This window comes from Ceratotherium simum, chromosome 16 (genome assembly GCF_057802395.1).
Source record: "Ceratotherium simum simum isolate JZ-2026a chromosome 16, ASM5780239v1, whole genome shotgun sequence".
NCBI classification, from domain to species: Eukaryota; Metazoa; Chordata; class Mammalia; order Perissodactyla; family Rhinocerotidae; genus Ceratotherium; species Ceratotherium simum.
This window is the reverse complement of record NC_141915.1, coordinates 23,795,423-23,867,511: the sequence shown is the minus strand read 5'-3', so window position 1 is coordinate 23,867,511 and position 72,089 is coordinate 23,795,423. Positions and strand designations below refer to the sequence as shown.

At 40.8% G+C, this 72,089-nt stretch overlaps 1 protein-coding gene and 2 pseudogenes across 2 annotated transcripts; all 3 read right to left on the bottom strand.

The window, feature by feature from the left end:
• The window catches only part of LOC147914951 (protein SLFN14-like), a 17,878-nt pseudogene extending 12,284 nt beyond the window's left edge, over nucleotides 1–5,594 (bottom strand).
• Nucleotides 5,595–24,587: 18,993 nt separating this feature from the next.
• LOC147914950 (schlafen family member 13-like) lies at nucleotides 24,588–34,503 on the bottom strand (annotated as a pseudogene). Its single transcript, XR_015554798.1, has 4 exons — nucleotides 34,482–34,503; nucleotides 33,122–33,229; nucleotides 26,458–27,179; nucleotides 24,588–26,259 (listed from the first exon to the last, which is right to left on the bottom strand). The product of XR_015554798.1 is annotated as a schlafen family member 13-like (transcript).
• A 2,049-nt stretch (nucleotides 34,504–36,552) lies between these two features.
• LOC101392491 (schlafen family member 5) lies at nucleotides 36,553–69,616 on the bottom strand. Its single transcript, XM_087440815.1, has 5 exons — nucleotides 69,499–69,616; nucleotides 51,433–52,483; nucleotides 50,111–50,236; nucleotides 45,514–46,234; nucleotides 36,553–45,341 (listed from the first exon to the last, which is right to left on the bottom strand). The coding sequence occupies exons 2-5, from the start codon at nucleotides 52,442–52,444 to the stop codon at nucleotides 44,531–44,533; spliced, it is 2,670 nt and encodes an 889-aa protein (XP_087296941.1). The 5' UTR covers nucleotides 52,445–52,483; nucleotides 69,499–69,616; the 3' UTR covers nucleotides 36,553–44,530.
• Nucleotides 69,617–72,089: the final 2,473 nt, after the last annotated feature.

The window sequence follows — 72,089 nt, the reverse complement described above, 5'->3', positions numbered from 1 at the left end:
TTGTAGTTGCACATCCTTCTAGTTGCTGTATGTGGGACTCGGCCTCAGCATGGTGGGAGAAGCGGTGCGTCGGTGTGCGCCCGGGATCCGAACCCGGGCCGCCAGCAGCGGAGCGCGCGCACTTAACCGCTAAGCCACGGGGCCGGCCCCCCAAATACCTTTAGACAGGTAGCCACACCATGCCTAAGGGAACCTGCCTTCCCAGGCAAAAAAGCTTTTCAATAACTGCACTTGGACCAGCTGCTTCACAACCTGATGCTGATTTTCCTCAGGACCCATCCCGACCCCATCCCCATAATAAGAGTTAGATCCCACTGTAGCCAGATGTAGAAGTGAAGGCCTGTTCCAGGAGGAGATAGCCTGTACCCAAAAAAGTCCCAGCACCTCATCAATGACCATTGCGAGAGTCTGAGGAGAAAGGATGGGAGTGTGTACTAAAGACGCTCAATGAAGGAGGATGAAATAAAAGGCTTGATCTGGCTGAAATCCTTAACACTCAGCTGGGATTGAATGTGTCGGCTTGGGAGTGGTATTAATACTCTGCTAGATTTGGCTAATTAATGCCTCAACTCACCATGGTCAATAGTTAGAGTTGGAAATGCCTTAACTTGCGTGGCATTTTGTAGAGCCTCGCTACTCAAAATGTGGCCTGTGGACCAGCAGCGATAGTGTCACTGAGAGCTACTTTAAAATGCAGAATCTCAGGCTCCACCCCAGACCATCTGAGTCAGATTTTACCAAGATCTCCATGTGATTCATATGCACATTACACACAACAATTTGAGAAGCACTGTTTCAGAAGAAGGAGCTCAAAGACTCAGAGAAGTGGGAAAATTGAAATAGAGCTACTTTGTGCAACATGCTTTGACACCAGCGCCTAACCGTAATCCCTGAGCAAGCCCAGAGGATGTACCTATCACCAAGGAAATAGACACGCATTGGTGATGAGGGTACTAGCAGGGCTGGAGTACAGGTGAGGCAAGCAGGCACCAGGGAATATTAGAGGCACTCGCCTCAAGTGCCAACCCTACACTTGCACCAGCCTGAGAGTGCGTGCCTCTTTAAATATTGTACCCTAGGTGCCTTAGCTCCCTCACCCTAATGCTGGTCTTGGGCACTAGCAACCTTGCAAAGCTCTTCAGTGGCTCTTCTCTACAGGCCTGAAATCACAGTGGGACGTGCTGCAGTGGAATTGGTTTCTCTTATCTCAGTGGAAGTAATGGGATCCAGCAGTGGAAGAGGCCTTTTGGTGATGCTTATTAAACAATCAGAGTATTTTTGTGTGTGTGTGAGGAAGAGCATCCCTGAGCTAACATCCATGCTAATCCTCCTCATTTTGCTGAGGAAGACCGGCTCTGAGCTAACATCTATCACCAATCCTCCTCCTTTTTTTTACCCCAAAGCCCCAGTAGATAGTTGTATGTTATAGTTGCACATCCTTCTAGTTGCTGTATGTGGGACGCGACCTCAGCATGGCCGGAGAAGCGGTGCGTCAGTGCGCACCCGGGATCTGAACCCGGGCCGCCAGTAGCGGAACGCCCACACTTAACCACTGAGCCACAGGGCCGGCCCACAATTAGAGTATTTTAACTGGCAGGGATCTGTAGTGATGATCACAGCGTCTGTAGAAATGAAATGGATGGGCAGTCTACTAAGATGCTGCCTAACACACACAAGAAGGAAGATTCGAGTCATACTAGGCATAAACATATCTTTAGTTGCCCTGATGGGCATTCACAGCCCTTACCCAGTTTCCAGATCCAAGCCAATCCAAAATCCTATAGTTTTTTGAGGGAGAGGCCAGGTCCCTACAAGAAAGATCCTGTTACATGGCTACAGGCACATTCTAAGAATCTCCCCTCAATCCTTCCTCAGAGGGACCTGAGAACGCTCAATAGGGTGACTGTGCACTGGGGAAATGGAAATACCCAGACTTCCAGGGGTTATTAGATCTTGGCTCTGAACCAGCAGGGATCCACAGAGAACTGAAATGACACACTGGTCCAGCAGTTAGAGTGGGAAATTAAGGAGTCAGACAACCACTTGTTCTGTGGTTATTTCCCCAGTCTGGACAATGTATAGTAGTCAGAGATATTGGTAATGGGCAGAATTCCCAATCAGTTTCCTGATCCATAAGTGATAGTCATTAAGGTAGGGTCAAGTAGAAGCCCCTGGACTTGCACCCCTACCCCCATCAAAACAGCAATATCACATTCCTGGGGGAAGTTCAGAGATTAGTCACACCATCAATGACTTGAAAGATACAGGGGTAGTGATTGCTATCACATCCCGACTTAACCCACTTGTTTGGTGCAAAAGCCAAGACAGGCATGGAGAATGCCAGTGATTTTTACAAACACGGTCAGGTAATGATGCTAATTTCACCTGCTCTTCCTGATGTGGTATCTTTACTGGAACAAATCAACACAGCCCTGGGCACCTGGTTTACAGCGATTACTGGCTTCCTCCATCCCCAACCCCATCTCCATAAGAGAAGAAAAGCAGAAGCAGGTTGACTTCAGCGGCAGGGCAACAGGATAGTTTATTATTTTGTTTAGGACTACATCGACTCAAATACTCCCTGCCCTAAAATAGTCAGGAAGACTCTTGATTATTTTGATATCCTGTAGGGATATCATTATGCTAATTGGACCTAGTGAGCAAGTATAGCAAATGTGCCTTAGATACATGCCTGCCAGAGGGTAGGCCACCAACCTAAACCCCACACATTCTGGGGACTGTCCCATCAGTGGTGTTTCTGGGGTCTGGTACACTGGGGCATGTTGAAATAGCACCTCTAAGAGAAAGACAAGTTGCAGCACTTTTTAAAACTTTTATTATGTTTTTATTATACTTTTATAATTAGACGTTTTGGGGAGATGATTACACTGAGGGATAATAATAAATAGCAAACGGATACAGAATCCTTCTTTTCAAGAAGTTAAATTTTGTTAACAACTGATTTTATATTTAATTATTTGTTAAGAGTTTGGTTTTTTTAGGGCAGTTTAAGGTTCACAGCAAAACTGAGAGGAAGGTACAGAGATTTCCTGTCCCCACACATGCACAGCCTCCTCCATTATCAGCATCCCCCACCAGAGTGGTACATTTGTTACAACGAATGAACCTACATCGACACATCATGATCACTCACAGTCCGTAGTTTACATTATGGCTCACTCTTGGTGTTGTACCTTCTACGGGTTTGGGCAAATGCATTACGACCAGATCCACCATTACGCTATGGTACAGAGTAGTTTCACTGCCCTCAAAATCCTCTGTGCTCTGCTTATTCATCCTTCCCTCCCCTCCAATATCTGGCAACCACTGATCTGTTTACCGTCTCCATAGTTTTGCCTTTTCCAGAATGTCGATAGTTGAAATTGTACAGTGTAGCCTTTTCAGATTGGCTTCTTTCACTTAGTAATGTGCATTAACGTTTCCTCCATGTCTTTTCATGGCTTGACAGCTCATTTCTTTTTAGTGCTGAATAATGTTCCATAGTCTGGATGTACCACGGTTTATCTATCCACTCACCTACTGAAGGACATCTTGGTTGCTTCCAAGTTTTGGCAATTGTGAATAAAGATGCCATAAACATCCATGTGTAGGTTTTTCTGTGGACATAAGTTGTGAACTCCTTTGGGTAAAGACCAAGGAGCAAACTGCAGCACTTTACACTGCCCACTACAAAGAGGGAAGCTCCATGCTTGGTTGGTTTCTCTGGATTTTGGACATGGGGCTCTAATCCATTTCCTGGTAACCACTAAGGCTGCCAGGGAAGGACAGGACTCTGTAGCAGGTCCAGGCTGTGGCCTAGATGTCCAGCCATTTGCACATGATGACCCAGCAGACCTAATGGTAATGGAAGGCTTTGTAGAAGACCGAGATCTGTGGAGAGCCTCTAACAAGCCCCAATAACAGAATCCCTAGGGATTCAGAGGAAGACCACACCCTCTTCTGCCAACAAGTGTGGTCCATGTGAAATCAGTATCTAGATTCGCACAGGACCCTATCGAGACTGAATATCTGACCATGAGGTACCAGGTAACTGTGTGACATGAGATCCCACCACGGCCTAGGGGTCATCTGATCCACTAAATCATACAGTGAAGGTACACAGCAGAACTCCATGATCAAATGGAACTCATATATACGAGACTGGGCCCACGTGGGTCTGCAAGACAAGAACAAGCTATAAAGGCAGGCAGCTCAGACTCCCATGGATCTCCATGCACTGTTTCCCTGCCTTTCCCTCCATGCACAGCACTGGCCTCAACCAGAATGGATGGTTGCTGCTCTCTTGCCCCACTCAGGGGTCACCCTGCTAGACAATGACAGAGGGAGCTCCTCTGGGTCAGTGGACACTACAGTAGTACATGTTTGTCCTGCTAGGGTGGAATGAGAGCTCTCCAAGGGCTCAGATCCCACAAGAATGAAAGTTTAAGTAATCCCACCAGGTTACTCCCACCCAACTGAGGTGGCAGAGCTTGGAGGAGGTGGCGGGAGAAGGAAGGCTGCTATAATTACCACTGGGGCTGTGGTCAGCTCCAGAAGTAGGGACAGCGGCAGTGAGGTTTTATGCTAATTGATGCTTATTTCTCTCCTTTCCCCGGTGGCCTTATAAGAAGATTGGGGATGGCTGACATTTTCAGCTTCAGATGAACATTTGACTGAATTGACACCACGGTAGGGTAGCTGATCACATTTCATTGTGTTGGGGACATCAACACTTCGCCTACAGTAAAGATAAGAGTAGATGCTTGGGAGGGCTGGAGGGTATGTCCCGGACATCCTCCATTAGTCCCTCTGGGATCCATTCTCCATCCTCCTCCACCCTGTTCTGGATCCCAGGAGACTGACTGGATGATATCAATGGGCTCCCTTGCCACCTGAACGCTGGTTGATTTGGTCCACGGCGACGATGGCTGGAGCTTAGCGGGAGGGAGGAGAGTGAAGCAAGGCTATTTTTTCTCCTGGCTGACCTCTTGCAGGTGATGCAGGCTGGCTGCGTCCCACAGCTGAAGTTCCTGTGAAGTAGCTCCTTGACAGAGGTCTTTTAGCCTCGGGTTTTAGTAAATGCTCCCCTCAACAGGGCTGCCAGCCCCTCACCAATAGCCCCAAGCTATACACTGTCTCCTGTGTATGTCTTCCTGTGGCTTTCTACCGTCTATCCACACCTTTGCAAATAGTTCCTTTTCTATTTTTCTCTAATTATGCATTTGAATGTGCCTTGGGATTCCTGCCAGGACCCCTGACTGATCCCCCAGGTTAACAGGATGGATCCAGGAAAGGTAGCATCTGGCCAGCACTTCTCCAAGGAGCATATGATTCACCTGGGGATCTTTACACGATGCAGATTCTGAGTCAGTAGATCTGGGATTCAGCATATTTTAGTAGAGAGGAACTATTCTAGACCCTTGCTACTCAAAGTGAGGTCTGTGGACCAGCAGCTCCCGCATCACCTGGGAGCTTGTTAGAAATGAACAACATCAGACCTCACCCACGCAGACTTCCTGAATGAGTCTCTGGAAGACGACCAGCTCCTTCAGGGGAAACCAGAGGCTCCCATTCTTCAGCGTTTTCCTCGACATTTCCCAGAACTACCTACTCATCTTCTTAGCTGCTTCTCTTTAAATTCATAAAAATTCAACGGATTTTGTTTGATTCACTCTGTCTTGCTTTAGTGCTACTTCTGGGCTGGGATAGAGACAAGAGTTATATAGTGAGGCCAGAATTTTCCAATTCATTTCTTGACCACTCATTTTAGATATTTATGGCAGAAGTCTGCCCCTTTGCTTGCTGTGGGGCAGCTGACTCTCTCACTGGCTCTCTCTGAGGTTAAATCACAGAGAAAATATTTCTCCCAGGGATACTGAGGCAATGAGAGACTTAACTGGATATTGTCCGAAGGGGATAATATTAAGCAGTAATAAACAGCAGAGTTTGACAGTAATCGAAAGAAAAAATGTATTTTGACAACATATTGACTAATCCAGCCAAGGAAAGGAAAAAGGGGAAGTAACAAGAAAACTTGATATAGTGTTGCAAAAATTATAACTTGCACGACAACATTTGCTATGCTTCTGTTTTTATACCCTGTCCCTGCTCCTCTTGGCTCCTCCAAGGCCTGACACTCTGTCCCTCTCCGTCCTTCATGCCCACCCTGCCTGACACACTCAGCCATTTCTGTCCCAGTGTGGTGTGGGTGGATGTAGAACTGGGAAGCTCCTGCCCTAAGCTCTCGCAGGGCAGCCTTTTGCTCAATGAGGCCTCCTTGACTTTCCACTCTACTGTATCAACCCCTCTTAACACACACACACACAGGCACACACACACACAGATACTGAGAGCCTTTCTATTATACCACCTCATTTACCACCATATTATCACTTTTCATGCTCTGCCATTCATTCCTTGTATTTGTTCACATATTCGAGGTCTTTTCTGAATTCCCAGCAGCTACATCAGCTAGTGTCACACACAGGAAGAGGCAGGAGCTGCCTCGTTTCTTCTTAGACAGGAGGCCTCCCGATCAGTTCTCGCCTTTCACAGCTGTGTTTCCATCCCGGAGGCTGGAGAGAGCGGAAGAGTCTGTACAACACTTGGCTCAGCCGCCCTTGGAGTGATCTCAAATGGGACCGTCCTTTCAAGCGGGAAAACGAGAAGACACTGTCCACCCTGAGGGACTCCTCCAGCCCCTCAGATGCCCCGCTGATGTGGACCACACTCTTTGCTTTCTTGATTCTTTTGGGAGCTTCATCTGCTGTGCTTATTAAAACAGCAACCCCTGCAGGGGAGGGACCCTTTTAAAAAAGAATTGGCACAGCTCTGCCACATGGGTCCCCTCATCTTCCAGATACAATTTGTCCTAATCTCTAAAGTATCATCCACACCCTGAGCCCAGGAAGCCTCCAGAGTCAGGACGGATGCTTGGAGGAGAATTTCCTCTGACCTCCCGCACGACTCCTCAGAGATCCTTGGCTTTTGGATCTCATTGCAAACCACTCTGGTGAGTTCTTTTCCTGAACGCTGGGCTAAGAAGCGGGGAAGGCCCTGGCAATCCCAGTGCCTGGTCAAGAAGTGTCCAAGAGAATCCAAAGACAATTCCTGGGCAATTCTTTGTCCTTTGAGTGATTTTTTTCCCCCATAGCAGTCCCTAGTGTCAGTGTGGAAATTCCTACCTTCATCACTGAAGATGTATTCCATCTTTTCAAAGTTGCTTTTTCAGAAATGTTTCCTGGGCTAGTGCCTAGCAGAAGTTCTACTTGTCGTTAAAAACGTAAAACACAAATGCAAATTTTCCCAATGAAATAAAGAAAGCAGATTCAGTATTAAACTGCTGTGTACATGGACGTTATAACACTGCTCACATCATCTAAATGTAAAGCAACACCAGTCAAGTTATTCAGGAAGAGAGAGGAAACAGTCTAAATCTCCTTTGCTGTCATCACGACCAGGGTGCACAGCTCACAAACTTCTTCGGAGGTTGCTTTTCACCAATGTAAGAAACCTCAACTGACTCGCAAGGAAACACATGCCTGATCTTCTCTCTATCTCAGGTAAGTTGTAAACATGTTCTCTGCTCTCATGAAGGTTCCTTAAAAACAGCTTACATTCTTATCTGACAGTAGGCTCAAACTTCAGAGCTCAATGTTCACATAAGAATAGACTAAACCAAAAAAGAATAACCCAACGGCTGTAACAAACTTTCATTTTCTGGGTGTTTGTAAGCCTTTAGGTCTCAGGATGTGTTATTTGCAAGCCTGAACCATCTGGATCTGCGCATGCCTCTCAGTGCCTGGGTCCCCGACCATGGTTATGAAACGTACATTTTCAGTGTAAGCACCGTTTCCGCCAGCTCCTGCTGTGATGGAAGGCCAGTGCATGTGGAAGAACCTCCCACCTGCTGCCCACTTTGAGTGATGTAGCTCAGGGGTTGGCAAACACTTTCTGTAAAAAGCCAGACAGTAAATATTTTAGGCTGTGAGCCATACAGTCTCTGTTGTAATCATTCAGCTCTTCTGTTGTTGCACAAAGAAGTTATAGACAATACCTAAACGAGTGAATGTGGCTGTATTCCAATAAGACTTCTTATGGACAATGAAATTTGAATTTCACATGATTTTCACGTCACAAAACATTACTCTCCGTTGGATTTTCTCAACCTATTCAAAATGTAAAATCATTCTTAGCTTATGCATGTAACATAGGAGTAGGCAGAATTTGGCCCATGGTCTATAGTTTGTCAGCTCCTTGTGTAGAGGATTGGGAGGTTGTTCTGAGAAATTGGGCAAGTGTCACTGATGGCTCCTTGATTTCCTCCACAGACTCCAGCACTGGGTCCATAGCCCAACTTATAAATGCATCAATGCTCCTGGAGACAGACAATATTTTTAATTTATTCACTCTTTGAGTCCTTCATATTGTGGGAACAGCTCCTTGAAGAGGGTTTCTGGAGTTGGTGTTAACCTGCCTAACAGCGTCTGAAAGGAAACAGTTGGAATAATAGAAAATCCTCAAGGAGATGACCATCATCATTCCATATAATAATTCAATCACTATTAGAGTACTTTACCCTATACCAGGCCCTGGGCTTGGTGCTGGAAACATAAATATAACATAAATATAAGTATCATGGTCTTAAGGAGCTCATAATCTACTGGCACAATCAGAGATGGAAAGATAATTATAATTCTAACTAGGAAGGGAAACGAGAGGACAATGCACGGACCATATGGGAACACTGAGGAGAGGTGTAGCTTAAGTCAATGGAGATGAGATTTATTCCTAAATGAGGTGATGCCTGAATTGAGTTTTACACTAACTTTGATTTTGAAATAATCTCAACTATACAGAAAGGGATAAACAGGGGGGTAAATGTTAATGCATATTCTGCATAAAACAATCTCAATAATGACTGCTGGAGATTAAAACTATGTAGAAGTTCAATAAATGACAACAAGAGCATGAAAGGCAGGAAGGGGCAAATGAATGGAAAGTCCTAGCATCCTCAGGGAATTGGTAAAAGTGATAATTCATATTAGAATGGAGTAAGCCAAAAATGTATGTTATAATTTCTAGTGAAGCCTTTATACAAGTGACAAATGATTTAAACTAACGAGCAAATGAGGGAAGGAAACAATAATAAATATTTGACTAATCCAAAAGGAGGACAGGAAGGAGAGAAAATGGAACAGAAAATACTCCAGCCAACTGTAAAACACACAGCAAGATGATAGATATAAACCCAAAGATATAAGTAACTACTATATCAGATATAAATGGACTAAATACCCCAGGGAAAAGACTGAGATTGTCAGACTTGATAAGAGAAAAAAACAAAAATCAAAAGCCAAGTACATTTCACCTAAAAGAGATACACATTAAATATATGGACTCAAAAAGTTTGAAAGGAGAAGTATGGAGAAAGGTACACCATGTAAATATTAACCCAAAGGAAGCTCATCTCATGGGCTACAGTAATGCCAATCCAAACAGTTTCAGGAAAGCACGTGGCCAGCTCTGCCCAATCCTCATCCAATGTAGAGCTTGTTCCCTCAGCTGCCGGGAGTGCCATCAGTGGCCACACTTCAGCTGTCAGCTTCTTCGATAATGGCCTCAGCTGAAAAGGGCCACCTGCCCTCAGGTCACACTGCTTCCTGAGGCAGCCCATATCCAGTGACTGATTGTTGGGAGAGTGTGAAGCCTGGGCACCTCTATCGAGATTGGGACAACTCTGAATGGCCATTCTACCTCCAGGCCTCCCCGAGGGATTGGCCAAAGCTGTCTCTGGGGCTGTATCACAGCTCACTTTCTCTTGTGCCCAACCCTTCCTTCCCTTCCCCAGATATTGGACCCAAGGGCACTCCTTAATCAATACCCGGCACACTACACTGTCTCAGACTCTGCTTCCTGAGGAACCTAGCCTGCGGTGCATTCCTAATGATAAAGATGGATGTTTCACAGGGATGAATAGGTCAAATCACCTGGAATACATAGAAATTCTAAAGCTGGATTCACTGACTAATATGTCTGTGGTAGACTGCAAAAATAGCTACATAGTTCTCCTCTCTTTAGCCACACCCCTTTGCTGTGTCACTTTGATGTGCTCCCACTTGGGGTCTTGGCTCAGCCTTGTGGCCTGCTTTGGCCAATAGGATCATAGCAGGGCTTGCAAGGCACTAGCACAGTGGGACTTGTGCTTTCCTGTTTCTCTTTGGAACCCTGAGACCTGTATGGGATGATGCCCCAGTTAGTCTACTGGATGGTGGGAGACACACGGCCTAGTTATCCTGGCCCCTAGACCAACAGCTTGCTAAGTATCAAATATGTGTGTGTGAGGCTGTTCGAAATTATCCAGCCTTTGCCAACCCACGTGCTGACCCCAAATGCATGAATAAGCCCAGCCAAGATAGCCAGATTGGCCCAGAGCAGAATAACCCAGCCAACTTCCTATACAATGTCTAGCTATGTAAACGGTTGTTGTTTTAAACCACTAGATTTTGGGCTGACTTGCTAAGCAACAAAAGCTAATTGATACAATAGTTTCAAACCATATAAAGCAAAATTTGACACGGTTAATAGTCAAGAGAGACAAATTCATAATAACAACTTGGATATTTAACATACATATCTCAATAGATGATGGAACAAGCAGACAAAATATCAGTAGGGATACAGAATATCTGAATAACATAACATATTTTACCTAAATGATGTACATGGAACTCTGTACCCACCATTGATATGTTACTTATAGTTACATAGGGAACTTTTCGCAAAATGATCACATTCTGTGCCATAACGCAAGCCTCAGCATATTTCAAAATATTGGAAGCTATTAGTATATGTCATGTAAATGCTCTCATCCCAAAGACAGGGAATACCTGTCACATTACGTGTGATTCAGGACACTGAAGAGAGAATGTGTATTAGTTCATGGTGTCCCTGACTCGGAACATCCCAGGGTTTATAGTTTCTGTTTCCCACAGCCAGTGGGCCTTGCAGTATCCTAATCCCAACTTTCCTTCCACCACAGTGGTGCAGTCCCACGAAGCCAGGCCAGGACATGCAGAGTTCCAGCATTTGGGAGTTAAAAGGCCATTCAAGAGACTGAGGTTCCTGTACCGAGAGAGGTGTTGGTACCGAGTTTCTCGCAATTGTGGTCTGTGAACCACCTGCATCCAGATCACTCGAGCTGCTTGTTCCAAAAGCTGACTCCTGAGCTCCACCCCTCACGTACTGAGTCAAAATCTCAGACAGTAGGAGGACCAAGAGGAGGACTGCATCTCAGTGCTGGGCATCTTCATCAAACAAGCAGCCCAAGGGATTCTCAGGATGCCAAGAGTGAAGCGCCACCAGTGTCGCGTTAGAAGAATCCTGTGCTGCCCAGGATGCAAGTGCGTTCCTGACAAGAGGAGGTTCTCTTAGGAAACGAAATTGAAGAGGCACAGAGTCTGAGACAGGAAGTGCTCACGACAGAGCAGGAAAGGTTTCCCGAAACTGGCAGAGCTTTCAGGCACGCCGGGTGTTGAGATTTTTCCCACTTCCCTTGTTTCCTCCTGTTTCTCAACCAGGGGTTAAGGCATCAGACCGCCAAGCAGGGGCGCTCACCCTGGGGGGCGCACTGGGTGACAATTGGACTTTGCATGGTGAGGAATCTGCCCTAAGGCGTTGGTGGGCCCATGTCCTGTTGTGCTCAGCTCTTCCGGAGTGGCTGCGGCTTCTCTTCAGCTTCTCTCACGGTCCTCACTTGGTTTCTCCACACGAACCACATGCTCTCAACCTGTCTCTGTGTATTTACCATATATACGTAAGAACCTGGATACAAACTTCTCAGCAAGGGAGTGGTGTTTTTGGTCAAAAAAACAAAAAAACGGATTAAGAGAAGGACATTTTTCCAAGGATATTGTCCCTTCCTCTGGGGATGATGTGGAGAAAAACAGAATGAATTTATTATAAAAACTAAAATGAGAATATTGATATTAAATGCCGACCCCTACCATGCCTTTGTCTGAGGATTTGCTGGCCACAGAAAACATGGAAGGACGTTGGTCATCTGGAAAAGAGACGGCACAATACAACAAATGAACTGCAGCCCACAGGGGAGGTTTCACTGGAGAAGTGGCAGAAGGCAAATAAGCAAGTGTTGGAGGCAAAAGGGACAGAGGGGCTTCTTGGAGGAAGAGGCTGCAATCTTAGACAAGGATGGATTGACATGGAAGTAAAAGGAGCTATGTGAGAACTTACCTGCTCTAGAAGATGAGTTTGAGGAAGAGGGGGGTTTTTTATGTTATTAGGAAGGGAAGATTTTTTTCAGAGGGAGCAAACCATTTGTACGGGAATTTATTCATGAGCACTTCTGGGGATGCAGACCAAGTCAATAGTACAAGCAACTGATAAATAGTTCTTGGATGACTGCGCTATGACCCCAAGGTGGTCACAGAGAATCTCTGCAGTTGGGAGAGTTCAGCTCAGAAGACCTCAGCGTCGACTCGGGAAGTAGAAAGAATTTAAGATTCGTTTAGATGGCAGATACACTTGACCCAGAACTCGCTGAATTCAAACTCCTCAATATGGCACACTGCATGAAGCAGGGTCTCTCGGAGAGGCGGTATAGCACAGTCGTCAATAGCACTGACTGTGTGGGTTTGAATTCTGCCTCAGTCACTTACTAGCTCTGTGACATTGGGCAAGTTAGTTCACGCTTCTCTGCTTCAGTTTCCTTACCTGAAAAACGGGGATATTAGTCACCACCTTACGGGGCTATTTTGAGGTTTGAAGGAGTATGTAAGCACGTGGTAAGTAACAAAGAAATGTTAGCTCGTTGCCAAGAACACACAAGGAAAGGACAGTGTCTTCAATAAATGGTGTTGAAAAAACTGAATATCCACATGCAAAAGAATGAAACTGGACCTCTATCTTACACCACTCTCAACAATTAACTCAAAATGGACCAAAGACTTAAATGTGAAACCCGGAAACATAAAACTCCAAGAAGAAAACAGGGGGAAAGATCCTTGACATTGGATTTGGCAATGATTTCTTGGAGAAGATACCAAAAGCACAGGCAACAAAAAGGAAAATAAACAAGTGGGACTACATTAAACTAAAGGGCTTTTGCACAGCAAAGAAAATAATCAACCAATGGAAAGGGCAACCTACAGAATGGGAGGAAATATTCACAAACCATGTATCTGAGAAGGGGTTAATACCCAAAATATATAAAGAACTCACACAACTTAATAGCAAAAAAGCAAGTGATCCAATTAAAAACAAGCATAGGACCTGAATAAATATTTTTGCAAAGAAGCCATACACATGGCCAATAGGTATATGAAAAGATGCTCAACATCACTAATCATTAGGGAAATAAAACCACAATGAGATATCACTTCACACCTGCTAGGATGCTATTATCAAAAAGATGAGAGGTAATGAATGCTGGAAAGTAGGCGGGGAAAAGGGAACCTTTATACGCTGTTGGTGGGAATGTAAAATGGTACAGCCACTATAAAAAATAGTATAGTGGTTCCTCAAAAAAGTAAAAATTGAACCATGTGATCCAGAAATCCCACTCATGTGTCTATATCTAAAGGAATTGAAATCAGTATCATGAAAATATATCTGAACACCCATGTTCATAGCGGGATTCTTCGTAGTAGCCAAGATATGGAAACGATCTAAGTGTCCGTCAATGGATGAATGGATAAAGAAGATACGGTGTATATATATATATATATATATATATACAATGGAATATTATTCAGCCATGAGAAAGAAGGAAATCCTGCCATTTGGGACAACAGGAAGGAACCTTGAGGGCATTATGCTAAGTGAGATAAGCCAGTCAGAGCAACAAAAACTATATGATATCATTTCTATGTGGAATCTAAAGAGGCAGAACTCGTAAACACAGAGAGTAGAAAAGTGGTTACAAGGTGCTGGGGGAGGAGGGAATTGGGGAGATGTTGTTTAAGGGTACAAACTTGCAACTAAGTTCTGGAGATCTAACCTAAAGCATAGTGAATATAGTCAACAAAAGTGTATTATAAACTTCAGAGTTTCTGACAGTCTAGATCTTAATTGTTCTCACCACAAAAAAATGATAATTATGTGACATGGAGGAGGTGTTAACTAATGCTACAGTATCACATTGCAATATATAAATGTATCAAAGCAACCCGACATACACGACATACACGTTAAACTTACACAAAGTTATACATCAATTATATCTCAATAATAAATAAATAAATGTTAGCTATTGCTTTTATTATTATTTGAGACAGCAAGTAGCATTAGCTCTACACAGGGTAGATGTAAAGAACCTTAAGAAGTTTGAAAATGAACAAATCTCATTGTACTTTCTTGAGGGAACAGGGGAACAAATTTTGAGGTCAGAGTCAAAACCCACTAACAGGAAAATAGGGAAGAAAAAAATTTTTTCCTTGTCACTGAAGTTACACAATAGCTAATAATAACCAAAATGTATTGAGCAATGACTATCTGCCTGCACTCTTCTAGGCACTTTACTTCAATCACTCCCTCAATCCTTTAACAGCTCTATGACTTGGGGCCTATTATCCCCATTTCACAGATCAGGGAGCCAACTCAAGGCACAAAGAGATTACCAATTAGCCCAAGGTCCTGGAACTGGTAAGTGGCAGAGAGGCAGACCCATAATCTTCCTCACTATGTACTCTGTCCCTCTCCAAGTGACACTTGTCACTCTAGGCCTGGAAAGTTCACAAGTTCCAGGGAAGGCAAGGGATTCCAGAGGAGCTCATGGCCAAAGACACAACTGGCCTGTAGTAGACACTTGACACAGGCTTTTGGAAGCATCAACTGTAGCTCCAGTTCAAAAATCTGTTGAGGGAGATTCTTCAGCTGGCAAAAGAAGAGAAGGAGGCACTGCCCAGAATCTAAGAAGTTCCAGAGCATGAGACAGAAGTAGGTGCATTAATCAGCATGTCACAAGGCTAAAAATGCCTTGTAATATTGCTGGAGATGAGACAGACAGGGAGGAGATCAAAAGAAAGTGGAGGTTGTATGACCAGAAAGTGAGGGGATGGGGCCTCGATCCAACACAGAGGTATCAGGAATGAGGCAACCGGGATATGGACAATAAGGTTTTAAAACACACTGGATTGACCCAGAGTGGCAGAAGGAAGCCTTGAGGAATAGCCTGAGGACCCGAGCTGCCGTCACTGCAGATGTCTATGTTTTGAAGACTGGGCGTTTGGGTGTTTCTCCAAGAAGGGAAATGGTGCAAATAAGTGTAGTCTCCTCCAAGGACTTGGGGGAGCAAGATGTCACAGTTAAGCTTTGATAAGAGACTTCTCCCAGTCCAGTTAAAGTCCAGGCCAAGCACCACTGACAGCTACAACAGGTTGACTGGATTGGTTGAAGTTGGAATCGTGAAGGCTGTCACTTCTCTCTGGTCTAATTTCCTGGCGCAGCCACTTACCCCAGGTAAAACGAAGTATCTGACATGAGCCACGACGGGAGGCAGCAGTGTGGCTCTCAATCAAAAAGATGATTTTGTAGTGGTTATGATTGCATTGGATTTGGGGTCATAAAAGGCTGTAGTCGCGGAGAACTGGCTTGTATCTTGTGTGGGAGCTTGTGCGGTGATATTTTTACATATCATTTCAAACTTGCGGAATGTTGGGGAAGTGACACCCAAGAGAAATTGGTTCAATTGACCCAACCTTGGAGTTGAAAAGACATGCACATATATCCTTGTTCTGCCACTCACTAGGGGTTCAGCCGTGAGGAAGATCTTAAGTTCTCTGAGCCTCAGATTCTTCCACTGTAGAATGGGGATAAAATACCCTACTTCATAGAGGGTTTTTTTTGCAGGGAAAGATTTGCCCTGAGCTAACATCTGTTGCCAATCTTCCTCTCTCTCTCTCTTTTTTTCCCCCTCTCCAAAGCCCCGGACCATAGTTGTATATTCTAGTTGTAAGTCCTTCTAGTTTTTCTATGTGAGCTGCCATCACAGCATGGCTACTGACAGACGAGTGGTGTGGTTCTGCGCCCCAGAGCTGAACCCAGGTCGCCGAAGTGGAGTACGCCGAACTCTAACCACTAGACCATCAGGGCTGGCTCCAAATCTTTTAAAAGGGTCTCTCACCCATGGAGCTTGCTGTTTTAATAAACACAGCAGATGAACTCCAGAAAGAATCAAGAAAGCAAAGAGTGTAGCCCACATCAGCAGGGCACCTGAGGGGCTGGAGGAGCCCCTCAGGGTGGACAGTATCTTCTCGTTTTCCCGCTTTGAAAGGACGGTCACATTTGAGATCACTCCAAGGGCGGCTGAGCCAAGTGTTGTACAGACTCTTCCGCTCTCTCCAGCCTCCAGGATGGAAACACAGCTGTGTATTCTGAAAGGCGAGAACTGATCGGGAGGCCTCCTGTCTAAGAAGAAACGAGGCAGCTCCTGCCTCTGCCTGTGTGTGAAACTAGGTGATGTAGGTGCTGGGAATCCAGAAAAGACCTTGAATACGTGAACAAATACAAAGAGTGGCAGAGCATGAAAAGTGACCATATGTTAATGAAGTGGTATTATAGAAAGGCTCTCAGTATCTGTAAGTGTGTGTGTGTGTGTGTGTGTTAAGAGGGCTTGGTATAGTAGAGTGGAAAGTCAAGGAGGCCTCATTGAGCAAAAGGCTGCCCTGCGAAAACCTAGGACAGGAGCTCCCCAATTCTACATCCACCGACACCACACTGGGACAGAAATGCCTGAGCGTGTTGGGCAGGGTGGGCGTGAAGGATGGAGAGGGACAGTGTGTCAGGCCTTGTAGGAGCCAAGAGGAGCAGGGACAGGGTAGAAAACAGAACCACAGCAAATGTTGTCAGTGCAAGTTATAGTTTTGGCAACACTGAATTGAATCTTCTTATTCCTGTTCCCTCTCCGTCCCCTTGGCCCCTTTTAAATTGGTTTGAATAGTCAATCTGTTTCCATAGCACCTTTTTCTTTCCTTTGTGTTATTGTGCAATCCTGTTGTTTGTCACTACTTAACGTCAACCTTGTGAAGAATCCCACATTCCCCACAGTGGTCAGACTGCATCAGCATCACAGGGCAATAACATTTTCTCCTTGAATTTACCTCTCAGAAAGTCCAACAGAAGGAGTCAGCTGCTCCCAAACGTCTTCAGTCCTGCTGAGTCGTCGTGAGTCCAGGTAGGCCTTCCTGGGCCATCGCTGCTTAAAGTCCAGTTATATGACACGTTACAGCTTCCTCTAGATTACCTTAATGCCTAAAGAATCAGTGGCCCCCAAACCTACATTTCCTGAGAGAAAGAATCTGGAAAATGATCCTTTAAGGGGGTTAATTTCTGGTTAATAAAATAACATCTGCCACCTCCTCTGAATATCGACTTTTACTTCTCACTGTAAGAAGCAGGATCTTCAATAGACATGGTTTATCAATGTGAGAACCAGTTCTGGTAATTAGATGCAATATAGAGAAACTTGTTGCATAGTTTTGAAATATAAGACCTGTTCACAGGAAAACATAAGATTTCCCTGTTGCTTATGTATAAAAGTTTAGAATTCTGTTAAAGATGTCAGAATGCATTTAGACCACACAATATCGCTCCCCCAGTATCGTGAAATGGACAAAAACAGTAAAAATACAGCCAGGAATTAAAAACAACAATGAGTAACAGAGAAGCAAGGAAAGAGTTACAGCTTCTGGCCAAAAACATCAAGAAGTGTCCAAGAAAAGAGAGAGAAAAGTCTAGCCTGTATAACTCTTGTTTCCACCCCAGCCCCCAGAAGCACACTGGAAAAAACAAAGAGTGAATCAACAAAATCTGTGGAATTCTCATGAATACATGAATTTAAAGAGAAGCAGCTAAGGAGGGGAGTAGAAATATTAATACTTCTTAAACAGTAACTGCCACCTCACATCATCCTTGCTGGTCTGGCCACAGGAAGTTCCCACCTCCACCAGGAAGGGGAGTCAATTTCTCTTTCCCTGACAAGTCAGATGGCGCTTTGCCACCCATGGTAAAACAAGCCCTGTCAAGCATCAGCCCCTTCCTCCAGCTCTTCCTGGGGGCTCTGCTCTGGGACACTGGCCTGGGGTCCTAGAGAGTTCTCTCTTGGTTTTGACACTCACAACAGGAAGAAGAATCACTTCTCAAAACATGGGTCAACCAATGGGGACCAGAGTCCCAGGAGGTCTAGCTTAGGGATGCGTGTGGGGACCAGGGCTTTGGAGGCTAGAATGAGGGGCTGCCCATCCTTTCTGAAGCTGTTGTGGAGTGAAGCCTAACCTGGCCAACTATTTGGAACATGGCTCTACTTGTACCCTGGACTGACACCTCCCTGCCCTCACTCTACTTGGGGCCTTCAAGTTCACAGCTGGTTGTTTCCTCTGCAAATCTTCCTGCCCATGAACCATGGGAAATAGTACCAGGCTTGAGAAGGGATGTAGGCTGTGCAAGTGTGTGAACTTGAGTGGGACAGAGTGATACACGAGGGTCTTCAGAGACCAGTGTGGGAATGGTGGATAGGCAGGAACTCCACGGAAGGGGGCTGAGGTCGGAGCTGAATGTTATGTTGAATGTCACTGTATTTGGAGGCAGTGTGCTCATCCACCCTCCCCCAGAAATTGAGTTTAGCTGCTGTCTCTGGCTCCGACAACTGGAATACACATCGTGGTGACATGTGCTCCTGTAGGAGTCCAAGAGCCCAGAGCTGCAGGGAACCCTTGGGAACTCAGATGGGGGTCTCACAGACTGACCCCCACCTTGCCAGGAATTACCCAAACAACATTTGGAACGATTCTCTGCACAGCCCCTGCCACGGACGCCCCTGAACTCCGCTCTGGCCCCGGTGCCCTTCTCAGCACTGTGCGGCCCACGCAGGAGGGTCTTCTGCGCCAGCCATCCCGCCCGTCAAGTACAAGGCCTGCTCTCCTCCCCTCCACCCCGACTGCTCCCCAGACCCCATAGCCTGTAGTTTCCCGTGGAAGTTGCTACTGAACCTCTAGCTAAGAAGCCCAGATTCCCTGGCAGGAGAGGAAAGCTCTGGAAGCTCACAGATCTGGTGAAGGATGTGCTCCCCTCCTCCCACTCTCCTCGTGCTGCCGAAAATCAGGGCCAGACAAGACTGGCGGATGGGGAGAAGCTGGGGCTTTGGGGAGCCAGGCGAAGGAGCTGGGGCAATTTCTGAGTACTTAATCTGCTTTCTCTGGGAGCCAGCCCACCCGACCCTCGGAACCTCGAGTCCTGGGGGGCGCTGGGTATCGATCCTTACATCACACGACTCTAGAGACACCCCGGGGCAGGGATCCGCGCAGCGCTGGCACCCCGGCAGAGCCAAGACAGGGGTCTCTCTGGGCCAGAGAGGAGAGACATCCCTGGTTACCTCCGGTACTTAGCAGGGCCTTTTCTTCCTCTGTCTTTCTCCCTCTTTTTTTTTTTTTTTTTAACAGTTAAGACAAAAAGAGTCAAGAGTATTCCAAAGGAAAGGTGTTAAGAGCTCTGCAGGGGCGTCGCGCCTGTCTGGGGGCCGCGGCCTGGGTAGGGACCCCGGTCCTTTCCCGCATGACCCACCGCCCTCGCGGGCTGTAGGGTCCCGTCGGGGAAGCCGGCCCACAGCTGCTGAGCTGGCCCCCCATCCCCGCTCGGTCTGCCGGCCGCAGCCCGGGCTCCGCCGCAACGCGCCGGGGAAGGTGCGGGGTGGGGGGCAGGGGGCGTGCCCGCGGGGCCCGGGAAATCGAGCCTGGGCTCGGCCCGCAGCCGGCCTCGGAACCCGGGAAAAGGCGATTCGGCCGCTGCTCTTTCGTTGCTCTCATTTCCACAGCGTGTTCTACGAAGACGGGGCTCCACCTTAGTCCTGGCCGGGCGGTGGGTTCCGCTTGGGTGAACTCCGGGAGGGGCAGGCGCCGGGGTTGGAGTGTGGAGAAAATGAAACTGGGCCTTCGGGTTCTTCTTCTCCACCTCCCTCCCGTTGCCTCCCCCTCGCCCTATCCTCCTCCTCCTCGCCTGCTTCCCTCTCTCCTCGCCACAGGCACTTAGCTCACCAGAGCCGCCTTCAGCAACTTGGATGCTGGCTCACACAGAGCCCTGTGGGTGCAGATGCGCCTGCTGCGCGCTGAGGCGCGCTGCGGCCCTTCCTGGGCCCCCCAGACCTGTCCACGTTGCCCGACTGGCCCAGTGGTAGCTGGTGAGGGGGAACTGAAGGGCTGAAGCCACTGATAACCTAGGGGCACCACTGCCCACCCAGTTCTAGCTCCATCTTCTCCTTTCCCCTGTGCCTTCCTTGGCCATCCCCCTAGGAATTCTGGGGCATTACTTTTTCTCTGCATTTCCTCACAGACAAAAACAGATTCCCCTCAAATTACCTGGACAAAGGTCAAACAAAGAGGTCAAAGTCACTTGCATTTATTGAAGACTTTGCAAGAATGAACCCTTCTTATTTCCCAACGTTGAGGCACTAAGATATCCAGCACCCCAATCTTTCAAAGGGAAAGCTCTCAACATTTTACCATTAAGACAATGTTTGGTGGGAGATTTTGAACATGCCCTTTATCAGAAAGTAAAGGTCCTCTTTAGTCCTACTTTGCTGTGGGTTTTTACCTTGAATGTGTGTCAAATAACGTTAAATGCTTTTTCTGCATTTATCGAGATTATTATATCATTTTTCTCTTTTAATCGGTTGATGTGGTGGATTACATGAACTGATTTTCACATGTTAAACCAAACTTTGCCTTCTTAGGATAAATGTATGTATGTATTACATTCTTGGGAGACTCTATGTCCTGCATTCCTGGCATAAATGATGCATCATTTGATACATTTGCTATGTTTGTTTTGCTAACATTTATTGAAGAACTTTTGCACCCACATTCATTGGTTAGAATGCCCTAGGATGTTTTCCTCATAATTTTCTTGTGAAATGAGGGGTGTTCTCTCTTTTCTTCAATACCTTGGAATATTACGTACAAGAATGGAATTATCTGTTCCTTGACTGTTTGATAAAACTTGCTGGTGAAACCATTTGGCCTAATGTTTTCTTTATGAGGAGATTTTAAGCTACCATTGGAGGTATGGTCTGTCATTGGGGCCCCACACTCCGGAATCCAGTTATAACCGAACAGTCCAGTTATAACCGAACAGTTTTGAAATAGAGACGATGTGTGGGCTAATGAACCTGGACTCCCCCTTACCACAACTGATCTGGCTACCGCCACTGCTGAGTGTTTACCCTGCTGACAACAGAGGCCAATACAGAGTCAGCAAGATAGCAGCATTCTCCACAGAAACCAGCAGAAACATGGTAGCTCACAGGAATAAATACACATCTCAGGTATGAGTGTTTCTTCCCTGCCCACAAAGCTTCTTCTAGCATCACTTAAAGAATGCCTTATTTATTGCCATAAAACATTGCCTCCAAACAAGGAACACATCTTACCACAACCGTATACCACAATGGTGTAGCACAATGGTATGCCACAGTCATACAGCAATGGGCTCACACCCAGAGAAGTCTCTGCTTTTACCATGTGCCCACCTCTCAGAATCAGCTGGCTTTATAGCATGAAGCCATAGCCTGCTGAAGGATTATTTTAGCCTCAGCTGGGAGACGACACCTACAAGGTCGGGGTTCTTCCCTACAGGAGGCAGTGTATGCCAGAATGTACCAGTCTGAGAACCAAGGGGTGGAAGTGGGAGGAGACCTTCTCGTGATTACATCTAATAACCCATTTAGGGAATTTTTGCTACCAGCCACTGTCACCCTGGGCCCAGTAGGTTTGGAAGTTCTAATAGCCCAAAATTGTCATGATCCCATTAAGTTGGAAGCCAAGGTTTCCTCCTGACCCTTTTGGGCTCCTCAGGCTACAGAATCAACATTCAGAAAAAGGTAGTCACTGTAATTGCTGAGTGATTGATCCTGATTGAAGGTTCTGCACCCAATTCCAACAGTGTGGGGTCTTTTTCCCTCACATCACCAAGCAATTCTCCGACACCAACAGGGTGTCCTACAATTCAACTCAATTCTGACACTATTTACTTGGAGATAGCAGTGAGTCCACAGGTTAAGGGCTCAGTCCCACAAGACCACCTTCCACTTCAGATGCCAGCTGCAAGTCCAGGTTGTTATCTGTGCTTCTGACTGAATGGCTATAAATCAGAGGTTGCCACGACCCCTCCTTGGGCTGGCTTAATTTGCTAGAGCGGCTCACAGGACGCAGGAAGTCAGTTTACTCACTAGATCATGGGTTTATTACAAAGGATATTAAAGGATAGAAATCAACAGTGAGATGAAGAGATACATGTAGGGTGAGGCGAGGTCCCCAACAAAGGAGCTTCTGTCGCTGCGGTGTTTGGGGCCCACAAGGGGGCATGTGAAAGCGCTCTGGTTCCCCAACCCGGAAGCTGTCTGAACCTCCTCTTTGGGGTTTCTATGGAGGCTCCATTGCACAGGCGTGACTGATTAAACCACAGGCCATTGGTGACTGATTCAACCACCACCCCCTCTCTCCTCTCCAGGAATCAGGAGCTGGGACTGAAAGTTCCAACCCTCTCTTCATGGTCGGCTCCCTTGGGAGCAGCCCCATTTTTAGGATTTCCAAAAGTCACATCATTAACATAAACTCAGTTGTGGTTGAAAGGCGCTTGTTATGACTAACAAGACACTCATTTCACCTTTATTGTTCTGAAGGGTTTTTTTTTTAGAAGCCCAAGACAAGAGACCAAATAATAAAACAAAAGATGCTCCTACTGCACTTATTGCTCAGGAAATTCAAAGAGTTTTGGGAACTGTGAGCCAGGAACTGGGACAAAGACCAAATATCTATGAGAAATATACATTTAGTCATCTGAGTGACCAAATATGTGTTCTTATAAATCACAATATCACACTAATAATGAAGGGGAAACTGGTTTACTGCTACATAGCAGATCAAAGCAAACAATGTAGGGAGCCTAGGGGACTCCCTGGGAGCACTTCTTAATGCTCCCTTGCCCAACAGAATTGGCTGAGGGAAAAACAGCATCATTTCCCTAAAAACAGGACCATCAAGAAGCCCTGATGTCAAACGCCTCACTTCTGCTCACATACCTTTGGCCATGATTTGGTCCTATGGCTACAACTGGCTTCAAGGGAGGCTAGGAAATATCATTTTTTATTTCAGGTTATCATGTGCTCCCCTAAAATGTCTATTACTATAGAAAAAGAAAAGAATAAATATTGAGAGACCATTAGCAGCCTATGTCACTGGTAGAAGATAAGAGCATGAGGGATGGGTCAGAAGAAAGCAACAAATCAAAACAAAATCTATATCACCTTGCCTAAGAAGTAAACAGAATTTGGGGGTAAAAGAAGAATACAGAAGACAGAAGAGAGACTTTTGAGGAAAATAAAAAGGACAAGCAATGTCTTTATATAATACTCTTAGCTCTCTCTTCTTTAGACCATTCCCATGAGTCTTAATAAAATTATCTTGTAAATTCTCCCTCCCCTACTGTTTCCCTCTCCTCTACCATCCAATGAATCGTATCGTGTTTTTAGTGTTTATCTTTGTACTTTTAAATATACTTAATTTTCTACAAATAGTTTTACCAGCTTAAAACGGTTATCTTTTTGTCAGATATGACCTATGAGGCAATAAGACTTCTCTTCTTCTGTGGTCTTCCCCTTAGGTATGCAATTTCTATATTGTCACAGTATATATCATTTACATATTATCTTGTCACCCTTACCTCTACCTTTGTCTTTGATCTTAGATCTACAGTTCACTATAGCCAATGTTCACTGATAACCTTTGTGCCCAAGTTTCTACAATCATTTCTTGGTTGGATGAAGGTCATCCTCTAATAAGTTCCTCAGGGAGGATTCATGTGCTTGGTCTTCCCTGAGTTCTTACCTAGACAAAATTGTTTGTCTCTAGTCTTCACTCTTGAAGGACCAAGAGGCTGCAGAGAAACGCTCACATATGCACGGCTCGCACATCCTTTCCAGGGCTCTTTTGTTGGTGTCTCTCCACTCTTTCCTGGCATGAAACATTCTTCTGAGAAGGCCGATGCCAACCTGATACTCCTTCAAAGTGACTCAGTCTTTCTGTGTGGCTGCCAGTGGATTCTCTATCTTTACAGTCCAATTATAAATTGGACTAGATTATAAATATAATTTATATGTATATTTCTCTTCTATTGCTTTATATTACTCTCTGAGCAACTCCAATTATACACACATTGAAAATCCATTGCCTATCTTCCGTACTATCTCCTTCTCTCTAATCTTTTCAAAATCTCTTTATTTCTGCTTACTGTTTTGGGCTTTTCTTATTTATATTTTTAGATTTCTTATCTTGCTTTCTATTGTGCTGATTATCCCTGTGCATCTTGTAATCTAGCCTTTGCTTCTGAAGTTCTTTTGTGGTGTTCTTCCTCTCTTGATTGGGTTACTTTACATTCACATCCTCTTTTGGTGGGGCCGTGTCTTATCTGTGCTCCTTTACATCTGATTTGCGATATTCTTCTGGAGTTGCAGTTGCTTCATGATATTTTTTAAAAGTGCGTGTTAAAATGTTGTGTGGCAACCTTCCTCTGCTTCCTGGCCATATTGTTCTGGTGAGCCTTATTCTTTTGCTAATATTGCACAATATATTAAATCAATTTAGAAATTAGTCTTCAGATGAATGAATATCATAATGGTATTCTACTTGGAATAGTTGCCTTTCAAGATCACTCAAGTGAGTTATGTATCAGTCAGTAGAAAGGCAAATATTGCCTTTTGAACAGAATACTATATATTATATATATATCAATATAAAAACAACTAAGTAATTTAAATAAATGTTTACAGTGTTCCATTTTTCTAATGTAAATGTTTTCTCTTTCTAAAAATATCGTGGCTGAGAAAAAGGCACATCAGAGCCTGCTGGAACGGCTTCAGCTGTGGCCCGGTGCTGGAGCTGGCTGACACGGGCTCACAAGAGCCAGCTGTTCAATTCTCAGAGATGCTGGGAGCCTCAGGATGTCACAGCTTCAACAGGTAGCTTGAAATTGGCTGTGGTGGGACTACTCACCAGCTCTCAGATTAATCGTCCAATTCATATCATTCTTTGTTAAAATTAAAGAGCCACGAGTTCTTGAATTCCTTATAAAATAAAGAAATACAGTGCAGTTATATGTTTTATTGCTGTTCAAGTGTGGACAAAGAAGGAATTACCAACAATTCTCTTCTGGCTTACCAAAGAAAACTTATGTTATGTTTTAAAAAATTAAATGTCAATATAAATATAAATAGCAAGGCAATAAAAGAATTAATTAATAGGACCAATCAGAATTAGACTTTTAGAAGTTCTTTTCACAGAATATAGCAACAACTCTGAAGCCAGTCTTCTTACCAGGTTCCACTGTTAGGAATAATACTTTTACGATGCAGAATAGTCATTCCTTTTCTGAAACTGCAGGGACACAGGGAATACTTTATCAGTTCTTCTTAGATTGAGGTCTTTCTTTCAGTTAGAAAGTGTCAGAATATACAGATGTTTCTGCGCTCTGGAAGCCAGACAGAGCAGAAGATTGTTGAAAATGGCTGGCTCAGCTACCACTGGATTGATCCCAAATACAACGTTTCTTTCAAGGCCTAAAAATCGACCAGCAGGATGTGACTGGCCAAAATGGATGCATCATTGAGCTCAGACTCTTTCTTCTTCTTCATTGCTCTTAGAAACTTATCTTCATCTTTTTCCACTTCACTTACTTTGCTGAAAAGCACAGCAATATCCTTGGGGGAATAACCATTCCTCAAGAAAAACCAGCACTTCTCTGCTACCTGGACCACCATCTCCTCCAAGTCCGAGCACCTCAGAATCTCGAAGCTACCTGGAACGCCCTGAGCCCATTTAGCTTCATGGACCAACTCCAGACACCCTGGAGGGATGTTAGGTGGAGGTTTATCTTCTGACGTCCTGCATTGCGTTTTGTAGGTAGTTGGCTATTGGATCTGCATTGCGGACCACTCTGGTGAGCTCTTCTCTTGGAAACTGGGCTGAGAAACGGGGGAGGCCCTTGCAACTCAAGTGGCTGCTCTGAAAGTAGTCCAGAAAGATCCAGAGAATTCCTGGGCAGTCCTTTTCTCTCTGAGTGATGCTTTTTGCCTTCCTATACCAATCCCCATCTTCAGTGTGGAAATTCTGAGCTTCATCGATGATGATGTGTTGAATCTTTTCCAAGATATGCTTCATGAAAGTTTTCCGGGTCACTGCCTGGCAGATGCTTGTATTACTGTAAAAATTAAAATGACACACTCAGGTTTTCTTCAAATAAATAAAGGAGGGAAATGACTCTACCATGCTCCTTGGAACATGGGACTGTTGTCACAGATCATTTTACCACCAAACTCTCAAGGAACAAGGAGTGAGGGTTGTGTGGAGTGAATTCAGACTGTACCTCATTTGGCGACAGTGAGATGCCACTGCTTACCTGATGAAGTTCCTCAGAGGCTGGTTCTCACAAATGTAGAGAATTTCATCTGCTTCACAGTGAAACGTATTCCTGATCTTCTCCGTGATCTTCATGGCCATGATGGTCTTCCCTGAGCCAGGTAAGCCATGGATAAACAATTCTCTGTTCTTGCGGAGGTTTGTTGAGAAGATCTCATACTGTCGGGCTGTGAGCAGATTTAAAACCTCACAGCCAAGCTGGTCACTCAAGAAAGATCTGAAGCTGAGCAGCACAATCACAAGGGACTGCAGCAAGGCTTCCATTTGCTGGGTGTCTGCAAGGTTACGGGACCCGGGGTAATCGATGGAGGAGCCGGAACCCGCCAAGGACTCCGCATGGCTCTCAGGACTCAGGTGGAGGACCTTGGTCCTGACACACAGCTTCCCGGTGTAGCCGCCCCTGTTCACCAGCTTCTGCTTCACAGTGAAGGCGGTGCGGGTGCAGTAGAACTGCCGTCTGCGTCCTTCTCCCTGAGAATGGTGCAGAGAACGGGGGGCTGTCCTGTGCTATCAGCAGAGCATCGCAGATGACTCCCTGCTTCTCTTGCAAGTTCAGGTCCACAGCCCAGCTTCCAGAGAGGATCAAAATTCTCTGGGAGAAAGGACGCATTTGCTTCTCTATTAATTCCTCCAGACCTTCATGCTGTTTGGACAGCTCCTTCCAGAGGGATTCAGGAGTGTATTGCAGATGTCCTGGGGGCACTAGACATGGAAAGAATTATAAATTGGGGGCAAAATCACATTTATTTTTATTATTAAGTATAATTAATCACAATTAATTATTACATCTATACTTAATCATAATTAATTTTATTAATTATGATAAATTATAGCCTACTATATATTCTTTTGCAAATATTATTATGTTACAATAAAGGAAAAGAAAGCTTGAAAAATCTGGCACACTTCATCTAAACCTGTGTGCTTATTATGTTTATGATCTTTGAAGATTTCTTAACCTCTCTAAGATTCTGTTTCCTTATCTGTGAGATAAAAAACAAACAAAAAAGATACACCTCCTATGATGAGGAATAAATGTTATAACATGAAGTATCTGGCTCATTGTAGCTGCTTGAGAAATGTTTGTTCTGTTCCCCTCCATCTCTCAAAGTATCTGAATCTCAAAATGTCCCTGAACAGTCCCCGCCGATGGAGGTAGAAGGAGCCCTCCAAGAAGAAGATGCTGATAAATATTTGGAGAGAAGATGCAGCCACATGAAACCTTTTGTTAGCAGAGAACTCCCTGCAGTCCTGGACTGGGAGACCCTGAGGTTAGCCCCTGAGCTACCTCTCCTGAGGCAGAACTCTGACATCGTGCCCTTAGAGATCAATGTGAGATTCCATCCATCACAAGAGTCTTCCCTTTGTCGTGAGAGAGCAGGGAACAATGATGTGACATGAGAATAAAATTGCACTGTAGGGTTTTAAACTTATTTCGATGATCATTTGTTCCAAAGGGGGAAAAAAATGAAGAGATTGTCTTAATCATGTTGTAGTGGTGTCAGATCACAAACCAGAATCAGGATTTGTAATGGTAATTTCAAGTGAAATCACCCATATTTCACCGGTAATTTTTCATTATCCATTGTTGCTGTGCTTTCTCACTAGTACCAGGTGTCCGCACAACTTGATTATGCCTGTAACCTGGGTGATAGTGAGTAGGAGATGGCACCTGTTATGAGACACATCCAGATTTTAGAGATGTTAAAAGATGAGGGAAAACATTCATCTTAGAATGGACAAAATAGGGTAATATAAAGATATGCTCAAAATGGAGCTTTAGAAAGCAAAGGAAGTATAAAATAAGAAAACACATCATCTGTTGACTATACCAGGGAGTTTACACACACCTCCAGTCCTCACAATTCTGCGAGGAAATATACTTATTATTCTCTTTTTCATATGAGCAAATGAGAACTCAAACAGGTCAAGTGACTTGCCCGTGGTCACACCCTAGGAAATGGCAGAGCCAGCATCCAAACCCAGGTCTCAGACACCAGACCCTCCGTTGTTTCCACTCTACTGCACTGCCCTGCAAGCCACATAGACTAACCCTGCCTGATAAGTGAAGAAAGTCACCACAGCGCTTGATGTTCACAGCAAACGTGTTTTACCTCATCACTGAAGAGGTCTTATATGTCTTTAATTATATAATGGGACATGCTTCCTCAGGAAATTATGTGAAGGCAAGAAGTGTCCTTTTCATTTCTTTGATATTGCACATGACACTTAGCAAATTACAGGGGCCAGACTAGGTGTTCAATAAATGCCACCATTCCACGTGCACTAGAATAGTCACCACTCCCCATGTGACCTGGGGCCTCTGTGCCTTTGCATAGGTGTGCCCTGAGACTCTAATGCCCTCCTCCACTTATGTCACCTGACAAACTTCTCTCATTCTTCCCAGAACTCCCGTGTCTGTCCTTCTGTCCAGGACTCCCACAGAACTTTGTATCCATACTGGGCATTAATCTCACCATGGATCTAGTGAAATCTTTAGAAACAGAGCACTAGAGTGTCCAGAGCAGTTGTTTTCAAACTACAGGAAATCGGGTGAGGGCTCCTAATGGTTTGGGACACCAGGATGAAGATCATTAGGGCCTGGTTGAGTCTGACCTACACCCCGGGCTCTGACTGTCTCTAGTAGCAATAACTCCAGTCATAGACAAAATTTCTTTTTCAGACAGTCACTGCATTTCTTCCAAGAGAAACATTGACAGTGTTTAACCTGAAGCCAAATTATTGTCAATCAATGCTGATAATTAATGTGCTGAGGACATCCTTATTCTTAATATCTGGAGTCCAATTGCAAAACAAAAGCCAAACTTTTTGTTTACCACTGTTAGTGTCCACAATCTAAGAGCAGACTTTTAAAATGAAAATTGGCTTTAAGAAAAATAATTTTAATTAGCTAATACATTCCCATAGTCCAAATGCCAAAATGCTCCTACTCCTATTTGCTCCATTTCCTGCCTTCCCAACCCCATCCTCCTCCCCTACCACAGATACTTTTTTTTAGTTTCTTGCCTATTCTTCCAAAATTTCCTTATGGAAATATTTCCCCCTTTCGTACACAATAGGTAGCAAACTGTTCAACACTTGACTGTTTTTCACTTAACAATATATGTTGGAGATCTTTCCATATCAGCACATGAAGAACTTCCTTATCGGTGTTTTTTCCCCACACTTATATGACATGCCATTTTTTTTTATTTAACCAGTCCCCACTGATATGTGCTTGGGTTTTTGCCCCCAATCTTTTGCTATTACAATAATATTGCAATGAGTAATTGTACATTTGGTATGTGTACAGGTCTATATAAAGAATAAAGTCTCAGCAGTGGCATTCCCGGGTAAAAGGGTAAATGCATTTGTAATTCCGATAGCTATTGCCAAATTGTTCTCCAGTGGAGCTGAACCAATATGCAATCCCACTAATAATGTATAAGAAGGCCTGTTTCCCCACAACATAGCATATAAAAGATAATGTCAGATTTCTTTATTTTTTACAATCCAATAGATAGAAATGATATCTCATTTTAATTTGCATGTCTTTTATTTTGATTAATGTTAATCATCTTTTCAAATATTTGAAAGCCATTTGAATTTTATTTTCTGTGAATTCTCTTTGTTGATTTTTGTAAGCTGTTTTTTATCCCTATCAATTTCTGGAATCTCTTTATATATTAGAGACTTTGGCCCTTTGTTTGTGATATGAGTTGCATATACTTTCCCCAGTTGGGCAATGGCCCTTTGACTTTGTTCTTTATGGCTTTAGTGTTCATTTTCTTTATGCACTCATATATATCAGTCTCTACTTTCATGGCCTCTAGAATTCGAATCTTGGTTTTTTCTAATCCTCATGCCAAAATTATAAAGGCATCTAGCCATGCTTTCTTCTAGAACGCTTATGGCTTTAATTTTTTTAGTTTTAAAATTTTGATCCATTTAGAGGTTATGTTGGTCTATGGCATGAAGTGTGAATCCCTCTTTTTAAAAATAAATTGCCACCCAGTTATCCCAATAACTATTTATTGAAACATCCATTTTTTCTCTACTTACCTGAGAGTCAATTCCATCATAAACTAAATTCTCCCTTGTGTTTGCATGTTTCCAGACCTTCTATCCTGTGCCCTTGGTCTAACTATATGCCAATACAACTCTACTTTCATTTGAGGCTTTATAATGATTTAATATCTAGATGGCCCCTCGTGTTGCTCTTCTTTTTTAGTTTTTATTTCCTGGCTTTTCCTGCATGTTTATTTTTCCACTGGAACTTTAGAATAAGATTGTCTAGATTAAGTTATTCTCTTTTTTTTTAACTGATATCTCACTAAGTTTATAAAATAACATAGAATTGACAACCTTATGATGTTGACTCTTCATTTCAAGAACATGACGTGTTTCCATTTGATTCAGGTGTTCATCAGAGGTATTCAAAGTTAAATATTTTTTTAACCTTTTTCTGAGATTGGTTTATCCTAGATATGTTAACTTTTTGTTGCTATTGAAACTTGAGTATTTTCTTTCATTGTTATATTAGGATATGGAATTCTGCATATTAATTTTCACATATGCTTCTTATAATGCTATGTAATGTGATTATTTCTACTCATTCTTGATTCTTTTGTTTATAGTAGTTTTTCACTGATTCTCTTGAGTTTTCCAGAGGTATAGTCCTATCTTCTTTAATTTTTTTTTTGTGTGTGTGAGGAAGGTCAGCCCCGAGCTAACATCCATGCCAATCTTCTTCTTTTTGCAGAGGAAGACTGGCCCTGAGCTAACATCTGTGCCGATCTTCCTCCACTTTATGTGGGACGCCCCCACAGCATGGCCTGACGAGCAGTGCATCGGTGTGCCCCTGGAATCCGAACCCGGGGCTACCAGCAGCAGAGCGTGAGCACTTAACTGCTAAGCCATGGTGCCGGCCCCTATCTTCTTTAATTTTTATGCCTCTAAATTCTTTCTCTTATCTAATTGCATTGGCTAACTAATATTACACGGAAGTTGTAATAGTGCATGTGCTTGTTTTATTCCTGAGTTTAACAGAATCCCTCCAATATCTCCCAATTAACATGATAGTCTTTGAGGGATATACATAGATATAGATATACAGATATAACGTTAAAGAAGTATCTATGGGTTCCTAATGTATTGAAAGTTTTATAAAAATCAAGAATGTGTATTAAGTTTTTTCAAATGCCTTTTTTAGTGTATTAGCAATTACATAATTTTTCTGCATAGATATATAGAAATGATGAATTATAACAAAAACTCTCTTAATGTTGATCCATCCTTTCATTCCTGGAGTTCTATCTTGCATCCTCACTCATAAGTAAGACTAGTCTGAGTTTTCCTTTTTTTGTGCTATCTCTTTCAAGTTTTGCGATTACCATTACTCTTGCTTAAAAAATAACTTGGTAATTTTCATTCTTTTTCTATGGCTCTGGAACAATTTAAATAATGTTGGAAGTATCTATTCCTCAAATTTTTGGTACAATTCCTGGAAAATTGATTTTTTTACACAAGAATAATAGATTGTTGCTCTGAGCATACAGCCCAATATTTTGTTTAAGTTATAATTTATTCCAAGGTAATAAACTCTACTAAAATGGAGCTTACTGAGTTCAGAAAATAATTATCAATGCTTATGTTTACCTTAGGATCTAATCCTGTTTATTATAGACAGGTTTTTAAATGTAAATTTGATACGCAAATGAATGCAAAGACCTCAATTAGTTGAGGAAAAAAATGAAATCTTAAATTGGGCAGTCATTATCTATTAACTTAATGGTCCTTGATAGACATTCACACATATATAGGACATTTGTGTATCAAATTCTAATGTCAGATAAGCCATTGACTTGCTGCATAGACTTGAGCAGGTGGTTTTCCCTCTCTAGGAGTCTAGAAAGAGGCCAGCAATGGACTCCTAGGTAAAGCCTAACGCAGGGAGCGAGGGATGAGCACAGAAAACAGGCACTGTCCTTGGTGCTCATGATTCTGTGCTGAAAGAAGCACGATTGTTTCTTCTACACTCAAAACGTATTCAGAAATGTTCATAATTGATCTTCATTTTATTTTGTTTTGTGTTACATCTTGATATAAATCTTTACTCTTTTTTCATATTCATAATCACCACTCCTCTGGAAAATCTGGCAGGAGTGGGCAGTTTTTTGCTCCTGGTGCAGTGTGTGCTTCTACTTCGACTACATGAAAAGTTTCCAATCTGGATGAGCATCAGAATCATGTAAGTAGCTTGAGAAAAATGCGCATTGTGTGGTGCTGTCCCAAGATATTCTAATTTATTAAGTCTAGAGTGGGGACACAGCTATCTTTACTTTTTAAAATAATCAGAAATACTGATGATCAGTCCGATTTGAGAAGTACAAGACCAAAAGGTCTTGAAGGGCAATAATGTTCCTGGATTCTGTATGTGGTATTGCCTCAGCTGATGAGGTCACTGAGGGTTCATTTTTGGTGATAAACTATTTATCACCAATATGCTCGTAGCATTATCACCTCGTACACAAAGGTTTAAAGAGCATACTTCCAGGATTTTAAAAAACAAACATAACAGTTTATCTCCCTTTATCCTAACATAGAAACTGGCTGGTGTCAAGTAGGCAAACCATAGTTACTACCTGGAAATAAGAGTTGCTGGAGATCCTTCTTATGTTCCAGGCCTTTCCTGGCGTACACTGGTCTGCTAAGGGGAGGCCCACTGGACTGGCTCAGCTGAGATTTAAAGTCTTTGCACAGACATCGACGATATTGACAAAGAAAGAAAACTCATGTTATTCTGACGTGTTAGTTCATCTCTTCACCACTGAAGAGGCCTTATGAGTGGGTGTATCATATAACTGTCTAGGTGGTGTGACTTCAGAGATAATGGCAAGATAATGCCCAATTCACCTCATGTAGTCAGCTGTCTTTATTGCATATGAAGGTTGCCAAAATCCACCATTAAAGAGAAATTATTTGGAAGTTTGAACGTGCTTCTTATTCAATATAATTCTTCATTCTCTATGTCTGTATAGCATTTTGTTTGTATTTCTTTTATGATATGTAGCACATTCTTTTAGTACACATATCTCTGATGCATCTTATTTCTGTGGTGTAAATATTCTCACCAGGGGCAATTTCAAGCTACCAGTGTGATGTCACTAAATGCAGAGTTGGGGGGCAGGCCCGGTGGTGCAGTGGTTAAGTGTGCCTTCCCCGCTTCAGCGGCCCGGGGTTCGCTTGTTTGGATCCTGGTCGCGCACCCACACACCGCTTGTTAAGCCATGCTGTAGTGGCGTCCCATATAAAGTAGAGAAAGATGGGCACAGATGTTAGCCCAGGGCCAGTCTTCCTCAGCAAAAAAGAGGAGGATTGGCATTGGATGTTAGCTCAGGGCTGATCTTCCTCACACACACAAACACAAAAACTGCAGAGTTGGAAAGAAATGCACAGTAACACACCATTTTATAGTATTTCCATCATACGGATGCAATAGATATAAATAACCTCACAAGCATAGATAATAATAAAATGTAGTAAATAATTAGGAAGTGGTGAGTTTGTATTTATTACATTTGTGTTTAATATAATTTGTTTAATTGTAAGTTTATATAACAATTTTTTTTTTTGGTATATAACTTAATTTTTAACAATGACTGTGTTTAACAACTGGCTCACACAATTCCTGAAAATTTAATAAACGGCTCTGGAGCCAGGAAGAGCCAGTTCCACTACACCACTGCAAGGCAACGATTTCAAACAATTTGTTGTTCATCTTCTGATAAGGACAATTGCCTATTATAAGACACTTGATTTGGGCTTCTAATCACCCAACAAATTCTAACGCGTGGAGAGTAGGACGCTTGGAAATTAAAAAAAAAAAAAACAGAGTTTCGTGGGTGTGAGAAGTTCAAAGTCATGGGAAACAAAGGAAAATCTGTTTAATATGGAGGTGTCAAAGAGCTGGAAAGGACAGGGAGGGAGTTTTCTGCCTCTTACCTGGATCTGAGTCCATCATCATGTCTACCCATTCCTCAGTTGTCAGGCTGCAGACGTTCTTACCCTTCACCATCCATGAACTGGGAGCTTCTGAGAACACTGCACAACAGAATGGCTTCACTCTGATCACACAAGCATAGCCATACAGCTCTCCCCTGGCTAGCACATCCAAGATTCTGACTTTGAAATTTATCTGGCATTGGGATCGGCAAAAGTGGACACAAGGTAACTCGTATACTGCTTTTTTAATTTTCTCTGTCAAAGAGTCGGGTCAACACTTTCTTTAGCACATCGCAGAACTTGCTTACTCTTATCATCCACTCCAATGTTGGTCTATTGCATGAAATGTGAATCCATCTTTTTAAAAATAAATTGCCACCCAGTTATCCCAATATCTCTTTACTGAAACATCCATTTTTTCTCTACTTACCTGAGAGTCAATTCCATCATAAACTAAATTCTCCCTTGTGTTTGCATCTATTTCCAGACCTTCTATTCTTGCCCTTGGTCTAATTATGTGCCAATAAACTCTACTTTCATTTGGGGCTTTATAATGATTTAATATCTAGATGGCCCCTCGTGTTGCTCTTCTTTTTTAGTTTTTATTTCCTGGCTCTTCCTGCATGTTTATTTTTCCACTGGAACTTTCGAATAAGATTGTCTAGATTAAGTTATTCTTATCAATTCCATAAGCAAAAGATAGACATTTTTCCACACGTTGCTTTGCTCATGATACAGTGTATCTTAAAGGTGGGCCCACATCGGGGGCCAGCCCCATGGGGTAGCGGTCAAGTTTGCGCATTCCACTTCGGCGGCCCTGGGTTCACCTCTAGGTCCGGGTGCGGACCTACTCACGGCTCATCAAGCCATGCTGGGGTGGCTTCCCACATAGAAGAGCTACAACTCTACAACTATGATATACAACTATGTACTGGGGCTCTGGGGGGGCGGTGGAGAAAAATAGTAAGCTTGGCAACAGGTGTTAGCTCAGGGCCACTCTTCCACACACACACACACACAAAAAGATGATCCCACATGAACACATATAGAGATCTCTCTTTTTTTATGGCTTCATAGTATTACAACGTGTTGCTATGCCCTGAGTTAATCAATTCGAGACTTCCTGGTGGGTACTTACTATTTTGCAGTCTTCTGCTATTAGAAATAAAGTGAAATTCAATTAGCTTGCCGAAGTCATTTCATACATGTTCGAGCATATATGTTGAATAAATTCCTAAAAGAGGAATTGCTAGGTAAAGGGATGTGTGCATTTAAAATTTTGATAGCTACTGCCAGATTGTTCTCGATAAGAGTTGTACTATTTTACGGCAATGTATGAAAGTGCTTTTCCCCTGCCAAAGAGCAAAATCATTAAGATTAAACTTAATCTAATTGTCAACCTAATAAGTGAAAAAGAGCGATGTCTTGTTGTAGTTTTTAATTGATACTTCTATATCATGACTAAAGTTTCCATATTCTTAGGAACTATTTTAAATTCCTTTTCTGTGTTCTTCTGCCTGTTCACATCCTTTGCCTGTTTTTCTTTTGGAATCTTAGAATTTTTCTCTTTGATTTATCAAAACTTTTTAAAAAATGAGGAGTTAACTATTTGTCTATGATTTTTGTTGCAAATATTTTTGCAGTGTGTTGTTTTTCTCTTGATCTTTTTAGGGTGTATTTGCTACAAAGATAATTTGCTTAAAATAATCAATATTTTCTCTCATGGTTTCCGAGTGGGGGCCATCTTTAGGCCTTCCTTATGCTGGGATTATAAAAATAAATGTCCTACGTTTTCTCCATATACTTCCTTGACTCCATATTTTTACATTTAAGTATTGGATCTACTTGGAATTTATTTTGGTATCAAATGTGGTGTATGGCCCAAGCTTAATATTTTTTTTCAGATAGGCACCCAAGTCATTCAACACCATTTATTGAATAATCCATATTTTCCCAACCAATCTGAATGCAACCTTTAACATAGGCTACATTCCCACGTATATTGGAACTTATTTTTGGACATTACTGTCTGTCCCATTGACCTGCCACACAGTAGAACCACATTATTTTAATTATTGTAGCTTTATAATGTTTTAATATATGGTAATGCTAATTACCCTCAGGTTTCATCCTTTTTAGATTTTTCTGGAAATTCTTGCTTTTTATTTTTCAGTGAACTTTAAAATCATTGTGACGCTTTGGGGAAAGATTGTTGGTATTATTGGGATTACATTGAATTTGTAGATTAACTTAGTGAAACTGGATTTTTAATGATTTTTAAGTCTTCTTATCCAAAAACACAGTCTGCTATTTATCTCTTCAAGTTCTCTTTTGTGTTCTTCAGTTTCACTTCTTAATTCTATTCATACAGAGCTTGTACATTTCTTGTTCACTTATTCTTAATTATCTTTTTTGTTGGAATTACAAATAAAGGGCTTTTATTTCATTATATCTTCTAAGTAGATGTAGTTTGCCTATAGAAAGGCTATGGAATTATCTGGCAACTGGAAAATAATACACATAGATTAACCTTATGTTCTACTGATTTATTTGTCCACTTTTCTTTCTCGAAACCACTACATTCTCCTCAGTTCATTTTTCTCTCACCGGGGTACATTATTCAGTTATTCTTTCAGGAATGGGCTATGGTTGATAAAAAAAAAATTGCAAGTCGTTGCAAGTCTGAAAATGTATTTATTTTTCCCTCAACCTTGAACGATAGTTTGGGGAGAGGAGTCTAGATGCGAAGTTGTTCCCACCGCAGTTTGAACATACTGCCCACATGCTTCTTGCACCCACCCTTGCTGATGAAACAGTTACTGCCGAATTCATCCTTCTTCTTGTAGATTAGCTAAACTTTTTTCTCTTTAGGATTAAAGAAATCTTTAATGTTCTGAATCATGACTATAATGTGTTACATGTTTGACTTATATATTCTGCCCACTATTCAGGAACTCTTTTAGTCTAAGGAGGTTTGGCGGTGGTGATTTTGCCCCTCGGGGGGACATTGGGCAACGTCTGAAGACATTTTTGCTTGTCACAACTGGGGAGGAGAGGCTTTACTGCTAAACATCCAGGAAAGCCCCTCACAACAAAGAATTATCCTGCGCAATCTGCCAATAGTGCTAACACTGAGACAGGCTGAGGTGTGGGTATTTTAGTTCTAGGCCTTGGTCCGGCCAAGTGGGGGCCGAATAGACTTGGCCTCAGCTTCAGGGCAACAATTTCTGCCTGGGGGATTCACTCCTGGCTTTGCAACAATGGTTGTCCTGGCCTTGTGGTAGTGGCAGCCTCTGTTTATTACTGTGGTTTAGCCTACTCTTTTCTACTCATGCAAATGCCTCATAGTTTTTAATCCCTGAAGAGGTGCTTTTCTTGTTTTTGAATATGACTATATATATAGTAATGTTCTAAAATATCTTTTCATTATTTCTCTGAATTTTGTTTTGAAAGAGAGATTTCACAGGTGACCTTCAAGGTCTTTATACAAAGGCATAAAGTCAATAAAATCAATTCTAGCAATACTGAAAGAAAAAAGCGAGCAACAAGTCACCCATAATCCCAGCAACCAGAAACATTCAAGGTTAACATATTCCAGAGAACTGTTGTTTAATATATCAGATAAAATATAAGAAAAGCTAGACAGAATTAAATATATTAAGTAGAATGATATTATACATACTATTTTGAAATTATTTTTACATTTATTTTGCTTGAACTTAACTGAAGGAAAAGCAACTACTAAAATTGAAGAGATGAACTATTGAATATATTTCGTTAACTCAAGAACTTTTAGTTACCAAAAGATTTATCCTATATTAAAATAACTAAATTGCAAAAAGCATTAAAATGTTTGGGATCATTTTTAAAGTTATTTGGAAATCTGTATTAGCATTGATCACTCCTTGCCATGAAAGATGACATTAGCATTCAAACTTCCTCACTCCCTAAATTTTGTGATTTACTGTAAAGGGCATCTGTTGTTTTGACCTACTGATCATCCTCTCCCTCTACTTTAGTAACTGATACTCTTTCGAGGAACTAATCTTTCCACTTTACATCAAGCCTTTTGGGGATTTTCAACCAAGGGCCTTCCTGGAGCCAGCTGGGCACACACAGCTCTCTCACAGAAATCTGACCTTCACAAGCCAAGTGAGGAAAATGAGTGGAGCCAGTTCACACCCACCATCCAGACCCTTGGAGCTTCCGAGGCCCCTCACTTCTCCAAGGCCTATTCAGTCAGCTTGTCTTTTGATGCTGTGAGTGGTCCCCCTTACGATTCCAATAAATTCTTTTTTTGTTGTTTGTTTAAATCATCCAGATTCTGCTACTGCTGACTGAAAAAAAAGTCTATCTGATGTAAAAGTATTTTTACTTTGTCAAGGTTCATAATATTCTTTTCTGTAATCATAATTCCTATATAGCTTAATTATATACATATAAACAGGTTTCAAGTCCAATTACCACTATCCTTTATTTTCACATATTGCCTGCTTAGCTGGATTTCCTCACTGAGTAATTTTTCTTCAAGAATGATTAATGGGTCCTGTGTTCATAGAATTCTTTTATGTCCAAAAATATCTGTGAGTTGCCTTTGTACTAGAACAATATTTTGGCTAGGTCAAATTTAATATTTCTAAGTCAAAACTTCTCTCCCTAAGAACTATATACTTATTGCTTCATTGTCTTCTTAGATGCTTGTGGTCGAGATGGAGTAATAGGGACCACATTTACCCTCTCTTCTGAAACAACTGCAAAATCAGACAGAATATGTGAAACAACAGGTCTTAAGACATTGTAAACCAGTCAATGAAGGAATGTGATCGCTGAAATCGGGGAAACTTATGAGGTGATCTCTATCATTGCCTCCAGCTTACTGCCTATAGAAAGTTTCTAGGCAGCGTTTCAGGGACGGAAAACTCAGATACAGTTTGGAAGTCTCCATGAGGTGAATAGACAGAGTTGACTGTAGGGAGACCAAGGAAACTAGAGTTTGTAGGGAAGAATACCAAAGAAGAGAGAGCTTCACAGAGAGAAAATTCTAAAATCTGCAAAGCACTCCCTTTGAGTACTCAACTGAGAGCTTATCAGCTCATGGCTGCGAGGAAACACTTGAGGATGGAGAAAGACTCACCCAAAAGTATTAGAGGGAACAATCCTTGGAGCTCACATAGTGCTGGAAATAGTATGGTCCCACCAACCAGGGTGAAAAACATCAACAATAACAAGGCATTAGGTAGAGTACTCAGAAGAATTTTGCCTCAGGAGGTGCAAAAAGTTAATCCTAGACTAAATTCTGCCCTGGTCCTGTATAAAAAAGCTTGAAAACAAGATCCAAAAGGATCAAACTATTTCCCAGTAACTGAACTGTGCCTCAAAACAAAGCTCAAAAGTACTTAGAAGAATACAAAAACATTCAACATCCAACATGGTAAAACTCACAATGTCTGGCATCTAATAAAAAATTACCAGGTATGCAAAGAAGCTGGAAAATACCAACCATAAAGGGAAAAAATTATTTGAAATTGATTCAGAATTAACACAGATAATATAATTGATAGCCCACAATATTAATATAGACATTATACCAGTGTTCCATATGTTCAAAAATCTAAAAGAAAGATTGAATATGTTAAATAGGAACATGGAAAATATTTTTAAAAGGATCCAAATCAAGCTTCTAGGGAAAGTCTAGAAGATGAAAAAATGTCTGAGATGAAAAATACACCAAACAGAATTAATGGCATATTAGACATTGCATGCAGAAGAAAAGATTATTGAACTTGAAGACCTAGCAACAGAAACAACCTGATATAAAACACAAAGAAAAAAACTTAAAGCACAGAGAACCAGTGAGTTGTGGAACAAAGTCAAGTGGCCTAATATGCTTATAATTGGAGTACCTGAGGAGAGGAAGGAATATAGAAAATATATTGGAAGAAATAATGGCTGAAAAATTTCCAAATTTGATGAAAACTGTCAACCCATAGATCCAAGGAGCTCTCAACAAACCTCAAGCACAAGAAATTTTTTTAATTACTGAAAATCACCATAATTAAGTTGCTTAAACCAGTAGTAAAGAAAAAATCTTAAAAGCAGTCAGAGAAAAATGACACACTAAGTACAGAGGAACAAAAATAAGAATGACAGCAGATTTATCATTGGAAACGATGCAAGATAGAAGACAATGAAGCAAAATATTTAAATTACTGAAAGACAAAACTACCAACCTAGGTCTCTACCCAGCAAAACTATCTTTCAAAAACAGGAGTGAAATGAAGACTTTTTTCATGATTTCATATTTTCAAAATCTGAATGACTTCATCAGCAGCAGACCTACACTATAAGAAACGTTAAAGAAATTCCTTTGAACTGAAGGAAAATGAGGCAAGATGGAAATCTAGATTCACACAAAGGAATAAAAACCACCAGAAATGGTAACTGCATATGTAAGTGTAAAGAAATCTTTTTCATATTATGTAAACCTCTTTAAAAGATAATATCAACATATTATGGGATTTATATAGAAGTAAAACGTATCTCAACAATAGCACAAAGTCTTGAAAAGGAGAAATGGAAGAATACTGTTGTAAATACTTTATACAATACAGGAAATAGTATAATATCACTTGAAGGTAGACTGTGATAAGGTCAAAGATATATACTGTAAACCCTAGAGCTACCACTAAAATAACAAAACCAAGAGTTATAACTAATAAACCAGTAAAGGAGATAAAATGTAATCATTAGAAAATACACAATTAAGGGGCCAGCCTGGTGGCACGGCAGTTAAGTTCGCATGCTTCCCTTCAGTGGTGGCCCAGGATTCACCAGTTCGGATCTGGGCATGGACCTATGCACCGCTTATCAAGCCATGCTGAGGTGTCCCACATAGAGCAACTAGATGGATGTACAACTATGACATAAAACTATCTACTGGGGCTTTGGAGAGATAAAAAGGGAACAAAGAGGATTGGCAACAGATGTTAGCTCAGGGCAAATCTTCCTCAAAAAAAAATGCACAATTAAGTCAAAAGGATGCAGAAAAAGAGGAAAAAAGGAAACAAAGAATATAGATGAGAAAATAGAAAAAATTTGCAATAGGGTAGATTAAAACCCAAAGATAACAATAATCCCACTAAAAATAAATGGTTTAGAAAGTGGGTGAAGGAAACAGGGGATCCTTCTGTACTACTCTCTACTACCTTTGCAACTTCCTATGAATCTCTAAGTATTTCAAAATAAAACATTTAAAATGAAATAAACACCTCAATTAAAGGGCAGAAATTGTCAAGTTGGATTAAAAAGCAACTGAATGAAAATAAAAATGCAACACATCCATTGTCTTCCTGTATTGAATATTTCTCTGGAGAAATCAGAAGCTGGCATGATCCTTCACACAGATAGTTAGATTTTTCTGCTTGGATTGTTTAGAATTCTTTCAATCTGAGGATTTATTTTAGGAAAAATTTCCTATATTATATCTTAGAATTTTTTCCTGTGCCATTTATTTAGTTCTGTACTTCATATCCATTCTTAGTGGATCATTTTACTCCAGATATATCTTCTTTATAATTACCTTAATATTTGTCTTATTTCTCTCCGTTTATGTGACTATCTTAAGGCTTCCTATATGGCACAAATTGACTTTTCAATTTCTTGTTGTTTCTAACTTACTTTTCCTCTGTAATGTTTCACAATCCGTTTCCTTAGCAATACCCCTATTCAACTCTTTTCGCTGCTTTATCATTTTGTCTTTCAACTCTTGTTTTATTGAATTTATGGACTTCTCAAATTCTTCTATAGCATGAGACACTTGTGGGAGTTTACTTTTGTCCCTGGAGTTATACTTCCTTTCAGGGTAGGCTCTTCATCTGGCTCATAGCATGTTTCTTTTTCACATTTTTCCCTATAGTCTTTGTGTCTGGTTATCGTGCCACTTATCTTTCTAACGCTTAATAAGAGCAGCTCAGTATAGTCTTTCCATGTACTTTAAGATGGTACGAAAGGACTCTCTTTGACAACTTTCTTTTATAAAGTAGAACTTGTTTGTCTTCCTCTCCAGTGTATAGGTAGAGGTCTGGGTGGAATCTTTCATGTACTTTTCTGTAGCCTGATCTGATCTTGTGTTATATGAGGCCCTCACTGTTAGCCTGGCTTGTACTCTTGATAGTTGCCTATGAGATTCCATTAACTCCACTATACCAAGGGGCTCTTCCCTATTCCTGTGTGCTTTTCCTCCTTCATTGTAGTCACATGAAACCCTAAAAAACACTTCCTATCCCTATAGAGAGTCCTCAAGGACAGTCAGGGACTTCTACTCTTGAGGGTCTCCTTGTGTTTCCCTGGGCCACCTACTCAATGCCTCAGCTGCCACTCTTGAAATTGGTCATATTAATGAGAATTCTGGTTTTCTTTCTTTCATGTACCCTCTTTATTCAGTACTGCTTTGGGCAGGTGAGATAGTAGCTATGACTTTATATTAATCTTTTTTATTCTATTTTTTATGTCAATATACAGCTATCAGATGTTTATGGCATGAGGTTGAGCTCCATTCTTTGCTTCTCTCTAGCTGGTAAACTTTTGGCTGTAGTTTTACTAATTTTGCTTATTCTTTTAGGTGTTGGTAAAGGGAGAGTCTATGATCTGAATTTTTTCAGCTCTTTATTGAGAATTGCCAATTTTTATATTAATCATTTTATTTTAAATATCTCTCTCTATACTATCCTAGAGTAAGTGATTTGCAATATATTTCAAGTTAGTTATAAATCATTTCACAATAGATTAATTCCATGCTTTCGCATGGGCATGTCTTAAAATTTTAGAAGTTCTAATATTGTAACCAGCTGCCAAAAATAATCAATTCTAGCTTCAAGTTCATACTCCTTACAATGAGATTTAAATTTCTCTATTCTTAGGAAATAGTAGAGTCTTTCTGTATTCAATAGAGAATTAACTCTCTGAATTTTTTAGTTTCTGTCCCTCAGAAAAGAGAGATTTGTTTGGCTTGAAATATTGGGAGAATTTCTGAGAGACCTATGGCACACAAGCAGTTTGCACTTCTGCAGCAATAGCCTTTGAGAGACTCCTTGAAATCCTGAAGACTCAGCAGAACAAAGATACTGGATTTACTTTATCATTTCATTGCTTATTAAATTAAACAAAAAATAAAATGTAACCTTTGAGTCCAGTAATTCATCCTCTTGAAGACCCTTTCATTTTAAAATTAATGAATAAAACACAATATGTCTCCCTGGGGAACTGTGGCCATCTTACCTTTGTGTAGTAACCTAAGATTCTCCACAGGAACACTATTAAAGCAGAGCTAAAGAGCTGAGATGCCAAATAACCAAAAGGCACACACAAAGTATTTTAAAACATAGTGATCAAAAATACTAATGCCATTAAAAGAAAGAACATGGAAAATAATGAAGTAATGTAATGTGGTCTTCCAAAAAATTATAACTTGCACCTTCTGATCTTACATTTTGAAACATATCACAACCACTCTTGGCCCATAAAAGGCCAGGAACGCTACCCTTCTCCATCCTTCATACTCTCCCAGGACATCGCACTCAAGCATTTTTGCACCACAGCTGTGTTAAACTAATGAAAATATCTGAGTCTGCCTGGCACTCTTGGCTCAAAGATCTTCTCGTGAATTCTTCCCTCACGGAGGCTTCCCTGACTGCCCTGAATAACCCCTCCCTCTACCTACCTACCTACCTACTCATGCACGTGCGCGCGCGCGCGCGCGCACACACACACACGCACAATCTCTGCAACTCAGCGCCTCTAATTAGTACTATGATGTCTCATTACTATCTAAAATTCCTTCTATCTGTTTACTTGTCTGTGATCTGCCTCTGCTCCAAAGAAGGAATCTTGTCTGTCTCGTTTGCTATCCCCAACCCCCAGCACCTAGAAGAGTATGTGGCTCACAATGAGTGCTCATTAAACGTTTGATGATTAAATGTTTAGATCCAATAGTTTCACAGTTAACTAGAGATGAGAGCTACCTAATTGTTTCTTAGACCGGGATCTTCTTGTCAGATAGAAACTTTCAGAATATACAGATGTTTCTTTGCCCTGGAAGCTAGACAGAGCAGAAGATTGTGGGAAACAGCTGGCTCAGCTGCCACTGGATTGACGCCAAACACGATGTTTCTTTCCAGGCCCGAAAATCGACGGACACTGTCTAACACGATGTGATTGCCCTCCATATCTGTCGCGTCCTTGATCCGTACTAACAGATCATTTCCCTCATCGAGCTGAGACATTCTTCTCCTCCTCATTGCTCTTAGAAGCTTCTCTTTATATATTTCCACTTCACTTGCTTTGCTGAAAAGCACAGCAATATCCTTGGGGGAATAAGCATTCCTCAAGAGAAACTGGCACCTCTCTGCTAGCTGGACCACCATCTCCTCCAAGTCCGAGCACTCCACAATCTGGAAATTGCCTGGGACACCCTGAACCCATTTAGCTTCATGGACCATCTCCAGGCATGCAGGGGGGATGTTAGGTGGAGGATTTTCTGTGACCTCCTGCATTACTTTTTGTAGGTAGTTGGCTATTGGATCTGCATTGCGGACCACTCTGGTGAGCTCTTCTTTTGGATCCTGGTCTAAGAAATGGGGGAGGCCGTTGCAACTCAAGTGGCTGGTCTGAAAGTAGTCCAGAAAGATCCAGAGAATTCCTCGGTTACCGTTTTCTCTCCGAGTGATGGTTCTTGCCTTCTCATACCAGTCCCCATCTTCAGTGCGGAAATTCTGAGCTTCATCGATGATGATGTGTTGAGTCCTTTCAAAGTTATTTTTCATGAAGGTTTTCCGGGTCACTGCCTGGCAGATATTTTTCTTGCTGAAAATGTAAGAAATATAGTCAAGTTTCCCCAATCAAACAAAGGAAGCTAATTCTACTCTTAAACTCATCTGAAAATAGTAAATATAATATGACTCTTAGCATGTAAACTTAAAGCCACATCAGTCAGAGTTACTCAAGAAAAGACAGTGAATATACTTAGGCTGCGTACCTCACAAACTTCATCAGGGGCTGGTTCTCACAGACGTAGAGAATGTCACCTGGTTGACAGCCAAACACATTCCTGATCTTCTCCATGATCCTAAGAGCCAGGATGGTCTTCCCTGATCCAGGTAAGCCGTGAACAAACAGCTCTCTGGTCTTGCGAAGGTTCTTTGAAAGCAACTCATACTGTTTATCTGTGAGTAGGTTCAAAACCTCAGAGCCCAGCTCTTCACTTAAGAAAGATCTGAACCCAAGCAGGACTATCACAAGGGACTGTAACAGAGCTTCCATGTGCTGGGTGGTCGTAAGGTTGTAGGACTCGGGGTAAATTTGCAAATCAGAACCATGAAGGGCGTTTGCGGTTCTATCAGGATTCAACAGGAAGACCAAGGGAGTGATGCACAGTTTCCCAGTGTAGCCACCTGTGTTCACCAGCTTCAGCTTTAAGGAACAGGCGACTCGCAGAGAATAGTCCTTCCAGCCCTCATCGCACTCACTGAGGATGGTGTAGAGGAGCGGGATGTTGTTCTGGGAAAGTAGAAGAGCATCGCAGATTACTCCCTGCTTCTCTGGCAGACCCAAGTCCACAGCCCAGCTTCGAGAAAAAATCAAGATTCCTCGAGAGACAGAGCGCATTTCTCTATTGATTAAGTCTCTGAGTCCTTTATGTTGTGAGATCAATTCTTTGTAGAGGCTGTCTGGAGTATACACCACTCTGTCTGAAAATACTAGACAGGGAAAGAATTGGAATACATAATCATCACCACGTGTAAAAGATTCAATCGACATTTAGACCCTACTGTGTGTCAGCCCTAGGTTATGCATTAGTAACAAAAAGATAAAACAATTCCCAGTCCAATGGAGCTGATAATTGATTGGCATAAACAGAGACAAACAATAATTATGACACAAAGTGATAAATGCAATGGGAAGGAAGTGCACAAGGCATTATGTGAACACCAAGGAGACGTACAGCTTAAGAAAGAAGAAAATGTGAGTCTTATGAAGGAGACACTTGAGCTGTTTCTTAAAGGATCGCTGCGAGTTAGCCAGTAGAAGGACGGGAGAACAGAGAGCGAGGCAAAACAGGATTCATGAGTAAAGCACAAGAGACAAGCAACAGCAAGCTCCATTCAGGCAACTCCAAGCAGTGTGTGTTGCTGACACCTAAAGTGAGAGGGCAAGAGGTGGCGATGATGGTGGGGAGGAAGGCACTATAGTGCCATCCTAACACCTGGCAATGCTGACTATAGTTAACAATACTGTAGTATACACTTGAAAGTTGCTGAGAGGGGTCTTAAATGTTCCCACCACACGTACCCACACAAATGATGATTATGTGAAGTGATGGATACATTAATGTTAATTAACCTTATCACGGTCACCATTTCACAATATATACATGTATGAAATCATCGTACTATACACCTTACACATGATGTTACATGTCCATTATATCTCCATAAAACCAGAAAAAAAAAAACACCTGGCAAAGGTTATATACTATATGATTTCACCTACCTGACATTCTGTGAAAGGCAAAACTATAGGGATGGAGAAGAGATCAACGGCTTTTAGGGGTTGGCATTGAAGGAGAGTTTGACTACAAAGGGGGAGCATGAAGGAGTCTCTTTTGGGTGTTGGAATTATTGTCTATCTTGACTGTGGTGGTGGTTACATGAATCTCTACATATTTGAAATCGCTTAGAACAGTATAACAAAAAAATTCCATTTTACAGACGTAAATTTAAAAAATTAATTTTTAAAAGTGCTTTTTGAAACGAGTTTTGGCTTTTTCTATGTGTATACAAAAGGTTCTTAAACCTTTTGAGGTGACAAGCCCAAATCTGGAATCTAACCAAAACTATGAGCCCTCTCCCCAGAAAAACTCAAATACACATAAAATTTGAATTTCTAAGTGAGGGTGGGGGAAGAGACAAAGATGAATCTAGGTTTCTGTGCTTGGCTGGATGGAGAATGGACTCTCCAATCGATAGAGATAATGTAGAAGAAACAGCAGAAAAAGAATACTTGATACAGAATAATATGCAGACTATATAGAAGAAATAGATGATTGTCAGAGTAGGAGATTGATTTTGGAAATGCTCAGTTTGGAATATCTGTGGTACATGAGGCTGTTCAGCAAGCAATTGGACACACCAGTAAAGTTTGTCCGGGCTCAGAGAAATACTAGCTTTATTTTCCATAAAAGTGGACTAAACTAAGGACACCTCCTACTGCTATTTTGATTTAACATCATTCTGGAATTATTGGCCAATGAACTGAAACAAGTAAAAGAAATAAAACGTATAAAAATAGGAACAGTTAGTTCAAAATTACCTTTCCTTTTGCATTAATAAGATTATTAAGTAAAATGTTTGGAAATAGTATAATGTACATTTTAAAACTAAGAGCTTTCCTACATGCCAGCAATTCACAATCAGAAATTATCATCATATAAAGATCCCATGCTAGGAATAAAATTTAATATTTTGAGTAATAATGTGGATAAAACTTTGAAACAATTGAGAGATATACCATATTTCACTGATTATAAATGTACTTGAATATCTCTAAAATCAAGATACCTCGTATAATTTAATTGGCCATATTTTCTTTTTCAGTGGTAAATAAATAATAGTGCAATATTGTTTTCTTAAGTTTGATGAAATATGGTAAAAGAAGACTTGAATAAATGGCCAAATATTTCACATTCAATTATGAAAAAAATTCACTGTTGTAAAAATGACAGCTCTTTCCACATTAATTTATCATTTTCACTTAAATGCCATAAAAATAATCTCATATTGTCCTTTGCTTTTTGGTGGAACAAAATGTTTCTAAGCTTCTTCTAGAAGAGAAATGCCATGATAATACCATTTGAGGAAACTGTATTCTGGTATATGTTTTGAATTACAAATTGGCAATACACCTAAATTTACAAGCTATTGTTACTACTTGGGATTTATCCTTAAGGAACACCTCAAGGTATTTGTAGAAAAATGTATATTGTAGCCCTGTTTAAAATAGAAAAAATTAGGGCCGGCCCCGTGGCTTAGCAGTTAAGTGCGCGCACTCGGCTACTGGCGGCCCGGGGTTCGGATCCCAGGCGCGCACCGACGCACCGCTTCTCCGGCCATGCTGAGGCCGCGTACCACATACAGCAACTAGAAGGATATGCAACTATGACGTACAACTATCTACTGGGGCTTCGGGAGAAAAAAAAAAGGAGGAGGATTGGCAATAGATGTTAGCTCAGAGCCGGTCTTCCTCAGCAAAAAGAGGAGGATTAGCATGGATGTTAGCTCAGGGCTGATCTTCCTCACAAATAAAAATAAAAATAAAAATAAAACAGAAAAAATTAGATATCATCTAAAATTCCATCAAAAAGGGGACTGGTTAACGAAGTGATAGCAGGGGTGTTTGCAAAGGTCTTACTTTTTGACCTGGGTGGTGGTTACACAGGTTTCACTGCATAATTATTTATTAAATTATATCTTTGTTCTATGTACTTTCTGTATGTATTATATATTTCATAATAAAAACAGCAAAATTAATAACATACATGTTTAGGAATACTATACAATCAATACTATACAATGCAATACTATACAATCAATAAAAGAATCGGGTAAATCTAGGAGTAAGGTTGTAACAAGAGGTACACACACGTTACTCAGGTTCAGCTTGCACAGCTGTAGTGCATTCATTTTTACTGCTGTGTAATATTCCATTATGTAAATAAACTACAATATATTTATCCATTGTTGTGACAACAGATTTTTTGGTTGTTTCCTGTTTGGGCTGTTACAAACAGTGAATCTACGACCCCTCATGGGCCTATCTCCAATTATAGATATCTCCTGATGCACGTGCACACGTTTTTCTCTAGAAGCTAGAAAGAACTGCTGAATGCTAGAGTGTGCAAATGACCAATATCCAATTTGTTTTCCAAAGGGATTAGGCCAACTTAATTCCCAGCATGGATGTACAAAAGATCCTGATTACCCACAACCTCCCCAACACCTGATTTGTCAATTAAATGGTGTAAGATGGTATCTACTCGTGGTTTTGATTTGCATTTCACTCATGACTGATGGGTTGAGCATCTTTTCATAAGTTTACTGGACATATATGTTTCCTTTTCTGGGAAATACATCTTTAACTATTGCCCATTTTTCTACTGGGTGGTTTGTCCTTTTAAAAAATTGTGCAAGTTCCTTATACGTTCTTCCTACCAATCCTTTGTCAGCTACATGGATTGCAAATATCTTCTTCAAGTTTTTAGTTAAATCTTTTCACTCTTTTTAAGCTATTTTTGAGGAACAGAAGTTTTTAATTTTAATGTAGGAAAATTGATCAATCTTTTTGTTTAAGTTTAATACTTTTGTGTCTCGGTTAGGAAATCCCTCCCTACCTCAATGACACAAAATTATTCATATACATTTTCTACTAAAAATGTGAAAAGTTTGTTTCTGCCATTTGAGTCCTTAAAACTTCTGGAATTGGTTTTCTATAGAATATAAAATAGGAGCCCATTTTTATTTTTTTCCATATGGATGAACAACCAACATGTGCGGAAGCAACCAGAGATGAGGAGTTACCTGGAAAGTAACGTTTTTGCTGTTCTTCCAGACTTTCCAAATTCTTATGGATGCACACACTCCTGCTGCAGGGCGTCGTGGCTGACAAGCTCAGCGCAAGGACCATCTCAGAAACTCTGGAAAGGTCTTAGGAAACAAGAACCAAAGCTTCAAAATGCAAAAGGCAGACCCCAACTTAGAGCTGAGCTGTGTTGCACAGTCTTTCACTTAGTTTTAGAACTCAAAGCCGTGGCCCACGCTATTTGTGTTTACATCCTAAGTCAGCTCGGGAAAGCCCACTGACATCTTGGGGGGAAAAACTGGCATGTAGCAACAGTTCTCAATTGTGTGTGTGTGTGTGTGTGAGGAAGATCGGCCCTGAGCTAAGATCTGTTGCCAGTCTTCCTCTATTTTGTATCCGGGAATGCTGCCACCGCATAGCTTGATGAGCGGTATGTATGTCCGCGCCCGGGATGCGAACCTGCGAACCCTGGGCTGCCAAAGCAGAGCATGCGAACTTAACCACTACGCCACCGGGCTGGCCCCAGTTTTTAATTTTTAATTTTATTATATTGAATCAAACTATTTTCATATTTTTAGAATGCTTATATTTAAAAAAATATGATTAGAAGATGTGAAGGTCAATGGATATAGATTTCTGAGAAGATTCTGAAATGGACTTCATTTTTCTGGACTTTTGAAGAAGTTACCATTGATTTTCTTTTGTCTAATTTTATCTCAGGCTTTCCTTTTCCAAGGTGGATGCATATCACCAAGACTACTCTTTGGCTCATCAGTCACAGTTAGCATCACATGTTGGCTCTCAAAAGGAAATGTGAGAAAGGAGAGGGACAGCCATGTCATGTTTGGGTTCAAAAATGAAAGTAGGGCAATGAGAAAGGGAGAATATTTCATCCAGGGAACCACAGAAGAATGGGAAGGCAGGGGAATGGGGCAGTAAGTTCAAGGGCACGTATATGTACATGGGAAACAGGAATTTCCCGAAAAAATGTGAGTTCATGAAAAGGAAAAGAAGAAACTTGAATATGAACACAAGAAAGGATGTAAAAATAGAAATTTCCAGGTCAAACAGCCGCCTGCACCAACTTCTAGTGGGTTTACTAGCCCAGGGTATCCGTTTGTTGAATGCAGAATATTCAAGATGGGCAGATGAAAAAAGGGCAATGACCCACCGACTATGTCTATAGGAATTAATAAATCAGTCATCTGCAATTCAGAGTACCTCTCTTTCCCCAGATTCTAAAATAATACCTCCCTTTCCTCCATCCCCACCTCCCCTGTCCCAGCAAACATTACAATCACTGTGGATTCTGCTCCCTGACCTGGGTCGGCTTCCGTCATCCAAGCTACCCATTCCTTTGTGCTCAGCTGTCTCACATGATTGTCCTTCACCTGCCAGGAACTAGGCACTTCAGCAAACACTGCACAGCAGAATGGTTCCACCTTGACAGCACAGACATATCCATGGAGGGCACCCTGATTGTGTACTTCAAGGAATTTGACGGCATATTTTATCTCACGCTTCTGTGTACAGAAATGATGGACAGGTAATTTCTTAATACAGTGATCAATAGAAGCCCTCAAGGCGGTAAGATCTAGTCTCTCTTTTTTACATCCAATGACTTGATGGGTCTCATCATGCACACCAAAAAATACAAACCCTCCTTCAGTGTTTGCAAACGCAGAAACACAACTGGGGAGACTCTCTTTAAAGCATTGTGACACCTCTGTTGACAACATTTTAAATTCAACATGCGTGGAATTAGTAAAGTTGAGCTTTTCCAGGTACTGAAGGTGAGCTCTGTCAAATAAAGCAGCGGCTGAGGCCTTTATGTTACCTTCATTTTGTACACCAACCCGAACTTTCTGTGGACTTAAATAGGAATAATTAATATTCCTAAGAGTCTGAGTCTTCTCTTTGAGGAATGCCAGTGCTTCGTGAGAATTCATGACATTGGTAGATGTTTTATGTCTGTAGTACAAATTGGAGCACAAGGTAGCAAGCCGTACACCAGAGGCCTCTGCGTTCCATGATTTCACAAAAATCAAAAAGAGGTCTCCCTGCTGCATCTCGTCTAAATAGCCATTGAAAATGGAAGGCAGATGCAACCCTACTCCATGAATTTCATAATTGTACTCTTTGTTCTCAATCTCAGCCTTGACCACTCCCCCACCAGAATTCATCAGGGCACATATTGCATGCAAGATGACTTTATTCTGTTTCTCCTGCAGTTGACGGTTCATTTCACTCCTTTGCTTATTCCCAAGGATGACTTTTCCTGCGTCTAAAACACACTCAGCAAAGTTTGTTTCCAAATCAGTCTTGAGACTCATCTTCTGGGCACTTGTCCTATTCTTATCTGAAATGTCCTCCTGGAAAACAGGAAGATAGATCCATTAGAATAGGACAAGAATAGGGGCGGTGGGAATATCGACAGCTTGAGGCCACTTCATTTATTCCCACAGGGCTTGAGGCCAGACAGATGCAAGAATTAAGTGTGTAAGATGGGCTGAGAAGCTGTCTGCTGGAAGCCCACTGCCACCAGAGAAATGATCAAGAGGCTATTTTTATGCTGTGATTTTGGTAACCGTTTCTGCCGAGTTCTCTGAGTGGCAAGGTCTCCTGGGTCACCTGCAGAAAACAGGAAATTTTACAAAGATACACATGGTGGAATGCAACTGGAAAGCTTTCAGGGTCAGAGGTATCTCTGGGGTGTGCTGTTTATTGTTTTTCTTGGTGCTTTGTCTTTTTCCTTTCACTGAGACCTGGGCAATTCTCAGATTATTTTATAGCTCAGTTTTGGGAAGGAGCAAATCTGATTGAGTTGGTAATTTATCATTGTTGCTGTGGAACACATCCTTTAGCTTCCCCTGGTCCAAGCAGTTCTCATCTTGTGAAAAAAATATATAAATGTATATTATGTACTTTTATATATAATATATATTCTATTTTTACATAATAAAACCTTTTATATATAATTATAATTATATACTATATATTTTTATGTAATTTGTTTGGAACTACAAATTATTGACTATTTGTTTGGAACAACCAGGCTGGCAGGTTAAGGTGGGCTTTTGACATTTCCTAAACCTCAACTGACAACAAGGAATCTCAGAAGAGGGGAAGCTTAATGACAGCATGCAGACACACCATGTTTGCAACCACACTACAGGACTGAAGAAGGGATGTGAGTGATACACATTCCTGCAGCTGCCATCTTGGACCAATCTGTGGCAGTCGAGGAAGAAGGAGTGACTAAACCAACTCACACATAATTACAAAACCCTCTATCATGAGAGACTTCACTGTGAACTAAGAAGATGTCCTGCTATCTGGACAGTGTCCTGGCTCTGCCCGCTACACTTCCTTCCTCAAAAACCTAGATGCAGACCCACAGCCAACATCATACATAATGGTGAAAAATTGAAAGCCATCCCTCTGAGAACAGAAACAAGAGAAGGGTGCCCACTCTCACCACTCCTATTCAACATAGTACTGGGGGTTTTGGCCAGAGCAATTAAGCAAGAAAAAGAAATAAAAGGTATCCAAATTGGAAAGAAAGAAGTGAAGCTCTTGCTGTTTGCGGATGACATCATTCCATATATAGAAAACCCTAAAGAATCCACTAGAAAACTATTAGAAATAATCAACAACTACGTCAAAGTTACCGGGTAAAAAATCAAGTTGCAAAAATCAGTTGCATTTCTCTACACCAATAATGAACTAGCAGAAAGAGAAGTCAAGAATGGAATCCCATTTACAATCACAACAAAAAAAATAAAATATCTAGGAATAAATTTAACTAAGGAGCTGACAGACCTATACACTGAAAATTATAAGACATTTTTTAAAGAAATTGAAGAAGACATAAAGAAATGGAAAGATATTCCATACTCATGGATTGGAAGAATAAACATATTTAAAATGTCCATATTACCTAAAGCAGTCTACAGATTCAATGCAATCCCAATCAGAATCTCAACAACAATCTTCACAGAAATAGAACAAAGAATACCAACATTTATATGGAACAACAAAAGACCCCAAATAGCCAAAGCAATCCTGAGAAAAAAGAACAAAGCTGGAGGCATCACAATCCCTGACTTCAAAATATACTACAAAGCTATAGTAATCAAAACAGCATGGTAGCAGTACAAAAACAGTCACACAGATCAATGGAACAGAACTGAAAGCCCAGAAATAAAACCATACATCTACGGATAGCTAATCTTCGAGAAAGGAGCCAAGAACACGCATTAGACAAAGAAAAGTTTCTTCAATAAATGGAGTTGGGAAAACTGGACAGCCACATGCAAAAGAATGAAAGTAGACCATTGTCTTACACCATACACAAAAATTAATTCAAAATGGATTAAAGACTTGAATGTAAGACCTGAAACCATAAAACTCCTAAAAGAAAATATAAATAGTACACTCTTTGACAACGGTCTTAGCAGCATCTTTTCAAGTAGAATGTCTACTCAGGCAAGGGAAACAAAAGAAAAAATAAAGGGACTACATTAGACTAAAAAGCTTCTGCAAGACAAAGGAAACCATCAAGAAAACGAAAAGACAACCCGCCAACTGGGAGAAAGTATTTGCAAATCATATATCCAACAAGGGGTTAATTTCCAAAATAGATAAAGAACTCATACAATTCAACAACAACAAAAAACAAACAACCCAATCAAAAAATGGGCAGAGGATCTGAACAGACATTTCTCCAAAGAAGATATACAGATGGCCAACAGGCACATGAAAGGATGTTCAACATCACTAATTATTAGGGAAATGCAAATCAAAAGTACAATGAGATCTCACCTTACACCTGTCAGAATGGCTATAATTAACAAGACAAAAAATAACAAATGTTGTGGAGGATGTAGAGAAAAGAAAACCCTCATACACCACTGGTGGGAATGTAAACTGGTGCAGCCACTATGGAAAACAGTATGGAGATTTCTCAAAAAATTAAAAATAGATGTACCATACAATCCAGCTATCACACTACTGGGTATTTATCCAAAGAACATGAAATCAACAGTACAAAGAGATTTCTGCACCCCTATGTTCATTGTAGCATTTTTCACAATAGCCAAGATGCAGAAGCAACCTAAGTGCCCATCAATGGATGAATGGCTAAAGAAGATGTTGTGTGTATATATACAGAAGCCAGACAGACAAAGACAAACACCATATGATTTCACTCATGCAAAAGATAAACAAACACATGGATGAAGAGAACAGATTAGTGGTTACCAGAGGAGAAGGTGGTGGGGAGGTGGGTGAAAGGGGTAAAGGAGCACATATGTATGGTAACAGACAAAAACTAGACTGTTGGTGGTGAGCAAGATGTAGTCTATACAGAAACTGATATATAATAATGTACACCTAAAATAACACAATCTTATAAACCAATATGACCTCAATAAAATAATTTTTTAAAAAACTTATTGAATAACATTACAGAAAACGTATAAAGAAAGAAATGACCATATTCATGACACACACACACAAAAAAAAACCCTAGATGCAGGAAACAAAAGATGCAACCTGAGAGAGAAGCAAATACAATCCCCTGGATGAGTGGGAAAGGAGACTCCAGAATGACAGCTGTGGGGCAGGTCTAGAGAATCAGTATCCAAAAACTGGAGCAGATGGCAACAGGCTTCAGCGGGTAGCCCCTGAGACTGTGCAATTGATGGGACACTTAATAAGTTAGTCAACTGAGGAGGTGGAGAGTTTGGGGATGAATTAGCAATAGGGTCTTAGGAAAATATGCAAATACAAATACACAAATACAATATACAAATATAAGATAATAACTCTAAGATTAAAATTAAAAGTAGTATAGGAAATAAAATATAATTATACAGCACAGCTGTAAAATGACAGTCATAATGATATAAACTCTGAAAATTGTTCTGATCAGAAATGATGATATAATTGTCCTGGCAGGATGTGGGGAGAGAAAGGGTAGAGTAAGAAGTGTGACAGAATATGTGGAAGATAAACAAACAACCAAACACATAGATAAGGAGAACAGATTGGTGGTTACCAGAAGGGAAGAGGGCAGGGGGAGGGCAGAAAGGGTAAAGGGGCCCATGTGTTTGGTGATGGATGGAAACCAGACTTTTGGCGGTGAACACAATGCAGTCTATACAGGAGCTGAACTATAATAATATACACCTGAAATTTACACAATGTTATAAAACTATGTGAACTCAATAAAATAATTAAAAGAAAAGAAGTGTGAGAGAGCGATACCCTTATCTTTCAGAAACAGACAATATCTGAAACTGGAAGGAGGGAGGGAAGAATGAGAGTATGAGCAAGTTGTTTAGAAATATATAAATAAATGCCAAAAGAAAAAGCCAAAGAGGCAAAAGCTTGCCTAAAGAGCAGGCAAAGGGGAGAGTAAGGGACCACTGATTTTCTTATTATATCTTATAGAACTATGACTTTCAAAACTACATACATGAAACTTCCACTTCCAGTCAGAATAGAGTACCAGGGACTAGATTACTCTCCTGTGTGAAACAAATAAAAGTTTTATGAAGAAACAATGATCACAGGGCTGGCCCGGTGGCATACCTATTAAGTTCATGCACTCTGCTTCGGTGGCCTGGGGTTCGCAGGTTTGGATCCTGGTGCAGACCTACACACCACTTATCAAGCCATGCTGTGGTGGTGTCTCATATAAAGTAGAGGAAGATGGGCACGGATGTTACCCCAGGGCCAATCTTCCTCAGCAAAAAAGATGAGGATTGGCAACAGCTGTTAGCTTAGGGCTAATCTTCCTCAAAAAAAAAACAAAAAACAAAAGAAATAATGGTCAGAAATTTTCCAAATTTGATGTAAACTATAAAAAAATCAAGATTGAGAGCCAAAATATTCAACAAGTCCCACGTACAAGAAATATGAAGAAAACTACATCAAGTCACATCATAATTAAAGTGTTCAAAATCATTGATAGAGAGAAAATCTTAAAAGCAACCAGAGGAAAAAAACATATTATGTATAGATGAACAAAGGATGCTCTTAGATTTTTTGTCAGAAACAAAGCAGGTGAGAAGGTAGTGGATCAACATCTTAAAACCACTGAAAGAAATAAAAACCCGTCAACCGAGAGTTCTATACCTAGTGAGAATGTCTTTCAAAAAATAAGGTAACTCAACAATAAACACAAAGAACCCAATTTTTAAAATGAACAAAGGACTTGAATAGACATTTCTACAAAGAAGACACACAAATGGCCAACAAGCATGTGAAAAGATGCTCAACATCATTAGTCATTAGGGAAATGCATATCAAACCCACAATGACATGCCACTTCACAGCTACTAGGATGGTTATAATAATAATAATAATAATAACAAAAGGAAAATAATAAGTGTTGATGAGGATGTGGAGAAATTGGAATCCTCATACTTTGCTGATAGGGATGTAAAATGGTGCAGCCACTGTGGAAAACAGTTGGAGTTTCTTCAAAAAGTTAAACATAGAATTACCATATGACCCACCAATTCCTCTCCTAAGTACCTATCCAACAGAATTGAAAACCAGTACTCAGACAAATCCTTGAGACTCAAATAAGTCATGAATGTTCACAGCAGCACTATTCACAATAGCCAAAAGATGGAAACAACTCAAATGTTTATCAACAGATGAACGGATAAACAAATTGTGCCATATCCATTCAATAGAATATTACTCAGTGATAAAAAGCAATGAAGTACCAATACACGCTTCAATATGGATGAACTGCAAAAACATTATGCTAAGTGAAAGAAGCCAGACACAAAAGGTCACTGGACTGTATATTCGTGTCCCCCAAGAATTCATATGTTGAAGCCCTAACCCCCATTGGGATGGTATTAGGAGGTGGGGCTTTTAGGGGGTAATTAGGTCGTGAAGGTGGAGCCCTCATAATGGGATTAGTGTCCTTATAAGAAGAGACATGAGAGAGCTTGCTTCCTCTCTCTCTGCTCTCTCCACCATGGGAAGACACAATGAGAAGGCACCTAGCTGCACACCAGATAGAGTGTTCTCACCAGATACCAGACCTGCCAGCACCTTGATCTTGGACTTCCCAGCCTCGAGAACTGTGAGAAATAAATGTTTGCTGTTTAATCCACCCAGTCTATAGTATTTTTGTTATAGCAGCCCAACTGACTAAGACAGTCACATATTGTATGATTCCATTTATGAGAAATACGTAGAATGAAGAAAGGAGATTAGTGGTTCCCTGGGGTTAGGGGAAGAGGGGAGTAAGGAGTAACTGCTTAATGGGTCTCTATTTGAGAGTGATGAAAATATTTTGAAGCTTGATAGAGGTGGTAGTTGCATAACACTGTAAATGTATTAAATGCCACTGATTTGTTCACTTTAAAATGATTAACTTTATGTTATGTAAATTTCACCTCAATTTTTAAAATTGATTAAAAAATGAAGGTGAAATAAAAACTTTCTCAGACGTAGAAAGCTGAAAGAATTCATTATCAGTAGAACTGCAATACAAGAAATGTTAAAGAAAGTCTTCAGGCAGGAGGAAAATTATATCAGTTGGAAAATAGATGTACATAAAGCAATGAATAACACTGGAAATGGTAACTACATGGGTAAATATATAGTTTTTTTAAACTTAAATCTCTTTAAAAGAATAATAAAATTGTAGTACTAACATTAACTGATTTCAAGGCTTATTCTACACTTACAGTAACCAAGATAGCATGGTATTGGCATAAGGATGAATAAATAGATCCATGGAACAGAATAGAGAGTCCAGAAATAGACCCACACATACATGGACAACAAAGGTGCAAAGTGGGGAAAGTGTCCTCTTTTCAATAAATAGGACAGGAACAATTGGATATCCATCTGCAAAAGAAATAAACTTCAATTCATATTTCACACCATTTACAAAAATTTACTTAAAATGTGTCATATATCTAAATGTAAAACCTAAAACTACATGGAAATAAATGAAGACTGCCCAAATGAGAACAAGCAGAGGCTATTTATTCAGAGCTCCCTATAATAAAGGAGTCAGTCACCACCATCTGTGTTGGCAGAGACTCAAAGGCAGGCAGGGAAATGGGAAAGATTTACAGTGGAAAAAAAGAAGGCTCAAGTGTGCTCTGATTTGAGGTTATTGGCAGGGGGAGGCTGGAAGAGGGCTTACTAGAAGCGGGGCATCTTATGTGACTGGTTTGGGGAGCCTATTTGGCTTTCTCTGGTTGGCCCTGAGTTGAAAGTGGGAGAAAAAATTAGAGAAGTTGGCAGTTATTGACCAAGTCCTGACTATTTTGGGCCAATTCCTTCAGAGGTTGTAGATTGGCTTCCCAGGATGGTTGCTGCAGAGGTTGTGGGTCAGAGTTCTATTTTTATATTTGGTCTGGCCATTGTTGGTATGTGTATTCAGTCTCTCAGTCCCTCCTGACACCTTTTTAGTGATTTTCTTGCTTGCAAGAAGTTAACCAATTCAGAGAAGGCTAGAGATCCAGATTATCACTGCTCTAGAATTGTTCAGCCATCTCCATAGTCTACTGTATTTCAAGATCCTCTTGATTTTTTTGTTGTTGTGTCATCATGGCGATCATCTGATGAGACAGTGGTTGCACAGAAGCATTTAAGACTCTGAAAAGAATGCAACAGACCTGCATCATGACCACTATGACAAAAGCAGGAACAATTAATAGTGCCTGTAAGATGCCTTAGAACCGGGAACCCCTATTGCCTAACTTAAGCCAAGAGAACAAGTCTAATAGGCCATGAGATCAATCTTAGAAAGCCAAGTATCTTTTTCCTTAAGGTGATATATAGCCCGTTCTACGTTGCCTGTTTCATTGATCCAAGCATAGCAAGAAGTATCAGCAATGGCACAAATGCGACCATGACTCACCAACAAGAAATCTAGAGCAATGCAATTATTCATCATTATGCTGCCAATGATTGTCCATCACTACTCATGCCAGCACTACTTGTACTAATTTGTATTCTTTCTAGGGAAGAGATGGTATTGTTAATAAATTCTGTCAGAGTTAGTAATAAGTTTCTTACAGCCTTTGCTATTTGTATGACTCCCACTGATGGGAACGCTGTTCTAACTGTACACATACACAATGAGTCAGTAATTCCCCCAGGTAGTGTCCTCAAATAATCAACAGCGGCCTCATTTGGATCTCATGTTGGAGTTGGATTTTCCAGCCTCTGTCATTTATAGAATTAAGGTTTCTGTATATAGAGGTCTTGGAATACTATTCGTAAAGAACATGAAGTGTTAGTCTGAGGCAAACAAGAATGGCTATCCTGGCCACAAAGGAAGTAGTATCCAGTAGGAGTACATAGAGATCCAGGAAAAAAGGAGTTGTTCACAACAAGAAGTTGGAACCAAGGCCTTACAATAGCAGGGATACATATTTGGATCACCACTCTTCCAGGTGGTGAATATTTGGCCCATTGCTCTGTGAAGGTTGTTGAATTCAAATTTAGAATTACCTAGAGTCTGACCAATAGACTATGATAATTGGTTCTTTTTCTTGGAGAGAAGGACACTAATACAGCCACAAGTTGACTTGTTTGAGGCAATTTGTCCATGAAGGTGTAAGTGGAAACGCCATTGGCTCATTTGATGAGACTGGAATCGGCCAGAGGTTTTTATCATGGCGGGCTGGAGATAGATGGCATATCCTGCAGTCAGTAAGACTGAAAGCAGTGGCCACTGTTTTAGATAACCTAAGAAGGGCATTAGTGAGTACGTTCTGACCTAACAATTATAATAAGAAAAGAAGAAAAGCCTTATCATGGGTAGATGACAACCAAGGATCTATAGACAATGAGAAGAAGGATTATAAACAAGCAGATTTTAAAAACCCCAGAAACTAGACAGGAGTTTTGATCCAATGTCTTGGGTGGAAGCCATCCATTATCCTAGGTCATCCACTTGTTCTGAAGGTCTTGGGTTAGCTGTCTACTTCTGAAGATCAGCTACTCCTAGAACATCTCTGAGAATCCTTAGTTTGAGGTCCTCTCTTGGAATAGCCTTAACTGTGTAGAATTCTCAATTACTTCTTCAGTTGTGAAATGTGAACCTAAGGATTGACACCCTGGAGTTTCACTACTGTATTTGTTGTTAATAGTACCTGATAAGGTCTATTTCAGTGAGGTTCAGGAGAAGTTTTACTCTGATGTCTCTTCCAATAGATGAAATCTCCTGGTTGAAGATCATGAAGAGGCTGTTTAAGATGATGTTATGGGAAGGCAGCCTTAACCTGCTGGTGATAGGACTGGGTATGGTACATGAGTCCCTTGCAATATTTTGTGATATCCGCAAGTGGTAGGACATAGTCTAGTATTGGAGGTGAAATCTCTTCCAGTTACTAATTCGTAAGGAGATAACCGATGTGTCCCCAAGGGAATGGACCATATGGCCATAAGGGTTAGTGGGAGTATGTTTGGCCAAGAGACCTCAAAGGTTTCTGAAAGTTTTGCTAATTTTCATTTAAGGACTAAATTAAAGGATTAGATTTAAAAATTAAATTAAAGGCCATTGGTCTTTTCAACATTTCCAGAAGATTGTAGATAGTAAGGATGGTATAAAGTAAGTAGTAACAATTTACAAAGTTCTTTTATATGGTTCCTATAAAGTGTGTGCCTTGATCACTTGATATAAAGTTGGTATGCCCCAGGTAGGAAACACAAAATCAAGCAGCCTGTTAGTGACTGTAAGGACTGTAGCTTTTTGCGAGAAAATTCTTCAACACATTCTGAAAATACACCTACAATAACTAAAATATATTCAAGCCCCAGGGAGGATGGAAGCTGGTTAAAGTCCATCTGAAAGTGTTAAAAGGACCTTGAGGCTTTGGTTACTGACCATGTCTCAGCTTTATAGTTCTCCCAGAATTACATTGTTGATGATGACACGTGACCTGAAAATAGCCTCAGCCGTCTTTTTTGTGTGGCTGTGAGCAAGACTGGCCCTGAGCTAACATCCATTGCCAATCCTCCCCTTTTTGCTGAGGAAGATTAGCTCTGAGCTAACATCGTGCCCATCTTCCTTTATTTTGTATGTGGGATGTCTCCACAGCATGGCTGGATAAGCGGTATGTATGTCCGTGCCCAGGATCCGAACTTGCAAACCTCCGAACATGCGAACCCTGGGCTGCCAAAGCAGAGGGCATGAATTTAACCACTACACCACCGGGCCAGCCCCTCCTCAGCTGTCTTTTTAAAGTTTCCCCTGCAATGCTGATTTAATACAGTAGCCAATTTGTCTATACCATAATGAGTGGTTTCATGAAGAAATTTAGCTAATATCCATTTGAAATAATCTGGTACCAGCAAGTGGCCATTTTGAGAGTGCCAGAGATTATCTGAGTTAAGGGTACAGTCAGACTTTTTCCATTCTTCCTTTTCAAAATCAAGGGCTAACCAATGACATTTTACAAGCCTTTTTGAATCTCTCAAGATATTTATCCTTTGAGAGTTTAGATAGCATCACAAGCTTGGTTAAGACTTCTTATAGAAAATAATGATTGAGGGCTGGCCCAGTGATGTAGTGGTTTGGATCCCAGGGGCGCACTCACACACCACTTGTCAGGCCATGCTGTGGCAGCATCCCATATAAAGTAGAGGAAGATGGGCACGGATGCTAGACCAGGGCCAGTCTTCCTCAGAAAAAAGAGGAGGATTGGCATTAGATGTTACCTCAGGGCTGATCTTCCTCACAAAAAAAGAGAAGAAAAAAATGATCTGCTAGAGCATTTCCTTTAGCTTCTATATTATCTCTTTTTGCATGGTTCTCAACCTTTATAATAGCTCTCTCTCTAAGAAGTAGGAGTTCATCTAAAAATTCCTCATCTTGCTGTCTGTTTCTGATGGGTGTTCCAGCAGAGATGGGAAATCCCCTTTGTTTCCAAAGCATCACAAAGTTATGCATTACTCCAAAAGCATACCAGCTATCTGTATATGTTTATTCTCTGGTCTTTGGCTAGTTGACAAACTCCAGAAGTGCAATAAGTTCTACCACTTACGTTGACATTATCTCAGGTAGAGTACTGTATTCTAAAGAAAAGCCTAAATTAGTGATAGCATATTCTGCTTGATAACCTCCAATTTCAGTTTTGAAATATGACACATCAGCAAATAATATTAGGTCAGAGTTCTCAGTGGGAGTCAATAAATCTGAGCAAAGTACAGAAAGTTCTCTTACTGAAGTAAGACATTTATGAGGCTCCCCTTCTTGTGGTAGGGGCAGGAGAGTGGCAGGATCTGGGGTGTTGCAGTAGTCGACAATAATGTGAGAGGGAGAGAGACACAGAATCACATAAGAGGTTAGTTGGTTGGCGGAACAGTGTTGCAAGTTTTCAGTCAGTAGTAATGTCTATACTACGTGAGGAACCATGAGCTCAAGTGGGGAGCCTAGAACTAGTTCAGCAGAAGCATCAACAAGATTCGCAGTGACAGCTATCGCCCTGAGACAAGAGGGATAAGCCTTTGCAACCAGGTCTAGAGTGAGGCTGTTTGATTGTTCCCATGAAGTTGATTTGAAACCCCAAGGGCTTGTCCAGATCACTCATGCACAAATAGACGAAATGGCTATTATATAGTTAGAGATACCTAGGGAAGGAGGCTGTGGAAGAGACTTCTTTAGGCTACAGAAGGCCTGTTCATGTTTGGGCTCTCAAAGGAGAGGGTCTCTTTCTGAGGACTTTATTAATTCATAAAGAAGTATCGCAGTCTCAGAACAATTTGGCCCCCATTGCCTGCAATAAAACCTGGAAATTAGTTAAACCTAGAAAATTGGTTAATTCTAGAAATCCTCTCAACTGCTGTTTTGTGAAGCGTCTAGGGTAAGTTTGGATAATCTTTAGTCTCTCGGGAGACAGTGCTTTTCCCTCCTTAGATAGGTCATTCACTAAACAGTGAACCATGTTTTGGCAAAATTGGAATTTGTCTTTTGAAACTTTATATCTCTTTTCTGCTAAGGGTGAGAGCAAGTAAATGGAATTCTTTTTACTGACTTCCTTGTTCCTTGAACAAAGTAGGAGTTCATCTACATATTGTATCAGAACTGAATCCCAAGGGAAATTTAGATTCTTTAAGTCTTGATTGAGGACAAAACATGAAAAAATAGGGGGCTTCAGCGAACTCCTGGGGCATGACTTCCCAGTTTTATGGTCGTCCTCCCCAAGTGACAGCAAAAATGTATTGAACATCCTGGTCTAAAGGCACATTGAAAAAAACAGAGCAAATTTCCACTACAGCAAAGCAAGTGACTTAAGGGGAATGGTTTCATCTTTTCTCCATTTGCATGAGTGAATTAGGATCTAATTGATTTTTATTGCAAATGTTTTGGGTCTGGCTTTTAGGAGACTGTACTCTAGTTTTTGGATCTTTTTGTTTTTTTTGAATCTTCAGGTTTATTGTGGAAAAAGGGGTCCTGTGGGTCCCCTTCGGAGTTAGCCCAATGAGCTTTGCCATCCAGGATTTAGCATTCGAATTTCTGACCAACAAATGTACGAGTTGATATAGGTTACGTAATCCTGGGTTATGTGCACCCAAAAGAATTCTAAATTCTTCTATGAATATTTGCTGGCCTTTTCTGGGTTTAGGGAAATCTTTAAGTATAGCTCTTAATTCAGCTTGGGTCCAAAGTTTAAATTCTACAGTTGCCTGTACACCTGGCTCATGGCAGTGGTAGATCTTTAGAGGTAAGTGACATTTTGGGGTTTTAGGAGAGTCGTTGGTTAAAGATAGCGGGTCTGAATAAGGGGAAGAAGAGGGAGAAGATGACTGAGAAGCAAGAGAAAAATCAGAAGGATAAGGGGAAAAAGAGAGCTAGATACAGAGAGGCAACTGAAAGACCAGGATGGGGAGGACTTGCTAGGGAAAGAGTCTAGTTTGTTAATTGTTCATTAGCTTTGGGCAAAGAATCTTTTAGTGAAGGAGTTTTTGATTCAGAATTTCAATTGGAGGCCTCTGCATACTGATCAAAACTGCTGCCCAAGGCCCCAAATAGCCAAAGCAATCTTGAGAAAGAACAAAGCTGGAGATATCACACTCGTTTATTTCAAACTATATTACAAAGCTATAGTAATCAAAACAGTATGGTATTGGTATTAAAGCAAACACATAGATCAATGGAACAAAATAGAGAGCTCAGAAATAAACTCACATATATATGGTCAGTTAATTTATGGAATATACAGTGGGAAAAGGACAGTTTCTTCAATAAATGGTGTTGGAAAAACTGGACAGCCATATGCAAAAGAATGAAACTGGACCTTTATCTTACACCATACACAAAAATTAACTCAAAATATATTAAAGACTTGAATGTAAGACCTGCAACTGTAAAACTCTTAGAAGAAAACATAGGCAGTAAGCTCTTTGACATCAATCTTGGTGAAGATTTCTTGGATTTGACACCAAAAGCAAAGGCCACAAAAGCAAAAATAAACAAGTGGGACTACATCAAACTAAAAAGCTTCTACACAGCAAAGGAAACGATCAACAAAATGAAAACACGACTTGCCAAGTGGGAGAAAACATTTGCAAATCATATTTGATAAGGTGTTAATATTCAAAACATAAAAAGAATTCACACAACTCAATAGCAACAAAACAAACAATCCAATTAAAAAATGGGCAGAGGATCTGAATAGACATTTATCCAAAGAAGACATCCAGGTGTCCAGCAGGTGCATGAAAAGATGCTCAACATCACTAATCGCCAGGGAAATGCAAATCCAAACACAATGAGATCTCACCTCACACCTGTTAGAATGACTATTATCAAAAAGATAAGAAATAACAAATGTTGACCAGGATATGGAGACAAGGGAACTCTTGTGCACTGTTAGTGGGAATGTAAATTGGTGCAGCCATTATGGGAAACAGGATGGAGGTTCCTCAAAAAATTGAAAGTGAAACTACCATATGATCCAGCAATTCCACTTCTGGGTATTTATCCAAAGAAAACAAAAACTAATCTGAAGAGATATAGGCACCCCCATGTTCACTGCAGCATTGTTTACAATAGCCAAGACATGGAAGCAACCTAAATGTCCATTGATGGATGAATGGATAAAGAAAATTCAGTATAACTCCTAAAATTTACATGGAACCATAAAAGACCCCAAATAGCCAAAGAAATCCTGAGAAAGAAGAACAAAGCATGAGGCACTACACTTCCCATTTTCAAGCTATGCTATAAAGCTGTAGTCATCAAAACAGTATTGTACTGGCATAAAAACAGACAAATAAACCAATGGAACAGAATTAAGAGGCCAGAAATAAACCCAAGCATATATGTTCAACTAATACTTGATAACGAAGCCAAGAATACTCAATGGAGAAAAGGCAATTTCTTCAATAAATGGTGCTGGTTTAATTGGATATTCACATGTAAAAGAATAAAACTGTACCCATATCTTATACCACTCACAAAAATTAACTCAAAATGGATTAAAGACTTAAATATAAGACCTGAAACCATGAAACTCCTAGAAAAAACATAAGAATAAACCTCCTTGACATGGGTCTTGGCAATGATATTTTGGATATGACACCTAAAGCACAAGAAACAAAATAAAAAATAAACAAGTGGGACTACATCAAACTAAAAAGCTTCTGCAAAGAAACCATCAACAAAGTGAAAAGACAACCTACGGGATGGGAAAAAACATTTGCAAACCATATATCTGATAAGGGGTTAATATCCAAAATATATAAAGAACTCATACAACTCAATAGCAAAAAAAACAAATAACCTAATTAAAAATTGGGCAAAGGACATGAATAAACATTTATCCAAAGAAGATATACGAAAGGCCAACAGGTACATGAAAAGATGCTCAACATCACTCGTTATTAGAGAAATACAAATTAAAACCACACTGAGATATAACCTCACATCTGTTAGAATGGCCATCATCAAAAAGACAAGAGATAGCACATGCTGACATGGATGTGGAGAAAAGGGAACACTTGTGCGCTGTTGGTGGGATGGTAAATTGGTACAGCCACTATGGAAAACAGTATGGAGGATCCTCAAAAAATTACAAATAGAACTACCATATGATCCAGCAATTCTATTTCTGGGAATATATACAAAGGAAAAGAAAACACTAACTCGAAAAGGTATCTGCACCCCCATGTTCACTGCAGCATTATTTATAATAGCCAAGACATGGAAACAACGTAAGTGTTCATCAGTGGATGAACAGATAAAGAAGCTGTGGTATATAGGAATATTATTCAGCCATTAAAAAAAGAGGAAATCTTGGGGCCAGCCCCATGGCATAATGGTTAAGTTTGCACGCTTCCTCTTCAGCGGCCAGGGGTTTGCAGGTTTGGACCCCAGGCACAGACCTACACACCACTCATCAAGCCATGCTGTGGCAGCGTCTCACATACAAAATAGAGGAAGATTGTCACAGATGTTAGCTCAGGGACAATCTTCTTCACCAAAAAAAAAAAAAAAAAGAGGAAATCCTGCTATTTGTAACAATATGGATGGACCTTGAAGGCATTATGCTAAGTGAAATAGTTCAGATAAAGACAAATACTGTATGATCTCACTTACATGTGGAATTGGGAAAACAAAAAAACCAAACTCATAGAAAAAGAAATCAAACTTGCAGTTACCAGAAGCAGAGGGGAGGGAGAGAGGGAACTAGAGGAAGATGGTCAAAAAGTACAAACTTCCCGTTATAAGATAAATAATTACTAGGGATGTAATGTACAACATGATGACTATAGCTAACACTGCTGTATAACATATAGGAAAGTTGTTAAGAGAGTAAATCCTAAGACTTTTCATCACAAGGAGTAAATTATTTTCCTTTTTTCTTTCTTTTCTTTTTATTTTATCTATATAAGAAAATGGATGTTAATTGAACCTAATTGTGGTAATCCTTTCACAATATATGTAAATGAAACCATCATGCTGTATGCCTTAAACCTATACAGTGCTATATGTCAATTATTTCTCAAGAAAATTTGAAAACAATATTTAAAAAAAAAGAAAGTGTGGTGTATACATATGTGTAATGGAATATTATTCAGCCATAAAAAAGAATGAAATCTTGCCATTTGTAACAACATGGATGGACCTTGAGGACATTATGCTAAGTGAAATAAGTCAGACAGAAAAAGATAAATACCGTATGATTTCATTTATATGTGGAATCTTAAAAAACAAACAAACAAACAAAATTGAGCTCATGGATACAGAGAACAGATTAGTGGTTGCCTGAGGCAGGGGGTGGGAGGTGAGCGAAGTGGGTGTAGAGGGTGAAAAGACACAAATTTCCAGTTGTAAAATGAATAAGTCATGGGGGTGTAATGCACAGTATGGTGATTATAGTTAATAATACTGTATTGTATATTTGAAAGTAGCGAGGAGAGAGGATCTTGAAAGTTCTCATTACAAGAAAAAAATATTGTAACTATGTATGGCGATGGATGTTAACTGGACTTATTGTGGTGAGCATTTTGCAATATATAAAAATATCGAATCATTACATTGTACAACTGAAACTAATATAATGTTATGTCAATGATACATCAATTAAAAAAAAAAAACTGCTGTCCAACTGGTCCTGAGAAATCCTATTCCTTTACCTTTCTAAGGTGCCTCTCAAATGAACAATTTTGTTCAAGTCAAATATTCCCGAGTGGCCAGAAGGCCCAAATCATCCTTAGTGAAGTTATGCCATTTACAAAGATAAGTGCAAGAATTAGTAGTAAACGTATAAGAAGCAGGAGTTTTTCCTGGAAGAGGAGAAGATTTAGACTTAGAAGACCCCATGAGAGCTGGCGACCATCAGTAGGAACATAATGTTTGTGCGCCTTGTGTCTCGGGTCCCCCATCTTACTGTTGGCCGCCTCTGAACGTAGACCCAATAATCTGCGTCCCCCAGCAGGTGGAAAACCAGAGAACAATTTCTCTTGATTAAAGCCAAGATCTCAGGACAAAAACTCTAGACAAAAAGAGAAAGTTATCTGGTTTTATTAATGACTCACAGCAAAGTTTGTCCAAATGGACCTTGGTTCAGGGAGAACCAGAAACTCATCGTGAGGCCAGCTTGAACAGGCTTATAGGGTCTATCCCTGTGCTCTAACTTGTGATTCCTCTTATGACAAACATTTTTAACAGCACAACACAAAACTAACACGAAAGAGAGCAAAAAGGAATGAAAAGAATGCCTGATTCCACCAAGGATACCAAGCAAATGGGAACCAATAACAACGCCCAGGTACCAAACTGCGAATCAATAGCAGTGCTAATTAGCAAACTGCTAATAAAATAGCAGTTGATTGATAGAAGAAGTCAATGCAAAGAAAGAGGAGTTCAGAGCCAGTGCTGACTTACCACGTTGGTGCCAACTCAACAAGCCACTATTGGCAAGGCAGGAGGGGCCTCTGTATGTACCGCACCTGCCCAAAGGCTGGGGTCCACAGCCAAAGCAGCACAGACGGTATCTTGGTGGAACCTCCAGGAAAACTGTGGAAATTAATGAAAACCACCCAAATGAGGTTATTTATTCAGAGCTCACTATAACAAGGGAGTCAGTCACTATCACTTGCATTTTGGAGCGACTCAAAGACAAGCAAGGGAGTGGGAACACTTTACAGTGAAAGGAAGAGAAGGATATGGTATGCTCTGATTTGAGGTTCTTGGCAGGGGGAAGCTAACTAGAAATGGGGCAACCTAGGTGATTGGTTTGGGGAACATATTTGACTTTTTTTGGTTGGTCCTGAGTTGGAAGTGGGAGCAAAAATTAGGGAAGCTGGCAGTTATTGACCAAGTCCTGACCACATATGGCCAAGGGCTGCAGGGTGTGTGGTTCGGCTTCCCAGCTGGTTGCTGCAGAGGTTATGATCAGAGTTCTGTCTTTATATGTGGTCTGGCCAGTGTCCAGTTGTATGTTCAGTCTCTGTATTTGTCTCTGTAAAGTCTCTCAGTCTTTGTATATTCATCTACAAAACTTCTAGAGGAAAATACAGGAGAAAATATTTTCACCTTGGGTTTGGCAAGCATTTTTTAGAGATGACACTAAATGCACAATATAAAAAAGAAAAAAGTCAATATATTGGACCTTAAGAATGTCTCCTTTTTGAAAGACACTGTTAAGAGAATGAAAATGCAAGCCCCTGACTGGAAGAAAATCTTTGCAAATGATATATCTGATAAAGAACTTATATCTGGATTACATACGGAACTCAAAAGGCAATAACAAGAAAACAAACAACATGGTTTAAAAACAGATCAAAGATTTGAACAGATACTTCACCAAAGGAGATATATGGGTAGGAAATAAGTACATGAAATGATGTTCAACATCATTAGTCATTAGGGAAATGCTAATTAAAACTGCAATGAGATAACACTATACACCTATTAGAACAGCTAAAATGACTAATCATATGAGGTCTTGACGAGGATGCGGAGGAAAGGGGACTCTCATACCCTCCTGACAGGAACATAAAGTACAACCATTTTGGAAAAGAGTTTGGTAGTTGTATATGCTTACTGTATGACCCAGCCATTCCACTCCTAAGTATTTACCCAAGAAGAATGAAAACATATGTCCATATAGACTTGTGCATGAATGTTCACAGCACTTTTATAGGTAAAAGCCATAAACTGGAAACAACCCAAATGCCCAGGAGCAGAAACAAATTTTGGTTATCCATAGAACGAAATACTACTCAGCAATAAAAAGGAAGGAACTATTGGTACCCACACATGAATGAATCTCAAAATAATTATTCTGAGTGAAAGAAGCCAGACCAAAAAGAGTACATATCCTATGATCCCATTTGTATAAAATTCTAGAAAATGCAAACTATTCTCTAGTGACAAAAAGCCAATCAATCGTTGCTTGGGGATGAGGATGGAGATAGAAGAGTGGGAGAAAGGGATTACCAAGTGTACTTTTGGGGTGATATATATGTTCAGTGTCTTGATTGCAATGATGGTTTCACGTGTCAAAATTTATCAGATCGTATCCTTTAAATATGTGCAGTTTATTGTCTGTCAATAATATTCCAATAAAGCTATTAAAAACTATGTATGTGAATGATTGTGAAAAATTAGGTAAAACATTTTATTATAATATAACTAGCTCAAAAACCAGTAGGAGAATTATGTGCCTGCTATTACTGAGTTTTTTTCCATAGAAACTGAGTCTTTGATAGGATTAGTGTTATAGAGTCCCAAATTCTGCATACTCCAGATGGAGGGAGAGCTTCATATGTCCCAATATTTGTTTGATAATAACCATCAACCCCCCCTGCCCTTTCCCTTCCATATTGTACATTTATACGTCTCAGGCTTGCCAAGTCCTGTCTCAGTGGAAATCTGTGCTTGGTGTGGAAGACAACAGGCCCTCCTAGCTACCAAGGAAAATTACTTCAGCAAAATAAGAGAAAATTCTCTCCTTCCCTTACAGGTGCATAAAAGCAAGAAGGATTCCAGTTCATAAAATTGCCCTTGGAGATTTTTTTTTTCTAGCAAAGAAATCCTCCAAGATACCTGGTCTTCAGAGACTGTTGCTCTGGCCTGTGAACCTGTCCATTAGCCTTGAGAGACACTGTAACTGTGAATGGTTGTTTACTTAACGTCCTGTTGCCATGACAATAATGCTGAAATTGATTTCTGTTTTCTGATATGCACAAACAACTGTGAATTTTCATAGTCAGGCCAGAGCAGATCAACACATTCACTCTTTTTCCACTTGCAAGAAGGTACTAACACTTGTGATTGCTCATCTTCTTATTTAAACAAAAAGAGTTGAAATCTTGTGGCATTTAAATGAACACTTCTGACACAGGACGCTGTCGTGCTTAACTGCTCATCTGGCCACAGGAACTCGCACCTCCGCCCCGACAGACCCAAGTGGAATCAGTTTCTATTTCCCCACCAAGGCAGGCATAGCCTCGCCACCTTCTGGTAGGGCA

Excerpts from the sequence above, each read along its gene's own strand:
- LOC101392491 (XM_087440815.1), bottom strand. The coding sequence starts at position 52,444 with ATGAGTCTCAAGACTGATTTGGAAACAAACTTTGCTGAGTGTGTTTTA. Across the intron at positions 46,235-50,110 it reads GCAAAAACGTTACTTTCCAG|TATTTTCAGACAGAGTGGTG; the intron begins GTAACTCCTCAT and ends TTCCCTGTCTAG. Across the intron at positions 45,342-45,513 it reads CCCCTGATGAAGTTTGTGAG|CAAGAAAAATATCTGCCAGG; the intron begins GTACGCAGCCTA and ends TTACATTTTCAG.